This window comes from Sprattus sprattus, assembly GCF_963457725.1.
Source record: "Sprattus sprattus genome assembly, chromosome: 18".
NCBI lineage: Eukaryota > Metazoa > Chordata > Actinopteri > Clupeiformes > Clupeidae > Sprattus > Sprattus sprattus.
Genome location: NC_137916.1, coordinates 12,007,858 through 12,073,908, shown reverse-complemented (window position 1 = coordinate 12,073,908; position 66,051 = coordinate 12,007,858). Strand labels below are relative to the sequence as shown.

The window sequence follows — 66,051 nt, the reverse complement described above, 5'->3', positions numbered from 1 at the left end:
TGCTTCCATCTGTGGATTTCATTTTCAGATGTGTTCAGATTTATGATACTGCACATTTAAAGGTAGCAAGTCTTTACACGTTAAGGGGAATATACCGATATTATGTCACTGTTTGAATTCTACCATCCATTAATCTGCCCCCACTTCCCCACCCCTGGTAACTGCATAACTAACACTATTCATAACCGTACACGTACAGTGATTTAACTATACTGTTTGTCATATCTGGCCAAGAGCTGTCTGGGCCTAACTTATGGGGGGGAAAATACACCCATCAAGGTAAGAGTGCAAGGATTTCATTGTGAAATTCCATTGTGGTCCATTTGGTCCCCAACCAGCTTCTTTGAATAGACTAGAATGGTGTTCTAGAACATTTGCAGTGGCTGATGGTGAGTGGGCCAGCAAGTAATTCAGGGTTTCTGTTTGTGTGTTGGAACTGGACCTCCAACCATGCCTGTCCAAGGCATCCAGGGTGCCTGCATTCTGTCAGTGATATGGACTTGGCCTGTTTGGCTTTGGATAAACAGATTTGGATGAAGAGATTTATAGCCTGAAAAAAGAGTCAAGTTCACAGCCTTATTTGTTCTCACTTGTGTGCTAGATGGGAGGCCCTGGGGGACTGGGGAGTGGTTGTTTATTACAGTGCATGAAATGCCCTGTATTGTTATTCCTAGGCTTCTTCTTCTTCTTCTTATTCTTGTTACCTTTTTCTGTGATTAATTCAGCCCGAACCGCTTAACGTAGAAACTTCATTCAAACTTTGTCGCGTAGGTCTTGTAAAGGACACTTATGCTATGTATTTTTCACTTTTCTAAACTTTATACTTTTTAAGATATTAAATAAAAACGAATCTAAATGTTCCCATTGACTTACATTGGGCCATTATGACATCATAATAGGGTCTTTAAACTGGCTTGCACCTGTGCTTCACTGACAGCTGCACCAAATCAAAGGAACCTCTTCTCTGTCCCTCTCAATTTAACTGTAACTAGGAACATTAAGACACCTTCCATTCTCTACTTTTTTTTCTCTCCATCTCTCCATCTTTCTCTCTATCCCTCTCAGTCTACTTTCTCTCACACTCAATCTCTCTTCTTCACTCCATTTTTATCTCCTTTTTTCAATATTTTCACTCTCTTTTTCTCTTCCACTCTTCTTTCCTTCTTCCGCTCTTCTTTCCTTTCTTCTTTCCTTCTTCCACTCTTCTTTCCTTCTTTCACTTTTCTTTCCTTTCTTCACTCTCCTTTCTTCTTTCCTTCTTTCACTCTTCTTTCCTTTCTTCTTTCCTTCTTCAACTATTATTTCCTTCTTTCACTCTTCTTTCCTTTCTTCACTCTTGTTTCTTTTCTTCTTCCACTCTTCTTTCCTTTCTTCACTCTTCTTTCTTTTCTTCTTTCCTTCTTTCACTCTTCTTTCCTTCATCCTCTCTTCTCTCCTTTCTTCACTCTTCTTTCCTTTCTTCTTTCCTTCTCCCACTCTTCTTTCCTTTCTTATTTCCTTCTTTCACTCTTCTTTCTTTTCTTCTTCCTTTCCTAACTTTTGCATTTCATGCACTGGTATTTCCTTCAGGAAATGCATTTTCTAGTTTGTGTTGTTGGTTCCAGAAGTGTTTGTTGACTCCAACATTAACTCTGCCCATTTGCCGGCATACAGGAAACCCTTGCAGCTTGATATTTGGTTATACTAATCTATTTGACGCCTCACCAATATAAACAGATTGATATGACCTGATTTTATTTACCAGGTATTCAAGTTTAGTTTTTTTTGGCACATTGCTTTAGAAAGTGGAACAATCCCAAACACAGACATTAAGAGGATTTTTTTATCATACATTATCCTAATTCTTATTCTTATCTTATCTTCTTAAAAGCATGTAGAACACCAGCAATTTGAATGATCACCCGTGCCAGGGACAAAACTGATCTTATTGTTTGTTAATAATGTCAAAGAAGGTTAGCATTTTAATAAGGGTCCAGGCAGGTTAGACAAAAGTATTTAAGTGGCCTCAAAGTCATTGATTTAAAAAGGACTATTTCTCTAGCATTTTTATACTCTGAAAACCCTTGTTGTCCTGCCCTAGGGGGTTGCAGTTTCTTGCAGGGATATTGTTAGGTGAAAATTCACTCTCACTCGCATATACACTACCGTTCAAAAGTTTGGGGTCACCCAGACAATTTAATGTTTTCCATGAAAACTCACACTTGTATTTATCAAATGAGTTGCAAAATGAACAGAAGATATAGTCAAGACATTGACAAGGTTGGAAATAATTTTTATTTGAAATATGAATTGGGTTCTTCAAACTTTGCTTTTGTCAAAAAAGAGTCCATTTGCAGCAATTACAACATTGGAGACCGTTGGCATTCTAGCTGTTAATTTGTTGAGGTAATCTGTAGAAATGTCACCCCACGCTTCCTGAAGCACCTCCCACAAATTGGATTGGCTTGATGGGCACTTCTTGCATACCATATGGCCAAGCTGCTCCCACAACAGCTCAATGGGGTTGAGATCTGGTGACTGTCTGCGCTGGCCACTCCATTACAGACAGCATACGAGCTGCCTGCTTCTTCCCTATAGTTCTTGCATTATTTGGAGGTGCGCTTTGGGTCATTGTCCTGTTGTAGGAGGAAATTGGCTCCAATCAAGCGCTGTCCACAGGGTATGGCATGGTGTTGCAAAATGGAGTGATAGCCTTCCCTATTTAAAATCCTTTTTACCTTGTACAAATCTCCCACTTTACCAACACCAAAGCAGCCCCAGACCATCACATTACCTCCACCATGCTTGACAGATGGCGTCAGGCACTCTTCCAGCATCCTTTCACCTGTTCTGCGTCTCACAATTGTTCTTCTGTATGATCCAAACACCTCAAACTTTAAATTCGTCCAGAACACTTTTTTCCAATCTTCATCTGTCCAATGTCTGTGTTCTTTTGCCCATATCAATCTTTTCTTTTTATTGGCCAGTCTCAGATATAGCTTTTTCTTTGCAACACTGGCGTTTTGCGGGTACCATTTATAAAGCTGCCAGTTGAGGACCTGTGAGGCGTCTATTTCCTAAACTAGACACTCTAATACAGGGGTCTTCAACAGGGGGTTCATATTGTAGCGAACGTATAAATTGATCGAGAAGACGTTATCTTTCAGTCCAATCGACACATTCAGCAACCCACAGGAGCTCTCTCAAGCTGGGCACCGGTTCACTCACAGCACCTTTCATGCACAGGCACTAGCCAATCAGATCGTGTTTCTGCTCAAGTCTAAAGAGCGCGAAGATCAAAAATAAAAGATGGCGGACCAAACTCCATAGCTGGTCTTGTTTGTACCTATAAATTGTTAGTTTGACATTTTTTTGCCTAGAATTAAAAAAAAAAAAAAAAAAAGGAGAAATATAGCTGCAAGCAGCGATGGCGGTTTCCTCCTCCAGACATTGCGAACCAGGGGAAAATGTGTTTTTGTGACAATTTGTCACTGTATAGAAAGATCCATGCTGCAGACTTGCCAATGGGATATTACATTTCAAATGCATTACTTTGAAGATCCTCAAGGGCCATGGCTTCAAGCTAAGAGTGAGAAGGGGTGTGGTCATCCCTACATTTCCTTAAATGTTGTGTGTGTGTGCTTGCGCGTGTCAAAGGAGCCTGTCCCTGTGTGTGTGTGTGTGTGTGTGTGTGTGTGTGTGTGTGTGTGTGTGTGTGTGTGTGTGTGTTGTGATGGCCCAGCCGGTGAGCAGTGCCCCACATGGCTGAGTACAGCCAAACGAAGGCAATTAAGAGGCATGGTGTTGGATGGGCGGTACTACTCCAGAGGATTCTCGTAAGGAACTCCTCCCCCCCCAGGTGTCTCTGGTTGTCCCTCACAGGTGCACTGAATCAATTAGGCAATCAGGAGCCTTTTTAACCTCAAGCAGAGGAGCTGGACGGGAGACTGTCTTGAGCTACTGAGGAGTGAGAACCAGACGCCTTCCAAGACAGTCTCAGGGTAAGAGGCCTGTGGCCTGCCTTTCAGTTGAATCAAGAGGACTAATCGTGTCTATTTCTCCCTTGCCTCAGGAAGAGCCCGACGGAGCCCCTGACGCCAACGGCCAGCCCGGTGGAGATCTTTGAGTTACCTTTTTGCGCCCCCTCCCTTTCCCCTCTTCAGTTTGTAAAATAAACTCCTTAGTTCTGTTCACCGCAACACCTGTGTCTGACTGCTCTTTTCCAGTTTTGTATACCCACTGTTTGCCCTTGCAAGGCCAGGCTCCCACATATGGTGGAGAATGCGGGCACTCTGAGTCTTCGCTATCAGTGGGTATACCGAGTTGGAAAAGAGCACGCCGTATCGGAGGAGAAGGACGATCATGGAAGAGATCTTGAAAGCCATTCTGACCTCACAGGCCCATCTGCAGACGGCTGTAGGAGAGCTGTGCAGAGTAACAGGAAGACCACAAGAGAGAAAGCCAAAAGAGGTGCTGACTAAGCTGACGCCCGACGATGACGTTGAGACCTATATTACGCTGTTTGAAAGGGCGGCAACAAGAGAGAGATGGCCAAGAGCAGAATGGGCGAACATCCTCATGCCTTTCTTGACAGGCGAAGCTCAGAAAGCCTGTCGAGATCTTTCAGCTGCAGATGCCGTAAGTTACGATAAGGTAAAGACTGCCATCCTAGCTCAATATGGACTTAGCCTCCCTGCCAAGGCACAGCGAGTGCATGACTGGAGCTACGACCCCGCCCTCCCCGTCCGGGCACAGGTGATGGGACTAGTCCGTCACACCAGGAGCTGGCTGGAAGAAGCAGAAGGGCCGCCCATAGTTGACAGAGTGGTGATTGACCGGTGCATACGGGGTTTGCCAAACGACGCCAAGAGGTATGTCGCCCAGCAGGGGCCTCCTGATGTTGACCAATTAGTAGCCTTATTAGAAAATCACCGGGTGATGGCTAGTCTGATGCGGTCAGAAAATAACAGGCCAAACACTTCTAAAGCCAAGGCAGAGAGAGAGATGGTAGGCCAAGTTGTCAGTTCCCCACCAGCCCGAACGCCCTCCAGCTGGACCAGACCGGCTGTAAGACGAACCCAGTGGCCTCCTCCAATCCCACGATGTTTTTCTTGTGGCAGAGAGGGACACCTAGCCAGAGAGTGTCCAGATCGGGATGAGCCGATGCCGACAGCCGGGTCTACAGATAACAAGGGCCTCTACTGCCACCACCTCACTACCTGTTGGGCCCATGAGGGAGCGCCAGCCCCAAAGTTTCCGGTGAAGATTGCTGGGAGAGACACAGAGGCACTCTTAGACTCCGGAAGTATGGTCTCTCTCGTTCGACCGCAATTCGCCAGTGCACCCTGGGGTGAAGAAATGTCTGTGTCCTGCATCCATGGGGATTCCCGGAAGTACCCAACCTCCAAAATCCAAGTGATCACTCCTCGAGGACGATTCACTCTGCAGGTTGGGGTTGTCGAACAACTGCCGGTTCCTGTGCTTTTCGGCCGGGACAGCCCCCTGTTCTCCCGCTACTGGCCAACGGAGGCAAGGGACTCAAAACGGCGAACCAGAAAACGACCTGTTAAGAGGGAAAAGTCTTCCGCAACTCGGCCCGCTCTGGCTGCAGTATCCACTGAAGGCAGCCCTGCAGAAACCAGTGATGACAACGTGGGCGAGGCTGCCCACACCCAGACCACAGCAACAGCCTCTGAACAGGCAGCTGAGGTGGAGCCCCTGGAAGACATACACTCAGACGAGGTGTTTTCTCAATTTCCGGAATTTGAAATGGAGGAAGGTTTCAGGCCAGGACAATTCGGCTCGGCCCAGCTGCGGGATCCCAACCTGACCCAAGCCTGGAGAGATGTCCAAGTGATGGAGGGTCAAAAACAGGATGGGGTGAGTCAAGTGTCTTTCCCACATTTTATGATCAAGGATAAGCTGTTGTATCGGGTAACTAAAAAGAACTCTGAGATCCTTGAACAGTTGCTTGTCCCCAAAGAGTATGCCTCAAAAGTGTTGTACCTAGCCCACTCCCACTTATTAGGGGCACATTTAGGAAGGGAGAAGACGTATGAACGTGTTCTCAGCCGTTTCTACTGGCCGGGAGTCAAGAGGGCCGTGGAGGAGTACTGCCGACATTGTGCCGAGTGTCAAATCAACTCCCCAAAGGTAGTTTACCGAAATCCTCTGATACCCCTTCCCATTATTGAAACGCCCTTTAGCAGGATCGGCATGGACATAGTTGGACCCTTACCAAAGTCTAGCCGTGGCCACCGCTATATTCTGGTTATACTTGATTATGCAACCCGGTACCCAGAGGCAATTCCTTTACGATCTGCTACTGGGAAGGCGGTCGCCAGGGAGATGTTTCTGCTTTTCAGTAGAGTGGGCCTGCCAGATGGAATCCTGACTGACCAAGGGTCCTGCTTTATGTCCAAAGTGATGAAATGTCTGTGCCAGAGTCTAAAGGTGAGACAAATCAGAACCTCTGTCTATCACCCTCAGACAGATGGACTTGTAGAGAGGTTCAACAAAACCTTAAAACACATGCTGCGCAAGGTAATCGATGTTGATGGTAAGAATTGGGACCAACTGCTGCCTTATGTGCTGTTTTCTATTCGTGAAGTTCCCCAGGGTTCCACTGGATTTTCTCCCTTCGAGCTTCTGTACGGTCGGAGACCCCGGGGCTTGCTGGATGTGGCCAAGGAAGCCTGGGAGAAGCAGCCGTCCACCCAGCGCACCATCGTGGAGCATGTGGAACAAATGCACCACCGAATGACCCAAGTCTGGCCCCTAGTTCGGGAGCACATGCAGCAGGCCCAAGCGCAACAGGCACAGGTATACAACCGGGGAGCCCAGGTGAGAGAGTTCAAACCGGGAGACAAGGTGATGGTTTTAATTCCAACGAACGATTGCAAGTTTTTAGCCAAGTGGCAAGGGCCTTATGAAATACTTGAAAGGGTGGGGCCCGTGAATTACCGTGTACGGCAGACAGGCCGTAGGAAAGCCCAACAACTTTACCATGTGAATTTGCTGAAGCCATGGCATGAGCCTCTCCCTGTCCCCTCTGATGTCCTGGTAGCTAACCTGCCTCCCCAGGTCCTTCCGCCCGTGAAAATGGGTGACCAGCTGTCATCCAGGCAAGGCCAAGATCTCCGAGAACTTCTCGATAGAAACAGATGTCTTCTCTGAGGTCCCAGGACGAACAACAGCCATCGCCCATGACATCAGAACCGAGCCGGGAAAGACCGTAAGACTACGACCATACCGAATCCCAGAGGCCAGACGTGAGGCCATCAGAAACGAGGTGAGGAAAATGCTTGATGAGGAGTCACACAGTGCCTGGTCCAGTCCTATAGTCCTTGTTGGGAAGCCGGATGGCAGCATCAGGTTCTGCAATGACTATAGAAAGTTAAATGAGATTTCTCTGTTTGACACCTACCCTATGCCCCGGGTAGATGAGCTTGTCGAGAGGTTAGGACCTGCCCGGTTCATCTCCACGCTTGATTTAACCAAAGGATATTGGCAAGTGCCACTCACCCCACAGGCAAGGGAGAAGACGGCCTTCTCAACGCCAGATGGCGCCTTCCACTATCGAGTGCTCCCATTTGGTCTGCATGGAGCCCCAGCAACGTTCCAGAGGCTTATGGATAAGGTGCTCCGTCCACACCAGGACTATGCTGCAGCCTACCTGGACGACATCGTTATCCATAGCACGTCATGGGAGAACCATCTGCAGCACCTAGAAGCTGTTCTCCAGGCATTATGAGAGGCGGGACTGACAGCCAATCCTGCAAAGTGCTCCCTCGCCTTGGAGGAGGCAAATTACCTTGGGTACACTGTCGGACGAGGAAACGTGAAACCCCAAGTAAAGAAGGTGGATGCCATTACAACCTGGCCCCAACCCCAGACCAAACGGCAGGTGAGAACCTTTCTAGGGTTAGTGGGGTATTATAGGCAATTCATTCCTAACTTTGCCTCTTTAGCAGCCCCCTTACATGAGCTGACAGGCAGAAGTGCGTCCAACCGGGTGAAGTGGACGGAACAGACACAGCGCGCCTTCAACACCTTGAAGAAAGCCCTCTGCAGCGAAACCGTGCTACACACCCCCGACTTTGGCAAGAGGTTTGTACTTCAGACGGACGCATCAGAGGTAGGCCTTGGGGCAGTCCTGTCCCAAGTACATGATGGAAGTGAATACCCCATAACCTTTGTTAGCCGCAAACTACTTCCCCATGAGAGAAATTACGCAACCATAGAAAAGGAGTGCCTAGCAGTTAAATGGGCAATAGGAAAACTACGATATCATTTACTGGGTCGAGAGTTTACATTGGTCACTGACCACGCCCCATTGAAGTGGATGGCCTTCAACAAAGATAGGAATGCCAGAATAACCCGTTGGTTTCTTCACCTGCAGGACTTTAAGTTTACAGTGGAGCACAGAGCCGGAAGGCTGCATGGGAACGCTGATGCCATGTCGAGAAGGGACGACTGCCTGTGGTCTGCCGCTCCCCAATGTGGTTCGGAGCTGAGGGGGGGGGTATGTGATGGCCCAGCCGGTGAGCAGTGCCCCACATGGCTGAGTACAGCCAAACGAAGGCAATTAAGAGGCATGGTGTTGGATGGGCGGTACTACTCCAGAGGATTCTCGTAAGGAACTCCTCCCCCCCCAGGTGTCTCTGGTTGTCCCTCACAGGTGCACTGAATCAATTAGGCAATCAGGAGCCTTTTTAACCTCAAGCAGAGGAGCTGGACGGGAGACTGTCTTGAGCTACTGAGGAGTGAGAACCAGACGCCTTCCAAGACAGTCTCAGGGTAAGAGGCCTGTGGCCTGCCTTTCAGTTGAATCAAGAGGACTAATCGTGTCTATTTCTCCCTTGCCTCAGGAAGAGCCCGACGGAGCCCCTGACGCCAACGGCCAGCCCGGTGGAGATCTTTGAGTTACCTTTTTGCGCCCCCTCCCTTTCCCCTCTTCAGTTTGTAAAATAAACTCCTTAGTTCTGTTCACCGCAACACCTGTGTCTGACTGCTCTTTTCCAGTTTTGTATACCCACTGTTTGCCCTTGCAAGGCCAGGCTCCCACAGTGTGTGTGAGAGAGAATCTGGAGCGCACAGGCGCGGAGGAGCAAAGGAGCAGAGAGAGAGACCTTCTACTGAAAATCACCCTAGAAATTAGCCAAGCATGCATGTTTCAAATATTCACCAAAAATCCACTTTTCATCTTACAGTCAACTTTTTTTCAGATTTGTGTACTAAACATTCTCAAGTGTCTTCACATGAACTTGTGATTGAATCAGAGTATCACTTTTTGACCTGTTGATGTGTAAAGCATTATTTTAGCGTTAACAATGTACCCAATTTGCTTTATATCAATCATTTTTTAAGATATGAAGTTGCCTTTGCACATGGGAACATGTTGTAGTGTCTTCCATTTTTCCCTGGTTCGCAATGTTTGGAGGAGGAAACCGCCATCGCTGCTTGCAGCTATATTTAGGTTTCCTCCGGTAGGAGGTAACCTATTGTTTCTGTTAGTATTATTATTATGTTGCTGCAAATGGGAGTCAATGGCAGCCCATAGAACCATTTGGTAACTTTTTGTGAAATTTGGCACACTCATTAAGGACAGTCCCTTCTTCATTCAGCCACTCAAATTCAGCAGAAATGAGTGTGCCAAATTTCACAAAAAGTTACCATATGGTTCTAGGGGCTGCCATTGACTCCCATGGAACAAGAATAATACTAACAGAGGAAACTTAATAATACTAACAGAAAACAATAGGTTACCTCCTACCGGAGGAAACCTAAATAGACACTGTACAAGGTCAAAAAACGTTAATTGTAACTGAAAAATAAGTCTGAGAGGATTTGCGAGGCCCCCTAACTAATGTTAGCATGCTACTACCCACAATCTTAAAGGCACAATATGCAACAATTATGCTTAAGGATTAGGGTTAGGATAAGCAGTTTAACCTTAAAATAACAGCTTAAAAAAAATTCGGGCGCTACAATGACTTTTAATATGGAGAATTGCATCCGTGCCAATGGCATAGCAGGGTCAATAGGCATATAACTGCGTTCTGTAGTTTTGCCTGCCGATGCCCGCCGACCTGACTTTGATTACCTTCTGCCGATCTAGTAAGTAGCTTATTTGCCGTCTTGCTTAGTCTTGTGTTGCACATGATTGATGTTTGACTGTGTAAGGACAGTCGTTGAGTAATTAGTTAGTCATAATGTCAAAGTCAGCACATTTCAAGAGATTTCGTTAGTTTTAGCTGCTAGCATACCTTTAGCGAATAGCTATTAATCCTTAATGCACCTTTAACAACTTGCTAGCGGTTAGTTGACCTGTCAATCTCACTATAACATCTATGTTGTCAACACAACATGCGCCAGACTCCTCCTCCGTCATCCGTTGGAGTTATTGAAAAGAAGATACATCTCACTAATGTTGGAGGATGTGTGCCATCGACAGATGCTTGAGGATTCACTGTCCCTTTTTTATGTATGATGAAATAAAAACATATCTGTGAATTATTTTAATAAGTTGTTATTTATTGTTAGCTCAGAGTTGTTCGCAAGATGTATGTTTATAAATGGCAGTGGCACGGCCACCCTGTACCTTTTATGTTGTTAAATGTTAAAATTAAATTCAATGTTAAAAAATCAAAATGTTAATGATTATATTTACCTTTGTATTATTTGAATAGCTTAGTATATTGAATACACAATAACAGGGTAGCTATGTTTATTTGGCATTAGGCCCAGTATATTATTTAAAAAAAAATTATGCAATTTATATAGTAGGGGGTCCCTGCTCATCTCGCCATCAGTTTGGGGGTCCCTGGCCTGAAAGAAGACCCCTGCTCTAATATATTTTTCTTCTTGCTGAGTTGTGCACCGGGGCCTCCCACTTCTCTTTCTACTCCGGTTAGAGCCTGTTTCTGCTGTTCTCTAAAGGGAGAAGTACACACCGTTGTAGGAAAAGTTCAGTTTATTTCGCAATTTCTCACATGGAATAGCCTTCATCCCAAGAACAAGAATAGACTGGCGAGTTTCACATGAAAGTTATCTTTTTCGATCCATTTTGAGAGTATAACTGAACCCACAAATGTGATGCTCCAGATACTGAACTAGCTCAAATGAAGGCCAGTTTTATAGCTTCTCTCACCCGCAAAACAGTTTTCAGCTGTGCTAACATAATTGCACAAGAGTTTTCAAGGGTTTTCTAGTCATCCATGAGTCTTCTAAGGCGATTAGCAAACACAATGTACCATTGGAACACCGGAGTGATAGTTGCTGGAAATGGGCCTCTATACACCTATGTAGATATTTAATTAAAAACCAGATATTTCCACCTAGAATAGTCATTTACCACATTAACAATGTACAGTAGAGTGTATTTCTGATTATTTTAATGTCATCTTCTTTGAAAAAAACAGTGCTTTTCTTTGAAAAATAAGGACATTTCTAAGTGACCCCAAACTTTTGAACGGTAGTGTAAGTGTTTTTATTAAACAGCAAGCTTGTTGGGCTCACCCACGTCCCAGCAGGTCGGAGATAAGCACAGGACCGCTCTCAGGGAGAGAGGGAGCCCGGGCTTACTCCCAGACTGCAGCAGACAAGAGAGAGGCAATATTAAACACATTGCACAATGTTTTTATAGATAGAAGTTTAGCATTCTCTGGCGCCAAACCTTTTTGTCATTAGATCTACCTCCTGTGCCACCGCTGCACTTTTATATGAACAAGAATTTCCCCAAGCATTCTTACACACATACTCACTCACAATCTTTGGCTACATGTTAAAACAGCTTCAGAACATGTTGTGTACGCACCCATGCCCCGAAAGTGATATGATTTGACAGCACCATAACGTCTTCTTTTGTTCAATGTTTCTGCATATACTGCAAAAGCTTTAATAATAGCAGTTGTACTCAAGTTACCTCAGGACTCCAGAGTTGCATATAAATATATTTATTCAACAACAACAACAAGCTTGTCAGGCTCAACCACATCCTGGCAGGCCAGAGAGAGGCACTGGCCCACTCTCAGAGAAAGAGAGCAGGCTCACTCTCAGACAGCAGCAAACGAGAGACAAGCAAAATAAAACAAGGCTCGAATTGACTGAATCAATCATGCCCTCCACACATTGCAGGTTTCCAGTGCCAGAGGCAGCAAAGCAGCATCAGAGCATCACTGAGCCACCGTCATGCTTCACTGTAGGCAGGGTGTTCTTTTCAGCATATGCCTCATTGTTCTTCCTCCAGACATGCCGCTGATCCAAAGGCCCAAAAAGTTCCAGCATATTGGGGCGGACTTTTCTTGTGCTTTTGCGTCAGTAGTGGTGTGCGTCTTGGAGTCCGGGCATGGAACCCTTCAGTGTTTAGTATGCGCCCTACTGTGTAAACTGAAACCTCAGTGCCTGCTGCCAACAAGTCTTGCTGCAGGTGTTTTGCAGGCACTCTAGAGTTTTTGACCACTTGCCTCCTCAGGAATATGGTGGCAGCCGCTGATAGCTTCCTCTTTCTGCCACGTCCAGGTAGTGTAGCCACTGTTCAACCTTGAACTTGGCGAACTATGCTTCCAACCGTAACTTTAGGGACATTCAGTGCTTTTGCTATCTTTTTGTATCTTTTCCTTGTTTGTGCAAGGCAATGATCTCTTCTCTGAACTTTTTGGACAGTTATTTTGACTTAGCCATATTTCTAACATGTAATCAAATGTCACTCTCAACAAACCCCTAGCCAGTCCAGCGCTATGTTCCATTTTCCCTACCTACCGTACCTACCGTACCTATACTTATACGCAGTACGCAGTACACACTCACTAGGTACGCAGATTCTCAGCAGGTGAGTGCTGTTCCAAATCTAATACTCCGTGGTGCACTTACCGGAAATTACGATCGCGACAAGCCCCGCGTTCGTCTTTTTCGAGCTGAGCGGCTCTGCCTGGGTCCGCCTCTTCCGCTACGTTGACAAGATGGCGGCCGTTGAGTGTGGAAAGTGTACCCTGGTTCCACACTCAGCGTTTTGACCGTTATGAGTACAGATACGGGTCCTTTGGGTATACTTCTTTTCGACGCGGAAATGGGAAATCGGAAAACGGAACACCCTACATACTCAAACTAAGGATGGTAGGTACGGAGGGTATGGACAACGGAACAGAGCACAGGTATTTATGTGTTCTATCTCAAGCACACCTGAACTAATGAAGCCCTTGATTAGTTGCACCAGGTGTGCTTGAGACAGGGGGTTGAATAATTTCAAAGGGTGCTCTACTAACTACTGAAGAGGCTTGTCATGAAGGGGTTCAATAATTTTGAGACTGCAGTAGTGATTAAAAGTAGCATTTCGTGTTGAATTTCGATGAAAACCATGGCAATATAAGTTTTATTGAACTATTTCAACTGTTCTTGTCTTGTCCCTATCAGACTGCAAACATTATTAATGTATTGGGGCAATCAGGTGTTTTTCATATACACTAGTAAGGGCCAGATCAGGCGATTAGTGTAATTATTGCATAGACCTCAAACATGTATTATTGTTGCCTAATCTCCAGCTAATCGCATAAAGCACTGCCCAGTTCTCCAGAGCCATCTCTTCATGGCCTAACCATTCCAAAATACAATCAGTCAGTCAGACAGTCAATCATATGTTAATAATATGTTATCTTTGTTGAAGCACAGGCCAGAGATAGGGACTTGCACTCTTGTTCCTTATTTCTGACATCTCTTTCAAATAAGTCAGCAGCCTTCGGCAGGCATTTCACTGGTTTAGACTTTTCAAATACACTAAATCAACTTAAATTACCAACTAGGTTTAGACCACAGGATTAAGGTTGTATCCAGAAGTATACAGCTGGCTCCTTTGGGCCATCAGTGACTTGAAAAGCATCAACTCTGTACTGCTCTGTTCTGCTGGATGCCTGTGCCAGCCATGATAATAAAAGGGTGTGGCATAAACAGCTTAACTTGATTACAGACCAAAGATGCATGGTTATTTTGGTGGCGGGCTGTGAGTTATGCTGACTGCAGGGGAGAGACAGGGCAGACTGGTACGGGGAACAGGGCTAGGGTGGATTAACTAGCACAGCTGTTGTGAGTTGGCTTAAGAACCTCTACCTTTCGTATGCAGTAATGTGCTGGAACTGAGGAAAGCTGTCACACGCACACACAGGGAGGCCACATCAGAGAAAGAGACGGGCACGCCAGCTCATGGCATCTACTGTAGTTAAAGAGAGGCTTTTTGTTTAGAGACCTAACAGGTGCGGTCTGGACTGCCGGGCTAACCTGTTGTAGGAACGCACTGTATTTATTTGTGCTTCATGTGTGTGCAGCTGACAAAATAAAACTATTATCTTGCGAATCTGTGCTGAAATGAACACACAATAAACAATTGCTTTTGCTACAGTGCTATACACAGGCAGGCTGGTAATGAGGGCATTCCAGCACAAAGCACGTAGACATGGATCACCTGTGGATCTATGGCTTTGTGCCATTGCATTGCAACACTGTAGCCAACCTGGAGTGCGTTAGTTGTCAGTAAAAGAATCTTAAAGCAAATAGGGGATGAAATGACCTGATGGTGGTCAAAATGGATAGGGTATGGAAAATACGTCCCCCAAACTTGGCAAGAGTCCCGATATCCAGAAATGCTTGAAACACATACCATTGTGATAATTTCTGTTTAAAGTGGCTGCTCAACCTTCTGTAAAATGAGGAAATGTCTGTTTATAGGCTGGGAAATAAAGAATAGCACTGAATTCACACAGAAGATTATTCAGTTTGATGAAATTCAGTGACGACACAACACAACCTGAGAAATTGAGGAGGACAACTTAATTTATCACAATGGGTTTGGTGAGACTGTAAGAATCAGAGTATGTGGCAAAACTTAAGCCCATGGTTTCCTCTCAGTCAAAGGGGTTAACTGAAATTGCATTTGTAGAGAAACAGTTTAACTGTTTTCGACATTTGTCATAAAAGGGGATGTGGGTTGGCAATTGCAGGCAGAAATTACAGACAGAGCTGTAGACAGTGGCAAAATAGGTTAAGAGATCTCAGATTCTTCTCATATTGCGCACTGGTATTGTCTGATGTGCCTTTCTGTACATTACGTTTTTAAATAAATAATTTATCATGGTGTCTTTTGATTCCAGTGACTGTTGAATAGCACAACAAAACCAGGAATCGCCCTAAAAGAGCTTTTAAAAATAATCTCACAACAATCAGCAAAGGCAGCGGGACATTTCCAGCTGGGCAAAAAAAAAAACATGCAACCAGCAAGCCAGTGTTGCATTGAGGGATGTTGTTGTGTATTCAGGTGAAAAGGCCATTGAAGCAGAAGATCACTTTCAAGATGTTTGGGGTAACATGAGAGTTACAATGGGGCATTTCATAATTCCTTTCACAGTTAAAGGAATCAGCTTTTTCATGGACCAAATCCAAACTCTACATGACAGCATGGCCAGTTTAATGAATAATTTAGATTAGGTATGGTTTACAAAGGCTCATGGGGAGAATTGGAATAATCTGGCCCACGTCCAGTAAAGCAGCGTGTGTCCTGTCAGGTCACATTTGTATTCTCAAACTTGAAATAGGAGACTGCATGGAGAACATGTGGGTAAACACTGACATCTTTGCAGAATCGATAAAATCCAAATATGGCACAAATGCCAATGGGATCAGACCAGGCAGACACTGACAAGCACAAACGTTCACACTTTGCCTAAGAACAGCCCTGTAGGCTTGTTTTGAATCAAAGCAAAATTGCAACATGACAGGAAAGCTACTATGATTAGTTTAGAAAGATGAAATAAGTTTCTCCCTCTGTGGCCTTACCCTTCTCCTATCTAACACCACCCGCCCCTTGCTTATCTCTAACACTATGGCCTTGAATGTGGTGCCAAGTACAAAGCCTTCAGCTGATGAAACTGGAACAAGAACTTTAACCCAGGGATAAAAAAAAAAACTCAGTGTGCTGTCCTTTTTAAAGTGAAGTGTACTACAATTACTATAACTGCATATTTTTTTTGCACTAATAATTCAAATCCTCTTTTTCAAGTCTATTTTAAATAGTATATTGTATATATATATATATATATATATGAGGAGGCCATACAGGGAAAACAAACAGGATTTAAACACAAACCTTTACAAGATGCTGTCAGCTGAAAAAGATGGCTTTGTCTGGACTCTCTAAGATCACAGAGTTTAGGGGGAGTTTGGATGAGCTGTACACATAACCCGACACTGAAATCTGACTGTCTTCTATGTGTGAGCACGTCTTAGACCAGGATCAATTGATTTTTAATACTAATCACCAAATATCAACACAAATATGTTCTCAGAGGGTGTTGAATCTTAGTAGTAGCTTGTAAGTGGTATTTGAATGGTTCAATGGTTGGCATCAGCCACTGACAAGTTTTCTCAATATGTGGTAATTGAACCATTAGGTAGTTTAAGTAGCCTAATATGGAATACTTCTATGTTCTGGTAGTTACACAAATGCTATGCTCACAAATGCTATGTTGTTACACAAACCCGCTCATTCAGCATCCGGCCGAGAGGAATCCTTTGTTGTGCAAGTTGACGTGCAAATTGACATTTGGGAACAAAGGTAGCTTAGGCAACTATTTGCGTCAGACGGAAAGACCTGTGTGCACAAGAGGATAGGAGCCGTGCGTAGGGGTTCAATGACCAGGAGGCCTACTAGACCTCTAAGAGTAGCTAAATAAATGTAATTAAAATAATAATAATACAAATGCATTATAAATTAAATAAATATATACAACAAACTGTTGATCGTTTCAGATGAGGTTTTAAATGCTAAACTCCCATTAGGAAAGGCTTTTGGACTGAAGAGTGTATGAAGTTATTTCCAGTAGGCGCAGTTATGTTGACGTTAGGCTGTTCTATTTCGGACACTATGACGTGTAAGTGGCCGTTGAATAATGGTTTCTCAGAAGCGAAAATGCAGAGGTGGTCACTAAAAGTAGCAAATAGGCTTTACGATTTTTTTTATTTCATTCATCTAGCCAGTTCAAATGCAATGGTAAAACTCGACGTTTTGCTTGACAAATTCATGTCCCTCCCCGATTTTTGCTCCTCCCCTAGATACATTTGCACCGCATCCTACTAGAGTGGTTCATTTTTGCAACCGACAGTCTTTCTACCTACAGGTAGACTGAAAAAGACATACACAGACTGCTAGTGCTAAACGACGTTGACTCGAAAGTACCGAGGTCGAAACAGCAATCCTTTCAGTCAGGGCAACTCCAACAGACAATATGTCTAGCGAAAACACGGGTCTCGTCTATTTGATCACCGGAGGATGTGGTTTCCTTGGACAGCACCTGTTACAAGTTCTTCTTGAGAAGGAAGACAAAGTCTCAGAGATTCGCCTGTTTGACAAACACATTGACGCTAGTCTGCAGGATCGAAGCACAGGTGAGCCATTATCTAGCCTAATGTCTTAAGTTAATGGTGAGAGCTATGCAATAGCCTATGGGTTGTGGTCCAACGAGTGTAGCTGCATTCTTTTATGTAAATGTATATTTATATTTTATATGGTTTAAGGATGTCATAAAATGAAATGTTCTCATCCCACGTTTCGCTAGACTGAAGAAAGAATAGGCATGTTTTGTGCTGTAGCCTAATATAGGCTGTTCATATCGAAGTTCCTTAACATAACTCAGCTTGTGTGATAATGTAAATTAAGTAGAGAGAGGGAGAGAACTCGATAGTCTTTGAAAAGGAAAGACACTAGACAGGGCAGGATGGGAGCACGTCATTTGACATTTTAGAGGAAAGACCTTAGGAAAACGAGGTGACGAGCGTAATGGGTGTATGGTCAGTGCCAAAGGCGTGCGTCACTGGTGCCTCTGTCAGCTACATTGCCAATTTGTTATTGTCTTATTGCCAGCCTGTTCACAATAGTCTCATATTGAGAGTAATTAAGAGAGCATTTCATCTGACCAAAGCGGTCAGCATTTTTCTACCATGGATAGAAAAGAGCGTCCCTTGTATAGGTCACAACGGCTTATGCCCTCAGATACAGGCTTTACTGGAAATCCGAGTCTAATTGATTTTAATAAAACTGACTCACTCCAGGCTGGTTTGCTCATTTAAACAGTGATATCTGCAGCATCTATGCCGGCACTACTATGGCACAACAGTTTTTACCCCATCAAATGAACGCTCCAGATGGCACGCTTGCACTGGGGGCCTAATTTGGATTGCTGATATTCATGTCTCAGGTGAGATAGGAAAACATTGTTGCTCCTTAGAGGGAGGTAAAGAGACTACAGAAGATTTTAACCTAATGTATTCAGAGTAACACTGGACAAAAATTAAAGCCGAAGGGGGACATCTGGGGAATGTCCCCCTAATGTGGGGTTCGCTTTGAACTGTGTAGGAGATGACCCTGGTACAACTTTGGTACATCTGATTACACTGCCTTTTAAGGTACAGTTCATTGAACTTTATAACAGGCGGTGGGCTTGTACTCTTTCTAGGAGTAATGATAGGTAGCGGATCTTAGGCAGCAGCTTCTGAGTGATAAGGAATTGTTACACTGTTACATTGTTGAACACTCTGCTCCTCAACATCAGCAGACTCTGTGCCCAATGGTGGGAATGTGAGTGAGTAAGTAGTTGTTTAGAGTTGTGTTTGTATTTTTGGAGCGTTCTAGGGCGTCCACAGCCACAACTGCCTGGAAGTCTGTGCTTTAGGTTGTTTATGAGGTGGGGGCGGTACAGAAGTGACAGAAACCATTTGTCACCTTCGAACACAAATGGGGTAGAGGAAATAAACGTTTTCAGGAGAAGGCGGAATTGTCGGCACACTATTTCAGTCTGAGGCACTGCACGTATGAGTTTAGGTCAAGAGGAAGTTTGTGGGTGGATTACGGCACACTATATCTGTTCCTTTGCAAAGAAAACAGCAAACTATATAGTTTGCATGAGGCAAACAAGGACATCAGGGTTTGGAAGAACTCCACAATCCTCAGTAAATGTCAGTCCAGCTACAATTATGGGAGGGAAAAGTAAGATTATTTGTAGTTATTAATGTATGTAGCCCCATTCAAACACCTTGAACTCATTTGGTATGACTGTCTCGGATTTATTTAGTTGTTGTTGGCTTCTCTACAATCAGTCATGCTCATATGTTGCTGACCCCGTGTCTCCCCCTCTCTCTCGTGCTCACAGATCGGGTGAAAGTGGCTGTGATCCAGGGCGATATCACAGATTACCCCAGTGTGGTGGAGGTCTCCAGGGGAGCCCACCTGGTCATTCACACAGCCAGTCTGGTTGATGTCTGGAACAGAGTCCCTGAGAAACTCATACACACTGTCAATGTGCAAGGTGAGTAGCCCATGGGCAATAGAGTGGGCAAAGAAATGGGGGGGACAACAATGGAGAGGGGCGTAGTGTACTGGTAGGATAGTGTGGAGAGGGGAGTATGTAGTATACTGGCAGGATAGTGTGGAGAGGGGCGTAGTATACTGGCAGGATAGTGTGGAGAGGGGAGTAGTTTACTGGTAGGATAGTGTGGAGAGGGGTGTAGTCTACTGGCAGGATAGTGTGGAGAGGGGTGTATGTAGTATACTGGCAGGATAGTGTGGAGAGGGGTGTAGTGTACTGGCAGGATAGTGTGGAGAGGGGTGTATGTAGTATACTGGCAGGATAGTGTGGAGAGGGGTGTAGTCTACTGGCAGGATAGTGTGGAGAGGGGTGTAGTCTACTGGCAGGATAGTGTGGAGAGGTATGTAGTGTACTGGCAGGATAGTGTGGAGAGGGGTGTAGTCTACTGGCTGGATAGTGTGGAGAGGGGAGGTCTTGGTGGGGGGGGGGGGGGGGGGGGGGGGCAGGGGGGATTAGTACGGGGAATTCAATAATTAGAGGGGAGGGGGGAAGAAAGCCAAGTTAATAATGTGTTAGGAAAGATGAAAAGAGCAGGCTGGGGCAAGTATGGGAGGAAGGAAGAGAGGAAGCGAGAAACAGACAGGGATTTTTCTGGGGGGAAAAACTTTTTTTTTTACCACAAGCCACTTTTCTGCATTAATTGTCAGTTCCCAAAAGTCATGTCCTACTTTCCTTTAACGGGAAATTGATGCCAAGCAAAAGACTCAACATCAGAGTCCCCCATACCTCCACACCCCCACACTCAGGTGTGTGCACGGGTGGAGCAGGATTGTCTGGTTGGTTTTTGTGAAGCAATATTTGCTTCAAAATAGAATATCTGTGACTGTTTGCTTGTCTGGTTGTTCACAATTTACTTATTCAATGGATGACATTTTCTGGTTCCTACCATACTATATCTTATTTTAGACTTTTTGTGCTTGAGCCCAGTGTTTTAGGAAACATCGCTAAGAAAATGTACTAGCATGCTCGGGCAAGATCCCACTATTACCAATGCTTTGCTATCTTGGATACTCTAATACATTACATAGTACACTGATCTTGGCATGGTTCTTTTTTTGGGGTGGGGGGGTGGGGGGCAGTTATTCCCAAAACTGTCAACATGACGACAAGAAGTGTTATTATGCAGTAACAGTCCTTCCCTGTGTCGTCCCCTGACAGTTTTGCATCTGATGACTTAGTTAGTATCTGCATGTAAACACACAAATGTTGTATATTTAAAAGCATATATTAACGGAACCGAACTAAAAGAGGGCCAAACAAAACGATGTTTCCACCTATTGCACATTTTCCCTAGCCTGAGTCTGTCCGCCTATTGATACCGGCTCAGTGTTTTCTCTGGGATTATTGTCCGGAAACTAGATGAATTGCTGGGCCATTCTGAGGGGCCTCAACAGTCAACAACTAGTAGGAATGTCTAAGTGAGATGGTGTTGAAATTAAGTGTTTGTTTGAAATGTAGTTACAAAAATGCCGGCAGTGCTAGAGCTAGATACAAACAGTAGAAGCAACGTCAGCAAACCAAAGAATTGAAGCAGGAGCAAGAAGAATTTGCCAAAAGCCTTTCATTTGGGAAAAGCCTCTAATATCGGCCTGCACCATTGGTGGGAAAGTAAAACGTATAGCAATCCCAGAGTGGTTGATGGCGATTGATTAAAGGTTGGTCCAGTGGTTTTCCTATGTTTTTTCCAGCTCTAGTCTCATAGAATTCCATCTGGAGCTCAAAGTGTTCCAACTTCTGTGTCAGTCTTTCGTATGTCTTTCCACCTTAGTTCCTACTTCTTAGTTACACAGGAAAAGATCTACAGTCCTTGTGCAATTTCTAATTCCTTTTCCTTGTACTAATTTGTAATAACTTTGATTAGGAACATTGGAGCTTCCCATTTACAACAAAAATGTGGGATATGCTCAGTTTGTATCTCTAAGATAATTCTTAATGGAAGGATGAAGGTATATGTCTTGTAATAGAAGAGCAAATGACATATGGTCATCTTCTGTTGGTTGTGCCTGTTGTGTAGCCTTTTCATCTTTCATCTCCTCTCCTCTTCTCCACAAAAATGTCCATTCTGCTTTTGATTAACTCTGCATATAGCATCTGAACTTAATTCAACTCAAAGCACAGTTTTCAAATAGGTGGATTCTTGTCACTAAAGCATTCTTTTGGAGCTTGTGGTAAACAAAAACAATCATCCACACTTCCATATCCTCAAGGCATTTTGGTCCTCATTCAAATGAAAGATTGATCCTGAACACATGGTATTTGACCTGTTGCACTCTGTTGTGTCTGTTCATGTCTTTTCTCAATCTCTTCCTCTTCCTTTTCTCTCTTCATTCTTGTCTGAAAATGAGAAGAGTAAATATTTGAATTTGAATTCCACCATTAGTTCCATAACATGTTAATATCTGTGAACTTAGTCCTGTACTTTATTATGTGTCAGAAATATTATTTACCACCTTTGCATTATCTCTCTCTCTCTCTCTCTCTCTCTCTCTCTCTCTCTCTTTCTCCCTCTCTCTCATGTTCTCTGTACAGGGACAGAGAACATGATCAATGCCTGTGTGGAAAACGGGATCCAGTATTTAGTCTACACCAGCAGTATGGAGGTGGTGGGGCCCAACGTGAAAGGAGATCCCTTCATTAGGTGACGTTTCTGTAGGAGAACTCTGTGTGAACTCTCGCTTTCCCTCTGCACTTCTTTTATCTTTCAAACAAATTTCCCTGTAAGCTGTATCCGTCTCCAATTTCCTTTTTAGTTTTGCATGTGGTTGGTGTTGTGTGTTTACACATTCTTCTATAGCTGTGTGTGCAGATGGGTCTATTCCCCCAAGCCGTATGATTGCATAAGCCTCCTCCCCCCTACCTCATTGTCCCCACGGATGTACTTGCTCTTGCACCCCCAAGTGCTTTCCAATGTACTCCACTCCCTCCACCCCCCCCCCGGCTAGAAAGTGTACGGGGGGTATTGGATTGTAGGTCGTCTTCCAGGGGGTCTTGGAGTGAGGAAGGAAGATCTGTAAATATTTCACTGTGTTTTCAGTTTTGAAACAAGTCCACCTTGTTGTTGCTCCATATTGAGGATCCCTGTGGGGAGGGAGGGGGGCCGCATTTTCCTCATAGTTGATGTGCTATTACCACATTTACTTAGAAAGCCTCCGAACATTCCAGGCATATCCTATGCAACAAATGATAAATGGTAAATGGACCGCACATCGGGAGCAGTTTGGCGTTCAGTGTCTTGTACTTCGACACTTGGTGTGGAGGAGTAGGAATTGAACTAGCATCCTTCCAATTGCTAAACGACTCCTGAACCACTATCGCCTAAGGAGCTGAGATAGTGCTAACACGCAAGAGTAGATACAGAGACAAGCAACATTATCTAGAAGTGTCAGACCTGCTGCCATTGAATATTATATCTGCCTCTATATCAGTCTTGTAATTTCAAATATGTTCCGTAAGAAGCCGGGTCAATAACAGGTGGTTTATAAGATACAAGGGTACTGTTTCAAGAGGACAAGGTCTCTGTATTTTTTTTTTTAAAGCAAGTCAGACGAGCTTAAGTGTTGACATAAGAGTTGTGTAATGGAGATGTCTTAGCCTGCGTGTAATAAGGGTTGTCAGGGAGATGTCTATGTCTGTGTGTAATTAGGGTTGTCAGGGTGTCGCTGCACAATCTCATATTTATAACAAGTAACATTAGTTACATTTGATCCCACAAGTCTACGTGAGTTTAATGGAAATCTGAGAGATTTAGAGACAGTTGTTCCTGTCTTACCACAGATCTTTCAGACTGTTCTTCTGAATGCCTTAATTAATCTGTTTTGTGGGACCTGCCCTGAATCAGTCGTTTGATGTGTGCACATGCAGGCCTGTAGAACCAACCTTCCAGCTGCGAACAGCTGTTTTTGGATTTGTTTTTCTGGAGATTAGCATCAGACATCAAAGTCTTTGAATCAAGTGTTTTTTTCTTGCAGAACACGTGCATGATTCTAAGCAGAAACCCTTCTCTCTACCCAGAGCACTGTCCAGCGAGTCTCTTTCATTTCCAACATCTGCACATTGACTATTAATTCCACACATTCTTCATTTGCATCTGGTTTCCACTGCAAGATTGGGCTCCCAGATGTCTGTGTTTTGATGCTTCCTCCTTATCGGTCTTCTTTTCCCACTCTGTTTCCTTAATGCTTTCACAGTCCCGCATGAATCATCTTCTTTTCATCACTCTAGTTTATCACGGCAGTATACTTCCTATCTGCATACTTTGTAACTGTATTCCTTTGTCTCGTTTTCTTTCCATGTTTAATGTTATCTTCCATCTGTTCTTTCTACAGGGGCGATGAAGACACAAAGTATAATATTTACCACGACATGCCTTATCCCAGGAGCAAGGCGGCAGCAGAGAAACTGGTGATTGAAGCCAATGGCACAAAGGTACCGATCCATGCAAGAACCTCAGGCCTCACTCTGTTTGTTGTAAAGGGAATGGCACTGAGCACTTCCACAGGCATTTGGGGGACACCTGGCAATGTACGTAGAGTGACAGTTTGACCTCTTGATGAAAAGAAAAGAAGGAACTGTGTTACTGCCAATAAAATACAGCTACAGTCACATCAGAGAGGTTTATCACAGAGTTCCAGCTTAGCAGAATATCTTATACTACATCTTCATGGAGAAAGCAAAGGAAAGCAGCTGGGGCATGGGAAGGAGATTCTAGACTAGTTATGTAACCACATACAAAATCATGTCATTCCATAGCATGATCCTTGTTGATCCCACTCCACCCTGGGGTTGGTCTTTAAACCCAGCCAGGAAACCACACCCTTTAAACTTCCCATTAAAACGAATGAAAAGTGACGCTGTGATTTCCTCCACAATTTCTTAAACCTTTGTTTTTTCTCTGTCTCTGTCTTTCTCTCTCCCCCCCCCCCCCCCCCCCTCCCCCCCTCTGCTGCAGGTAAAAGGAGATGCCCTTCTGTATACGTGTTCCCTGAGGCCTACCGGCATCTATGGTGAACAGCACCAGCTGATGAAGGAGTTTTACCAGAATGGGGTGCGGACCGGAGGCTGGATGATTATGGGCATCCCTCCGGAAACAGAACATGGGCGGGTATATGCCGGTGAGTCATCGTTGTGGAAATGACTCCCAGTCACAGTCAAGGTCGAAATTTGTCCTGTGTCCCAGTCACAGTCAAGGTCGGATGTGTCCCGTGTCCGCTGACAGATGTACTGTAGCTGTGAAGGCGGATCCTTTCCTGTCCTGTTTAGAGATGCCACTTCAGATTCATTTACTGGAAATGTTGTTTTCCATTTTTGTGTGGTGGCAGTGCAATGATGACTTTTGCCCATCTTTATACTGTGAAGGCCAAGTCCATCCTGCAAGCAGAAATGTCTTGCCAGGGCTGGAATGTAAGGAATTCCCCAGCATAACTAGCTAAACACACCCAGCATAGCTGTGGCTTTCAGAGTTGTTGTTGTTTTTTCAGAAAAAACTTTGTCTCTTAGTTTCAGTGACCTAAACTGCACTATTAAAGCAAAAGAAAAACTAAACTAGAATGGCAAGAACATACATTTTTGAAAACATTTCCAAATATCCCTAAATATGGAAACTCAAGTGTGTAACCCTACTGTATATCAAAATGTATGGGCTAACAAAAAAGAAATACGAGTGAGGTATTTTGGGCCAAATCAGTGGCCAAGTCATCTAGCCTAAAAAAAAAATCGTATTTTTGTTTTATTTTCAAATCTGTTTCCCAGGGAATGTGGCTTGGATGCACTTGCTGGCGGCCCGCTCACTGCGTGAGCACCCTGAGAGGTTGGGAGGGGAAGTGTACTTCTGCTACGATGACTCACCCTACAAGAGCTATGAAGAATTCAACATGCAGTTCCTGTCAGCCTTCAACTTCCGGCAAGTTCGCGTGCCGGTGTGTCTGCTGTGGTTCATTGCCTGCCTCAACGATCTGCTGCACTGGCTGCTCAAACCATTGTGCTGCTATGCCCCGCTGCTCAACCGCTACACACTCGCGGTGGCCTGCACCTCCTTCACCGTGCTCTCCGACAAGGCCCAGCGCCACTTTCAGTACCGCCCGCTCTACAACTGGGAGCAGTGCCGAGCCCAGACCCAGAGCTGGGTTGACACTTTTCCCCTTATCACTGCCCGTGCCAAGAATGCCTGATACACGGGGTCACTCTTGTGTACGCCTTCTGAGTACTTACTATTTATTTTCTTACACTCATTTTCTCTTGCAATACTGTTTATGACGACATGCATTTGGCATTATTTCCATCAACTGATGAATTACTGGAATGAGTGTAAAGACAACTAATGCACATTGTTAGAGCCTATGTGATGGCATAATTATATTTTTATAGAAGTTTTCTTCACGTTAAGACTTGGCAGCATCTGCCAGATGAAGTTAAATAAAATCAGCTTCCAATTGTTTTATAATTGAAATAAACAAAAAAGCTGAAAAGAGTTGAGTCATCAGATTGGAGATAAAATCTTCCACATTGAATGTCCTTTCATTTTCTGTCAAAAATGTGCAACAGAATAAACAGCACAATAGATCAGAAAGTCTGAATCAGACAGACTGAGTCTGAAAAGCACTTTTTCATTTTGTGTACTTTTCTAGTCTCAAGTCGGTATGTATGAAGTGAACTGTATGTAGCATTAAGGTCTTCAGTTGTTAGTGTTATAAATGGCCAAGAAAGTTTGACAGATATTTGTAGTGCATCTTCTCCAGATGTTTTGACTGAGGTGATGCCTAGAGTAACAGCAAGAACAGAACTGGAACCCTAAACAACCAACATACTAGTTTATGACCTAATCTGTACTTTAATAATATGTTCAGGCTGTTTAATACCTAGCTTAATTATTAATACAATGGACATACACCTAACATGAACCAATCCAAACAATGGAATGATACGTAGCCGATTATAAAACCGTATTTGATCCGTCCAGATTTGATCTGTTTAAAACAAGCACTCTGATCAAATTATATTTAAGTAGTTTAACTGCTTAACTTCATTTAAAAGCTTAACATTTGAGTTAAACTGATTGTTTCTACATTTCATGTATGTTAAAGCTATGAAACAGCTGATGGACATCTCTTTTTTCATTTAACATAACTGATTGATGAAAGTAAATGTTAGCTGTTCAAATATAGATATTAGGTTGAGGAAAAGCTATGCAACAACTGATGGGGAAAGAAAAATGGTAATAAGCTACACAAGCCTCTCAATCTTTGAATCGTTGTGTTGGGAGCAACTTTTTTTTCAATGACAAAGCCATGAAAAAGTGGGAATCACTGTATAAGGGTGAATGTTTTCTGCACATAAATTTCCCTTTTCTCCCGGTTTGCCTCTGTTATGACAACTATGAAAGTTGTTGATATTTAAATAAATAGATATAATCTATATAAAGATATTCTCAGTCTGATATAATTTAGTTTACATTGTAGTGAGTTATGAGATATTGAGATATACATGTAAGTGTCCTTCACAGAATATGTGAAAAGGTAGATCTGTATGTGACTGGAGAAAGATTAAGTTGGAAAAGAGGCTTCCATTTTATATTCATCAGTTACCTCAGTCATTGTATTCATCTGTAGCATTAACAGTTAATATATCATCATAAACAAACATGTAGAGGGAATAGTTTAAAATTGTGTGTGTGTTTATATCTGCCTTACTACAGTATTACTCCTACTGCCCTACTTCTTGAATAGGGAAAAGATCTGTCTTCCAAATATGCAAGGCTGTTTTCTTATTATAATTATAATTGGCATTTCTGTGCAGGTAATTGTGTAGCTTATGATATGTCAGATAAAGGATTGCATCTGTCATCTGTCATGACTATCAGAGGCATATACATTCATACCTGTTATTAGTTTAATATATATTTAATAAATTGACAATTATTTCAGTTATTGACACATTTTCCTCATTCATTATTTTATTTAGTCAAAGTTTTTATTTATTGTATTGTTTAGGTTACAAATGTAAGCCATCAAATGTATGTATTTGTTTCATTTCAAGAGCAATAAATGATTGTCTTTTGAAATGTGTTCTCCTGCTTTGTTACTTTTGTGGTACACTCTCACACGACAGTATCAACCAATCCATACCATAATAAGTAGGAAAGAATTATTTAAGATACATTCTGGATATAAGATAAATACCGCGCAGCTCAAGTACCACTTCCCCTCGTACTGTTTGCGATGTCATGCGCCTTGGTCTGAGTTAAGTGCTGTGACGTGATAAAGATCTGAGGTCATTCTTTCCACTCTATTGCTGCAGTGTAAGAACCACAACCAGTAGAGACCTTCACAACAAATACAACACATCGGTTAGGATTTGGCAAGTCAATTATATTGTTCCATTTCTTTTCAACTTTAAGCATTAATTCATTAATTAAGTTGACAAATTGTTATGTAATATATTATTATATTATATGTATTTATTTGATCTAAACTGCTGTGTTATACTGCATATTTTCAGTTTAAGTACATTGAGAGCAAGTAAACCCAGAACAAATTCCTTGTATGTAAAAATGTACATGGCCAATAAACATGATTCTGATTCTGATTCTGATTAATAACAACGTCGTCATATTATGGCTTTTTCAGTATAGCTCGAGAGTAAACACCACACTTAAGTAGTTTCACGGCCAATGGTTATCCGAGAACAATGTGGACTTTGAGAACTCTTGTGAAAGGTTTATGTACAGCAACAGTAATAATTATGTTGCTAAGGTTATTATTTCTGTATGTGTTTCTTCCTTCAACTTCATAGATTAGCTTTCAAATTTCCAAAACACAGGTTGTTTAAGTTGCATAACTTGGTAGTTATAGCAACTCATAAGAACAAAACAAAGGAAGGATTCCCTCCCATGCACTTACGGGTCAGCTTAAACGGGGTGTTCCCCATGCCAAAACGTCAGAGGGAAACCCTCTCCTAGCTCAGCCCTAGTATGATTTCCTCTTTCCGTAGTAATGGTCATAATATTTACCCAGGATACTGGCAAAGGAGTAGAAATAAAAAGAAAAGAAAACCCTAAGGAGTTACTGAGTCATACATGGAGTAGCTCAGGGTTGTGGTTCAGGGAAAGTAAACATAAAATACGGCCTTTGTGTCTGACTGAATCTTTGAGGGATGTAGGAAACTATGGATACAGAATAATTCATTCTGCTGTCAAAAACATTTGCAACAACACTGAAAGCAAACAGAAGAAAGGCTTATTTCACATTTGAAAACAAATCCTGCTGAAACTATATTTGTGTGGATTTATGAAGAAAGACTAGTCATTTGGAAGCCTTTCCCAGGTTTTAAAGTTGGTCAGGGTTTGAGAAGCGTCTGTGTTGTGGTTAAAATTTCCAATGAATCTTCTTGAGGCCATGAATTATTTGTTTTGTTATTTCACCATTTTGTTAAATGACTTCCCCATGTCACTTTTAATCTGTATAAAGGCGCCTTTGTTTCCTGACATTCATTTACATTTGTATTGGACTGACTGCCTGTGTCACCCATGTGAACTCTCTCACTGTGCACATTTGTATACAATATCCCGTGAAGGCAACAATGGCCAGGCCTGCCAGCACCGACGTGTTATATTTAAAGATACAGTCCTTGTTTATAATCCATTACACTTGCGGCCAGCAAAATTCTTCTCACTTTGCTCTTGCTGTCTGTCCAGTATGTGTGCTCCTAAAACGTTAGGAAGCATCTAAAGCAAGCTGTCCACTATTCCAGCCAGTCAATAACCATTGCAACAACCTTTTACAATGATTGAGGATCCTACCGTTAATGTATGATTTAATGCAAAATTATTAAGTCTATTTGTGAGCACAGACGTGTTCCTTCTTCTTATAGTTTATTTTATTTGAAGAAACCTTTGCTTTCCTGACATTTCATGGCATTTATATTTGACTGACTGCATGTGCCACCAATGTCAACCCTACTCCTACAATAGCAACAACATTGTTATTGTTGTGTTATATTCATCACCTTTACCTCCAGCAAGTCCATTCTTGTATCCTTCAAACTGTCAGATTTGATCAAAGTGGGACATCTACGGGTGAAACAGTGAACTTTACAAAAACTAATCCACCTAGTGTTTTGTCACTAGAGGGCAGTAGATTATCGCGTTTTTGGTTTGTTCGTGAAATCTGCTGATAACAGGGTACAGTTGTGGTATTCTGTGAAAGGTCAATGTGGAACACCACAGGGTCTTCCTTTCATGCATCCACCATCCCGCCCTTTCTCCACTATACTAAATGGGGAAAAGTGCGCAAACTCATATTTGATAGCAGTTATAAATTGGGCTCTTGGTTTTGGTGCTCAGATGCTGCACACCTCAAAAATGCTGCATGGGGTTCAGATGAGATTGTACTTCCCCTTTTGTAGCAATGATGTTCATGAATTCAAACAGCAATTGCAGCATAAGCATATTGTCAGCCCACTGTAACCTTCATACATTGCTGAGTCTTCTTCCGTGCCAATATCTACAAACCATTTCTCACACAAAGCCTCCTTTAGGTACATCGATTTTGTTACACATAAACAGTCAAATACTTTCCATTAACACTTTGCTTAACAACTGAAGTTCAGAGCTATCTAGAATAAAACTGGTTATGGGAGTTTTAAAATTAACCCCAAAATAGACTACATGCTAAACCATGAAAAAATGCTACAGGATACTTCAGGATAAAACTTCACATTCAGACAGCATCCTTTTCTGTTAAACACAGACTACAAATTGTATTGTTTGTAATTTTAGCAGTTTCTTTTAATATTGGGTGTAGGAACAGTTCTTCCTAGGCTTCCTTTTAACTTCTCTGCTAAAACCCAGTTTTCTGTACTCCAAAGTCTGGCAGGAGCCAAACAACAGTGCATCAGCCAATTTAGCCATCAGACAATTTAACTAACTGCTCAACCTAGGCCACAACTGTTACAATTCCATATTAATTGAATATTCTTCGTTAGGAATTATGGGACAGGACCCTAGTTTTTGAACATTGACATAATGTATAAAATGTATCTCAGAAAATTCAAAACTATAGATGGTGGATATAATCCAGGTTTGAAGGTTTTAGTTTGGTAATAATTTTGAATAAAACTTCAACTGCGCATCTAAATATAAAAGCAACACAAATCATGAAGTTTTTCCCCCAGATAAACGTTAGTCTGATTTTAATCCAGGAGTAAGTAGGCCTACTGGTCTACTATGGCTATCCTAAAACATAAAAGGGAATCGTTTTTCTCATCTGGCTCCAGTCTCTCAATGTGTTCATCATCGACAGATCAAATTATTTAAAACAGCTGAAAACCGGCACTATTTAGAGGAACACAACATGTAAATGTCACAAGTCAGCTCGGCAATAGATAGTAGCCCATAACTTCAATATAGACACTACACACAGGGATAGATTACCGAACGGGCCTATCAGGCCCCTAAGCCTCAGCCTCTGCATGAAGTTGCTGTTATGTATCTCTTATATGTGGTTGTGTGCACACAATGTTTGCGGCCGCGCGCAAAGGAGAGGGGGGCCTTTTACATGTCAAGGGCCAGGGGCCCATGGTTTTGTAATCCGTCCATGACTACACAATGAACTATAGACCACATAGACACTTCACACTAACCTTCTAACCACACTAACACTTCTATACAAATACCAAAGCTTGACCACGGCCTATTTTCCTTACTTAATTTTTCGTCTAGATGTAACAAGTGAATTATGCGCGGGCCCGAGTGTGTCTGATGACATACTGTAATGAAAGGACCCGGCTGCACGTGCGGGGGCGCGCACGTCGCTGTCAGAGTTGGTTCCAGCAGGAAATACAGATTGCCAGTGGATGTGTCAAATCCTTATGTCTATGGTCAAACAGCCTCACCATACCTATGAACCGAACAGCCTGATTTGAGAGAGGATTTTGTCCAGGAACATGCCGGTTGCAAGATCCAAAAATGAACATGGAGTTAAGAATAAGCCAGCGTTGCTTTGTTATTGACCTGCAACGATGCGGAACCCACGAGCCAGCTTGTTAGCTAAAGTAGCAAACCACCCTGCTTGTTAGCTAATGCTGCTAGATAGAAAGCTAGCCAGCAAACAAGCTAATCATATTTGTGGTGGATACGTTTGTTTTGTTCAATTCATCTTTTCATCAACGACGAATCCAATAAGTAATTATCATTGGATATCGTTTGCCAATTGTGTTTACCTTGGCTCGTTTCGATTTATTTAACGGAGGAAGCAGTTCGGGAACTGGAGCTGTGGGGGGGCCGCGGACAAGACCCCCCTGGGCGTCCAGGCGGACTCAGCGCGCAGCCACGCGGGACGTGGGTGAGTCTATGGGAAGAGAGAGTCACATCAAGGTCGCTGATTGTTTTCGGGGCCTGTTATCGAGGGAGTGGGCTGACTGAGTCCAGTTCGTTAGCTGACCAGCTAGTTTGAGGGTGATCTCATTTTCTCTGTTTTGAATCGGGAAGTTGTGTGGGTACAAGTTAGGCCGCAATAAAGGATATGAAACCTGCCAGCAAACCTGATTACTAAGAATAACAAATGTTGACGAAACGTTCTGAAAAAAATCCTATCTAGCTAAAAAGGTGCCAGTGCCCATTTTGAGTTTTTTGTGAGTTTTCCCCTGTCCCTGTGTTAGTATACCGCTGTGAAGGTCCCATTTCAATGAGCAAGCTAACCGGCTAGCTACACAGTAGCCTACATAGCTAGCCCACAAGCTAACGCCAACTTGTTAACCATTGGGGAACATCAAATGGACTTTTCTTTAACCAATACAATATTGCTGTATGACAAATAGAGCCAGTTTCTGCACCCATTGCAGCGGAATAGCTTTTCATACATTAGGTTTTGTAGTTGGTTTTGTGGTAATTGAGAGATAGAGATACAGACAGTAAATTATTCTGTTGCGCCTGAACTGTAGCTGTAGTTGATCGTCTGTAGACCGTAAGCTCATATGGCTGGTATGTCAGGTTTTCTGATTAAGGCATAAACTCTTGCTACTTTAAAAATAGCCTGTTTTGCATACATCCGTGCAGTGTTTGGGTGGAGTCTGAATACAATGCCTAAATAAATGCTACAGGAGATCAATTTGTCTGATCAAAAGTTATAATGGCATTGCCACATAGGGCACTTGAGTTATTTCAGGTTAATGTGTGACATTTTTCAAAATACCAGCGTACGGGTGTTGCATGGATGTGGTTCACACCATTTGTCCTGTCAGTCGATATTATGCTGGACACACCCCTGATAGTCACTTGCCTTTCATTTTGAAGCAAACATAACCACTCATTTGGTGTTGGTTTTCCAACTGATGGACTTCATTCGTGTGTTTTCATAAAGCAGTAAGATACACGGACACCTTAAAGCCTGGAAAAGATGGCATGAACAGAGATGCAGATCATTTCATCATTAATTCCGCTTGGTCGCATCCTGGTGATTGTTCGTGTTTGGCCCTGGATGTGGAAATTACTTTCTGTGGTTTTAAGTAAATTCACATTAACTCCTCCTCATTATTGTTATAACTGTTGTAACCCTTGAATTACTTGTTGGGTCTGCTGGCTCCTCTTTGGGTCTTTCCATGTGAAATCATCAGAGGCCTCTCAACTGACCATCTTGGATTTGCTTCATGCTTTATTTTAATAATGTCATTGTACTCAACAGAGAGTGTGCACATTTTAATAATGTCATTGTACTCAACAGAGAGTGTGCACATTTTTAGACCTGTATCTCATTTAGTATCTGAGATGAGGAGGCTTTAAAAAAAGGCGTGGCTCTGATTTTCCCGTAAAAAAGGAGTATTACAAAATGTCATTACTTTTAAATTATTCATGTTAAATGCTTGGAATTTTCAGGGATTGTTCTACACTATTAGATGTCTTCTAAGTTCTAAAATAGTTGGCCTTCAATGCATATTTGCTAAAAGTTAAGGCAGTTGCATATTTGCTGTAAGTTAAGGCTTCCTGAAATGTTTTATTTAAATATATTTTGTGCTTTGGAGCATTTTCACACTGAATCAGATCTTTGTCATAGTAGTTTCTTGGCAGCTAGGGGCGTGTCTGAAATAAATGTAAAAACACATTTTTCTGAGGCAGTTCAAAGTGCGTATTGCTCATGTATGACAAAGTCTACCGTTAAAACAATGACACCAATGAAAAGAGCCTGTTTTTATGTACAAAATATGAAGTTGGTACCTTGAACCAAGGTATATTTATTAAGGTATCGAACATGCAATGTTTTACTACCCAATACAGGGGCTTACTTCTTATGATATGATCAGAAACCTGTGCAATACTATTCTGAAAAAGTATCAGTTAATTCATATCTGTATTTTATGTCTAAATAGTCAATGTTAAAGATCACGCCGGTATTCTGCAAAACCCAACTAACTAACTGCAATTTCAGCCTTAAAAGCCTTAAAAAAATTGTGTCTACATTAGGAGTTTGAACAATGCACTGATGTCCTTTTCCAAATCCTGTGGAAATGTATACCTACTGCCTGCCAGTTAGTGTAAGTGGGGCATTAATGATCTTCAGTATATGTACAAGAGGGTCCCAACACGATATGCTCTCTTCTGTTAGTCGAAGAGGGATCATGAGGATGCGCAAAAGTCACTTGTACATCTTGTTCCTTCTCCGATAATGCACAGATGTTGCCTTTTGGTCATACACTATAGCATATTTCCCAGGAACTGTACCTGGAGGACAGACTGATTTCTCAGCAGATTGTTCCATCACAACAATTGAGGCATTGAACCATTACAATTGATGTTGATTCACATGATTCATAATACATTCATAACATTAACAAATATGCAACTGTGGGCCAACTATTTAAGAAGTTAAAGACAACGAATAGTGTACAACAATTCCTGAAAATGTCAAGCATATAGCATGAATAGTTGAAAAGCAATGACTTAAGGAACTTTGTCATTATTAACTCAAAGTATAAAGCAAATTCATGATGGTGGGTCAGGAAGAGTGTTGATCTGTTGATTTGACATGCGATGATCCCTTTGTATGTTGAGCATACATTTTAGGTGCTGGTGGATTGTCAATCTTGCCTGGACTCTCCCGCTTGAAAACATTCAGCAGCCGACTAACATGTAGAATTCTTGCTTCCTCACTCAATTCTCATGTCTGCCCACACAAGATTTTATTGGCCCAGTCTACATCATCTAAGTTCAGTTCACTTTTAAGTACAAGTATTTAATAGTAGCTAAGAAGACCTGCTCCCTTGTTTGACTTTATGACTGTGCTGTGACTGTTGTTCTTTTGGATTTGACAGATATGATACCCTGCACATACTACATACACAATGTAAAGATTAGCAGGCTGGTGTTGGGTCACGTGCTCATCTGAAGGAACCGTACTTTTCAAGTAACACAAATAAACATGAGACATACTTTTTCCAGCCCACCATTTTCATCTGTAACTGTACCCACGCAGTGGTTATGATTGCGCTGGTTTGTGACCTCACGGGACCCAGACCTCTGAGAACCTTAGCAAACAGCTCTCACGTGCGCCACTGCAGGCGTCCTCACCGTCTGGTCTCTGCCTCTCGTCTTGTGACTCCACCCAATGAGACGACTGTCAACAGAGAGGTCGCTCCTTGTGATGCCTTCTTAACAAGCAGTCTTGACCGTCTAGGCCTAGGGTTTGTCAACTTGTGATGCCTTCCTAATTAGCAGTCATGCAGGTCTAGGCATAGGGTTTGTTAATGTGCATGTAGTTACATGGACACTCGTGTCTCTAATGTATGCTGCACTCTTAACTCGTGTTCCATTTCACTGTTAGTGGTCTATTCTGATTCCTGATCAAAATGAGCCTTAATGATTGGAAATGTTGCTGTTGTTGTGCAACAACGGTTGGAACATCTGAAGAGATTAACATTTTAATGAAAAGTCAACATGCGCTGAGTTTACGTTTGCTGTGTTCAGCTCTCCTTAATGTGTTTCTGCTGTAGTTTTGTCTTTTGTCAACCCCGTTCCCTGCCTTTCACTGTACAGTTCAGGCTAGGTGAAGGGCAGGAGTGTTTGCACAGACATTTTGAATCCTCTAGCACATGTGTCAAACTCAAGGCCCGGGGGCCTGATCAGGCCCGACAAGCCATTTAATCTGGCCCGCCAGCTCCTCAGAATGTTGCAAAAAGTTCCATTAATTTGAATGAGCAACGGTGACATTTATTTGGTTTGCCTAATTTTCCCTCAGGATTAATAAAGTATCCATCTTTTGATCTATCAGAGCTTGTCTGCTGCAGCTGCTGGTATGTCGAACACACCACAAATGCTGCCAATCCCACAATGCACTTTCCCCACGTTGGTAGCATACCTCAATTTCGGGAGCGCTTGCCCCACTGTCCGGCCCTCGACTTACACCCATTTTTTTTATTTCTGCCCTCTGTGTATGTATTTGAGTTTTACACCACTGCTCTAGTGGCTCATCCCCTCCTCCATCTCTCCCTGTCTCCTGTCCGGTTCCCTGGACAGCACCTCTGTGGTAAAAGAATGCTGTGTCAGACATAAATTAAACTCCAGTGCCTTATCTGGTGATTTTTATTATTAATAATAATAATAATAATAATAATAATAATGGAATTTATTTGTATAGCACACTTTAAAAATACAAAGAAGTCTCAAGGTGCTTAACATGGTATAACCAATCACAACAATAATACAAATTGATAGAAATTCTAAAGAAGTGCAGAAAATAATACATTAATTTAAAATAATTAATTAGATTATAATGACATTGAAGAATATGTATTAAAAACAGAGCTTTCAGGGACAGAACAATTTTAACTACGCAATCTAAAAACACCACAGTTGTTCAAGATGGCCCTGAAATATACCCACCCACCCTACATCTCAGCCAGATGTCTGAAAGGGTGGGAGGGGGTGCCCTGAAGCATGTTCCCACATCATTTTTTCCACAACATATAAATAACAAGTCACTTCTTTATTTTTCAGCCCACTACACAAAAAAAAGGAAGTGGCTGTGGTCACAGTTGTAAATCAGACACCTGTAAAGAGTGTGTGTCAGCGTGAGCGTGGGAGAGAGATGGGGCAAGGTACTCGTTTGTCCATCTGCGTGTGGTTCAGCACTGGGTCGGATCTGAATTGTTGTGTACTTTTGTGCCATCATGTGATGAGTCTCGGCATCTGATTTGGGTATAGATGCCAGGTTTATATGTGGCCACTGGAGAGGGAGAGAGTGTAGTAGTCTCATAGAAATAGTCATCGTTGTACGATATCTGTGATATATCCCCAAGTTTTTTTCTAAAGAAAACACTAATAAAATGGAAAATGCCCAAGCTTTATTCAGTTATGTGTGTAGGCCACAGTCCTAGCATTTATGAAGTTCAAGCACATCGAGTTAAATGGTTCTGTTATGTTCTAACATGTTCAAAGCACAATCATTGAGTTAAATGGTTCTGTTATGTAAGAGGTGGTGGTATTTGTGGTATGCATTGGCAGGTTCTGTCTCTCACCTGCTTCTTCCTCTTCCTCTCTTTTGGCCCAGACAGTGCCAGCAGTGAGGAGCAGCCATGGCTGAAATCTCCGCCCTCACCCCTTCTCCCCCGGGTATGGGCGACCACTCCCTCCCTCTTAAGCCCTCCTCTCCCCACGCTCTGCCCAGCATACCCCCCTCGGAGTCCCCGAAACAGGCCCTCCTTCCAAAGTCCACCTTGTACGGCGACCGCTCCACCATGGGTACCCCCTCTTCCCCTACAGCGAGCATAGTGCCCCTCACACCCCCCACACCCCCACCACGAGCACCAATGTCAGCAGCCACGGCGCCCCTTACACCCCCCACACCCCCACCACGAGCACCAATGTCAGCAGCCACAGTGGCCCTAAACATCCCTGAAGTAGCTCCACCCTCCATCCCCACAGAGATCACTGTCGCCCAGCCTGCAGAAGGTGCCGTGCCCCCCAGTGAAGGTTCATGTGGACTGGAGAGCATGGAGCAAGTGCAGATGGGCTCTGTGGCTGCTTCCTCCGAGGCCCCAGGCGTGGCAGACCCAGGGCAGGAGCCGCAGCAGAAGGAGCCCGCTCACTCCCCCGATCTTAATCCAAGCCCTAATCTCTACCCCAGCGTCCACATCAACCCTATGTGTCCTAATCCTACTCCGGTGGAGGTCCTGCCCCTCTGGAAGCCCCCTGCTCAGACCCCCCCTCAAGCAGCAGACCCCTCCAGCCCCCCTACTGCCCCTGCTCCCCCTGCTCCCTCCGCCTCCTCCTCCTTCTCCAGTCCCCCCGAAGACTCTGACTCCACCCAAACACAGACCACCACCGCCTCCGCACCGCCAGGAGAAACAGAAACAGAAGCAGCACAAGCAGCAACGGCCGCTCTCTCACAAGCACAACCTCCCCAACCACCCCCGCAAGATGCCAAGCCACAGGCCACCACCACCACCTCAAACCCTCACCCTACCCCAGGACCCAAACCGGTCTCTCCCTACACCCCTGGTGCTTCCCAACGGGCACTGGAGCCCCCGGGCACCCCCTCCAGGACGGACCCCCCCATTCTGGTGGTGCAGGAGTCGGGCCCCACGCTGCCCCTGCCCACAGCCCCGTCGCGGCCGGCCCCAGACACGCTGAGCTACCTGGAGTCGGCCAGCATGATGTCAGGCACGCTGGAGTCTCTGTCTGGACTGGGCGAGGACGGCAGCTCGATCGGCTCCGACTCGGAGGTCAACGGGCTGGGCCTGCGCCGCACCGACAAGTACGGCTTCCTGGGCGGCGCACAGTACTTCGAGGGCAGGTAGGTAGAGCGCACACAAGTACACACCAAGCACAGGCTAATATGCATAAACACACCTTCATAAACACTCACATAGAGCCTCACACATACACACTTACCAGAAACTAGTTTATTTCTTGAGTCTGTTAATGTTGCCGTGATGTGTAGTCATGAGGCTTCATTGCAATCACTCAAAAAAGGCCACTTATAGTTACATGTTACATGTCATAATTACGTTTAATATACGTTTATATCATTTTTAGGTTAAGTCATCGATCACGTAAAGCTAGATTTCTGCACTACTACCATCTCAAAGTTGTATAAAGTAGGGATGGGCATTTTAAGCATAAATACTCCAAAAGCATAAATAACATCCCCTCTCCGCATGTATGCAAACACGCACAGACGCACACACACAGACACTCTCACACACACACACACACACTCACACACTCACACTCACAAATATATCTAGCTTTTATTTAGTGTTATGTTGTCATGTATGAAATGGATGCGTTTAAGTGAATCATCCCCTGGCAACCTAGTAAGTTGCCATAAATGATAAGCTTCTGACACGTTTGCAGTGGGAATCGCTACCATTGAATGAACATGTTCTCTCCCTTCATTCACTTACTTAAATTGATATCAGAGTATTGATGTTCCATTACTTGGAGCTATTGCTAGCCAACTGTTAAGATGGTCCTATCCTATTCCCTAGCTAGGATAGGGCATAGTTAACTAATACATAAGGGGATTCAAATGTATAAGAGGGAGAGAGAGAGACCCATTCACGCCTTACCTGGCAGAGTTAGTGTGTGCGATCCTTGGAATACCCCCTTGAAGGTTACAGTGATTGTTGTTGCAACCCTAGTGGCAATGAAACTCCTCAAACACTATGCTATGCAAAGATGGACAGTATTTTTGTGTTTCTTTTGTAATTGCAGTGTTTTTGGTGAACCGACTCTGACTGTGCTGTGTTGGGATAAAACCAGTCAGTGCATTTTCTTGTGTTTTTGATCACGATGTCTGTGTTACACGGCCCACTCATTCTCTCACTCGCCCTTCATGCTCCCTGTCTCTCTGATGTGACGTTTGGTATTAGTGCCATCAGCACTATCTCTGCTGTGCTGATCAACATGTCCTCCATCTAGTCAATAATGCACCACTTTGCAGTGGGCACTACACAGTGACCTCTCTCTCCGTCTCTCTCTCTCTCTCTCTATCTCTCTTTCTCTCCTTCTCCATCTCTCTCTTTCTCTCCTTTATTTGTTGATCTCACACACACACACACACACATAGATACATTTGTATATACCTGTCCATTTCTCCCTCTCTCTCTATTTCTCTCCTTCTCTTTCGCTCTCTTTCTCTCTCTCTCTCTCTCTCTCTCTCTCTCTCTTTCTCTCTTTCTCCTTTATTTGTCGATTGTTGACACTCACACAGACATAGATAAATACATATACAGGCATGGAAATAGTGTCCCTGTCTGTGTCTCCCTTTTTCTCCCCCTGCCTCTGCTGTGTTTGCCTCTGTCTGTCTGTGTCCTTCATGTCTCCTTGTGACTAAGTAACTGCTGAGTGTGCTTCTGACTCGCTATTTGAAGGCTGGCGCCCCCCTCTTCCTTTCTCTCCTTTTCGCTCTCCCCTCTTTCTGTCTCCCCATCTGTTTCTATTTCTTTCATTTCTCTTTGCTTCCCCATATCTCTTGCGATCTTTCCGTCTCCCCCAGTACCCTTATCCTGCTCCACCTTTCTCTGCCTCTCCTCCCTCACTACACTCTTCTATCTGCGATAAGCACTTCTGTTTGTGCAGTCTATTTTTACTTGACTAAGATTAGATGGGCATTACACTGGAATGAGTCATTACGCTGATCCCATCAAGAATTTTGTATTTCAGCTTCCCTTTTTTGTGTGTGTGTGTGAAAACATATCTGCTTCTATACGTTTATTTGATATTCACACGACATTCTCATGGTATTGTCCTTTTAGGAAGCTCTGTGTTTTGTTTGTGTTACTGTGCACAAGTGTAGTTCCCGTAGAGAGAGAGAGAGAGCAAGCATGTGAGCATTTGTTTATTAGTTTTATAATACCCCTCTGTTTAACTGGATGTGAGACCGGCCATGTGTTTGAGGGGCTTCGCTGGTGTCACTCGGTGAGAGTGAGAGGCTCGGTACTCTGTGAGAGTAACACATGTTTGTGGCTGCTTATTCATCCTTTAACCCCACCACTGGTCAGATGGGTACGTGTGCATAAACGTCTCCCTTTCTCATTCTCTCTTTGTCGTTGGTTCTTTCTCTCTGTGGCAGTGAGAAGGAGCTCAAAGTGGAGGTGGCGCGACAGAGGGAGATGAAGTGGCTGGACATGTTCAACAACTGGGACAAATGGGTCAACAGACGTTTCCAGAAGGTCTGCCACAGTCTGTTACTCTCCTCATGCATGCTGTGATGTGAACTTGCACTAGGCTGCTTTGAACACACATATGTCACATATGTGAAAAGTGACTGAGTGTGAGTTTGTGTGTGTTTGTGTGTGTGTGTGTGTGTGTGTGTGTGTGTGTGTGTGTGTGTGTCTGTGTTTGTGTTTGTGTTTGTGAGTGTACATGTTTCAGTGTGTGTGTGCTCGCATTCATGTATGGAATTTCAATGCTGTGCGTGTGCTGGTCTGAATACATTTGATTGTGTGTGTGTGCGTGCGTGTGCATACATGTTTGTGTATGCATGTGTCAGTGTGCAGTCGTGCTTGTGTGCTTGCATGATTTACAAACCAATGTGTTTATGTGATTTACTACCCAAGCTGTTATTAGTAAAGTCAGTGTGTGTGTGTTATTTGCAGTTTGGTAATTTTACTAATTGTGAAATAAGTGTGTGTTTGTCTTGTGCAAAACAATTGTGTGTAGTTATGTGATTTGCAAACTTGTGTGTGTTGTTGCAGGTGAAGCTGCGCTGCAGGAAAGGGATCCCGTCCTCGCTCAGGGCCAAGGCCTGGCAGCTGCTCTCTGACAGCAAAGAGCTGCTCGACTCAAACCCTGGGAAGTTTGAGGTACAGAAAAGAACACACACACACACGCACATGCAAACACACTCACGTACCCAAACACACTGAAAGCACACATACGTGGGAAGTACACTAAAAACATACCTTCGCTTGCTCACATCCATATGGTCAGACACTGTTACACACTAATTCCAAATGTTCTATGTACCTTATATTTACTAAAACCCTCAAGTGTAAATCTGTTTGGTACTTGCCCGGCACTACTGTTCCACAACAAATCTGGTCTGAAGTAATAAACATTTCCAGGCCCATAATGCACTGCTGCTGTAATCACGTCCTCCACCTTCCCCCAGCTAATTAAATCCTCCTCAGTTATGTGTCCAGCCCTCCCCACTCACACCTTAAATCTTTTTTGTGTCCAGGCTGGTTTATCGTCCCAAATAGCGACGCTACTGTCATCTAGAGCAGTTGGCTGTCTCCCCCCCACTCCCACTAATGATGGGGTCACAACAGAGTCCACCCTGCCCCTCACACCTCCCAGAAAGTGTTTAATTTAAATAATGTATTAGACTGGCTCCTTAACTGGTCCCTGGTGCCCTTCCCCAGCTAGTCAAAGACCTCCCCAGCTCTAATCCTCTTAGCCTGGGCAGCTAATCCAGCCAGTCTAGGCACTCTTCCACTGCCTGACAGGCGCCCTGGCCTGTGTGGGCCTTTTAGTGGAGTAATGAGATCTACTGTGGCCTTCTGGCCCAGTGTCCATACTCCATTTACTATGTTTATAGGCTGGAGGTAGAGCGTGACATACTGGAGCATAGAAGTGACCCACACATTTTCCTTCTTACAGACACACAGTCACACAAAACAGTGTTTCTGTCAGTACAGAAATGATTTTATGTAGAAAACGTATAACATAACACCACAGTTATATACTTTAATGCTTCAAATAACATGTGGGAAAATAAAATGTCAAAATATGGGCGTAATAATGCTCAAAACTGCTCAATTGTCATTCAGTGTAATGGTCCGTCTTTAAATAGACATATAAAAAAACGAATGTTTAAGTATATTTTCGTTTTCTTGGCCTTTTCAAATGAATGTTGGCAGTGTTATATTAAAAGGACAATGTCTTGTTGTTTTCCTGAAAGACTGAAGTAACCAGGGGACTTTTGTCCCAAATCCTCACTTCATTAGAGCTCACTCAGTGTCACAAGGTCAAGGGGACAGTTTGAAATTGTGCCTGACCCCTGACGACCCCTGTGGTGCTGTAGCGAGTCGAGTATCTCTTTAATTTTTGAGTCTAGACCAATTAAGTTTTTGACAATTATTCACAATAGACTACAAGATCATTGTTTGATGTAGGAGGCCAATTGATAGCCTGCAATATATGATCAAACTAAATTGTGTTTTAAATGAATTTAACTTCTTGCTGACAAATGGGTAAAACCTAGTCGTTGGAATGATAAAGATTTAAAATTACAATTCATTAGTATTTGGGGGTTGCATTGTGAACCTTAAATAATCTTTTTAATGTGTAATCTAATTATTCTTCTGTCTTACTGTTCTTAGTATGATTCTTTTCTATATAAATTGATGTTACACTAAATGATATTATAGTGGGTGTACTCTTTAAATAGTGGTGTAAATGTATGATTGCCATTATTCTTTGCTTAGAAAATATGAAAATCACACAGTTTACACTCTAATATACTGAAAAAAGACAACATTCTAAGTTGTATTACACTTAATTCTTTTGATGCTTGAAAAATCCTTTTGGTGTATGACCCACATACACTCTTATGCCTCCCCATATGAGTACATTCAATCAAATGCTTTCTATAAAGCCCCCCATCCCAGAAGCACAGAAACATTACTTTTAGATAATCTATTACTGCTGTTTAATTATTCTTATCTGCTGTGCAGGAGCTGGAGAGAGAGCCGGGAGACCCTAAGTGGCTGGACATCATTGAGAAAGACCTGCACCGCCAGTTCCCTTTCCATGAGATGTTTGCTGCACGCGGTGGACATGGGTAATTATGTCTGAGTCTGACCCAGCTTTTGCCAGCCTGGTCAGCACAGTTTTTCAAGGACTTTTCAATAGGGGTTTCAATATGGTCATTAATAATCTAAAGTGTCTTTCTATAAAATCATCAGTGGAGAGTTTACTAGCAATGAGAGTCCTCAATTTCCTAAACTTTGGACTTTTCTCATCTCAAATTTGTTTTCTACAATAATTTTTACTGGAAAACATATTTGAAGTCCATTTGAAACTAACTCTGAAACTAGAATGATAATGTATCTTGTTGCCCCCTTTATTATAGCCACTTATCTTCCTTTCTCTGCCTCCCCTGCACAGTCAGCAGGACCTGTACCGGATCCTGAAGGCTTACACCGTGTACCGGCCAGAGGAGGGCTACTGCCAGGCCCAGGCTCCCGTGGCAGCCGTGCTGCTCATGCACATGCCTGCTGAGGTGAGGAGGGGGTGGGGGAGAGATGGGGGGGTGTGAGGAGGAGGAGTTGGTGGAGAAATGGAGGTGTGTGGGGAGGAGGTGGGGGAGAGATGGAGGTGTGTGAGGAGAAGGTGTGTGAGGAGGAGGTGGGGGAGAGATGGAGGTGTGTGAGGATGAGGTGGGGGAGAGATGGGGGTGTGTGAGGAGAAGGTGTGTGAGGAGGAGGTGGGGGAGAGATGGAGGTGTGTGAGGAGGAGGTGGGGGAGAGATGGGGGGGTGAGGAAGAGGAGGTGGGGGAGAGATGGGGAGGGGACATGGGGGGGGTGAGGGTTGCAGATGGAACTTTCACAAAAAGAGATCTCAACAATGTTTCAACATTGTTTACAAACTTTATTACTTTTGTTTGACATATGTTAAACGGTCTGAAATTTCCATCAGGGTGAGATTGGAATAATAAGAAACTAGGCCTTGTCTGTGATGTTGTATATAATAAGAAACTAGGCCTTGTCTGTGATGTTATGTAGTGTAAAGTGACCGCCCTACAGTGGAGTGTAGGGATGGGAAGGGAAGGGAGGAGTACAGAAGAGACAAGAGCCAGTCAGTAATGAAGTAAGAGAGAGGAATGACAGAAACATAACCGCTGTATGACTTTGTTTTTTGGCAGCAAGCGTTCTGGTGTCTGGTGCAGATTTGTGAGAAGTTTCTGCCTGGATACTACAGCGCTGGACTGGTGAGTGCTTGAGGACGACTCTTCAACAGTCTCCCTTTCCCCACATCACATGTGCTCCAACTGATCCCTCTCCCTTTCCCCACATCACATGTGCTCCCAATGATCTCTCTCTTGTTCATTTCTCTCTCTCTCTGTCTGTCCCTCTGCATCTCTCCATCAGGAAGCCATCCAGCTGGACGGGGAGATCTTCTTCTCCTTGCTCCGGCGTGTGTGTCCCATGGCGTATCGCCACCTGAAGAAGTTCAAGATCGACCCCATCCTCTACATGACCGAGTGGTTCATGTGCATCTTCTCCCGCACACTGCCCTGGTCCTGTGTGCTGCGCGTCTGGGACATGTTCTTCTGCGAGGGTGAGCAGACACACACACACACACACACACACACACACACACACACACACACACACACACAGAGGCAAAACACAGAGACACACACTGAGACAAAACACAGAGACACACACTGAGACACACACTGAGACACACACTGAGACACACACTGAGACACACACTGAGACACACACTGAGACACACACTGAGACACACACTGAGACACACACTGAGACACACACTGAAGGCCGATATATGCTCTGTTTTAGACGTAACGCGTAAGCACGTAAGATACACAACCCCCCTTTGCGCGGTAAAATACCCCCCCTTACGTGCTTAAGCGCGTCGCCCAAAATTCCTGACTATGCGACTAAAACACTACGGCCCTACGCAGCTCGCAAAGACTGTGATTGGCCGGCTAACCACACCTTTCACAGAGTCTCACGTTTCCGGGTTAATAGCATACTACAGCCTTATTTAGACCCAGGCATTTTTTTAAATCATGAATACCCTGCAGACCGTCTCACAAGCCTTTTCTTATGGATTAGGAACAAACATAACAGAAGAGGTCCGAAGACATGAACTCCTTTACAAATACTCTTTAAACACTTATAAGGACGCTCAAATTACCGCAAATTTATGGAGAGAATATCCCATTCTCACCCGCGATTGTTTGGAGAGAATGTGGTAATTCACGAACAAATAGGTACTTTCATATTCATTTTCCGCCACTTGTGAGTCATGATGATATCTTTCATTGAGTTCATATTGACGTGAATCAATCAATTGCACCCGCGAGTTTGATAGAATGAGCCCGGTCTGCTCATATACAAAAGTTAACATTAACCTGCCGTTACCTTGTGGCCAGTACCATTGTAGTTACAAGCATTGACAACATGATGAGATTCTCTCGCCTTTTACCACCTCATCTTTGAATAATGTAACTCATAAACACACAGTTTTAAAGCCTGTCGCAGTCATTAAAAGATGTGTCAATAAACAAACTTTTGCGTCATGTGATCTGTCTTTTTCGCCACTGGTACTGAATTGCCAACATTTGTATTTTGTGTAACACATGTATTCATAACATCAAGCCTTTCGCCCACTACACTTTCATGCTCCGGTACGTTTTTTTTCCGTTGTCCTGCTGCAATAAATACGCTTACTTAACTCAAAATAAATCTACAGTTCTGGCGTCAATTTGCTTTGCAACACGCAACACGGCTCACAAGCCTTGCAACACGGCTCTGCGTCTAAAATGAACCTTAAATCAAAACTTGTCTAAAAAAAGTTCCTTATGTAAATTACGTGCTTACGGCTCTGCGTCTAAAACGACCCTAAATTGGCCTTGAGACACACACGGAGACACACACGGAGACACACACGGAGACACACACGGAGACACACACAAATGAGCCACACATATCCACACTCATGACTCGTGAGACATTGGAATTATAAGAATGGAATGGGTTTTTGGGGCATATAGACTGTAAGCATCAGGTTGAAGATGACTGGGTGAATACTTAGCTAACTGAAAAGGTAGTAGCTAATGTGTGTGTGTGTGTGTGTGTGCGTGTGCGTGTGCGTGTGCGTGTGCGTGTGTTGCAGGTGTGAAGGTGGTGTTCCGTGTGGGTTTGGTGCTGCTGAAGCAGATGCTTGGCTCAGTGGATAAGCTGCGGGAGCTGCAGGGGATGTACGAGACCATGGAGCGCCTCCGCAACATCCCCCCTGAGGCCATCAGAGAGGAGTGGCTCATACAGGAGGTGGGCCTATACCAGACTACGCATTCTCGCACACGCACACACACACTCACTCACTGAAATATGTACACTCACTCGCACTCGCACTCGCACTCACACACTCACTCACTCACTCACTCACTCACTCTCTCACTCACTCACTCTCTCACTCTCTCACTCTCTCACTCTCTCACTCTCTCACTCTCTCACTCTCTCACTCTCTCACTCTCTCACTCACTCTCTCACTCTCTCACTCTCTCACTCACAAACGCACACACATTCACACTCATCCACTGAAACACACACACACACACACACACCGTCCTGTGAGTTGTCAGCGTTGCTCTGGTAACATTGCACATGTGTTGCTTGAGTACATATTGAGAAATCCCTGCATACTCCCACATCCTCAGTCACTCACGCCTCCATAGACAGTCAAATATGTCTGACGCAGACACACCAGACTCATGATTCATCTTTAGACCAACATACTTTCCACATGTTCTTCCCAGAGAACACTAAGTTCACTTCTACAGTGAAGACCCACTCTGGTCATGGTGTGGATTTCTGTGTGGATTTCCTGTGTGTGTATTGTTAACGGTGTCTTTTGTGTTTGTCCGTGTGTGTGTGTGTGTGTGTGTGTGTGTGTGTGTGTGTGTGTGTGTGTGTGTTGGTCAGGTGATTACCCTGCCGGTGACGGAGGCTCTGATTGAGCGTGAGTGCAAGATCCAGGTGCGGAAGTGGCGTGAGTCCCGTGGCGAGCTCACCCACCAGCCCGGGCGCCGTCTCCATGGCACCCGCGCCATCTTTGACCAGAAGCGCCGCGCCTCTGCCATCAGCTCAGGCGGCAGCCTCTCCTTCCTGGGGGCCTCTGTGCCTCCGCCGGGGCCCCTCAGAGCCTCCTCCAGCCTGCTGTCCCTCCCGGGCTTCCGTAGGTCCAAAGCACCCTTTCACTCCCAGCCCAAGAAGGGCTCGCTGTCCGGGCCCTCAGGCATGGAAGCCACACCCCACCACGAGTTCTCCACAGGAAGCTCCCCCTCCCACTCCGCCGGAGGGCGGGTGCAGGTGTCTCGTGGGCCCAGCCCGCTGGTGGGGGTCTCCCCCCCGGCGCAGTCGCCCCAGGCCTCAGCCTCCTCCGCGATCTCGGACAACCAGAAGCTGGCCACTCGGCCGCCATCCGGTCAGAACCAGCACACACCTTCGCACACGCTCACCCCCTCGCCCAAAGTGGTGGCGGAGCAAGTCACCCCCACCATACCCTCACCCACTGCCAACAATTCCCCTCTGCCTCCCTGTCCTGACCCAGCATCTAAACCAGGAGCAGCAGCAGGAGGAGGACGAGGAGGAGGTGGAGAAGGAGGAGGAGGAGGAGGTGGAGGAGGAGGAGGCGGTGCAGTTGCTGCAGCTTCAGGAGGAGAGGAGGAAGGCAAGAAGAAAAAGAGAAACAAGGAGGAGAAGAAACGAGATAAGGAGGAAGAGAAACAGAAGGCCCGAGAGAAGAAAGAGAAGGATAAGGCCGAGAAGGAGAGGCAGAAGAAGGATAGAGAGAGAGCGGAGAAGGACAGGAAGAAAACTGGCAAAAAGAAGGACAAAGGGGCAGGTGGGGGAGAGGGAGAGGAGAAGAATGGAGATCTGGCCTAGTTCCCCTCAGCCGGCCAAAGGGTTGCAGCCTCGGAGAAGAGGATAGGAAAAAAAGAGGACAAGAGAACAAAAGAACCACAGAAGGGTAAAAGAAAGAATGAAAGGAACCCAGCTTTCCTGTTGTAATGCATTTCATCTCTTCAAAGGCTTTTCCATCATGAACTGGACAACATTTCCCAGGCACCCCTGGCTATGCCCCACATATTCACCACCCCTCCCCCAAACCCTCTCTCTCTCCCCCCCCCCCCCCGGTTTACCCCAGGTCTACCGTGAATCTATTGACCAAGCCCATTTGCAGACATCTTGGAAAGAACAGTGTGTTTGTTGCTCACATGGTCCTTATCCCATTTCATTGGACTGGTTTCATTTCCGTGGACGTGCTTTAAAGATCAGGTGCCATGTGGTGGTGTTAATGATGGACTTTGTGCAAAGGATCAAATTGGACTTTAAAGTGATAAAAGACATGCGCTGAAGCTGAGGAGGTTTACAGTGACGTGTGCCATAGGCATATAAATAGGTTGAACTCTACATGGTTGAAGGACCCCATTGGCAGCTCAATGGGTAGTGTCTAGCCAAAATGCCTGATTGAAAAGAGAACATAAAACAAAACAAACACCTGGTGATGAACCTGCAGTTTAAGCAGTAAGCCCTCAAGTGTGATTCTGGGTGGTCTGTTGGATTGTGGGATGTATTTATTGTAGAACTGTAGCTTGTATGTATGTGCGTGTGTGTGCCTTTGTAGATTAGTGTAGTGTAGTCAAGTCTTGTCTTACTAGTCATACTGCTCCCGTGCGTCTTTGTCTGTCCCCCAACTCTCCTCATTGCTCCCCTTATTGGTGTGGCCTCATTCACTCCAGTTTGTTCTTTACCCCCCCCCCCCCCCCCCCCCCCCCTTAGTGGTGGTATAACAATCCCCCCCCCCCCCCCCCATATCTCTCTTAGTGGAGGTATTAATGGGGTTGATAGGGAGAGCAGGGGAGGTTAAAAAAAACTTTAGGAAGGGACATTTTGGAGTTGGCCTGGTGCATGGTGTTGTCCTGGACCTATGAAGTAATAGATGTTTTCAGTGTTTTCTCAACAAAAAAAAACACTTAGGGAAATAGTCTTTAACATTGTTTTGTTTTTCAAAGCATTTTAGTTTAGTAACTTTGTTTTCTTTTTTGAAGTCCGTTCTGACTGGACCCCTACTGAGCTTGTTCCTGTGTGTTTACAGATCGATCATTAACTGTGTGCTCGCTGAGGGAAGGAAAGAGACGCCTCTCTTCACCACCTCAGGCTACAGAAGAGAGCTTCTCTTTTTCCAGTCCCTCTTGTAACCAGTCTTACTCACTTTCTTTTGGACTAGTGAGGGAGTACCACTGATGGGCACGGTTTCTCATAGGTCATCATCGCACATGCAGTCACTTAGCAACACACCCCTATCCCATATTCTAACGCCATCATGGTCATAGTCATCTTCATCTTTATCCTCATGCTTTTGGTTTTGAACTGGAAATTGTGGTCAGGTCTCATGAGAGCACATCTGCCTGTCATTGTTTTCGAGGAATGTATGTTGAAACAGTGTCCCCGTTAGGAGTTGAACTCATACTGGACCCTGGCTTATCAGGTGATAGAGGTTGATAAAGGTTGATATTATTTTTTTTGTGACTGAAGAGAAGCAGGAGAGAAAGCATTGAGCAATATTTCATGCTTGTTTTCCTGGCGAGGTGTGTCCGAGAAAAGATTCAACAATGTATTTACAGTTTTTATTTTGTAAAAACATCATGCTATTTATATGAAGGTTCATAGTACTCTGCAAGACTCCAGAGGCTTGTCAGAATTGCTTGTTAGTGTTCCAGATAATGAAGGATTAGTTTTGATTTTTGCACTGAATCCTTGATCAATATTGTTGTTATTATAATTATGACATTATTAATCAGCTGAAAGCCCCCTCACTAATTAACCACTTCTGTATTTAATGTACAGTAGATCTATTCAGCTGAATCGTTTGAGTACTTAACCCAGCGTGCGTTAGGACCCTTCGGTGGTCAGGGTTGGTGCAGAACTTGTAGCATTAACTGCCTTCTAACCTTATGGGTTTGTAATGTATCAGTGTATAAATTGTGTTAATTTAATCAGATCTGCTATGTATTGTATACTATTCCTACCTTGCAGCTTATTTAGTTTTTTTTTTTATTATTATTATTGTTTTTTTTAGTGCCAGCAAAATGGAGGCCTGCTTGACTGGAATAAGAGTTACGGTTTTTATGCTTTTTGTTTTGTTGTTTTTTTTTTATTTAAGTTTTGTTTGCACATTCATATTCCCATAATCTGGAAGAACAAATCCCCTTTTGGAGATTATGATGGTGTCCATGAATCAGCAGTTTGACGCATGACAGTATTACGGAACTAATGCTTTGATTTGGGGTGATCAGGAGAGACCGTCATATTTCTTTAGCTTTAACGGTGGCGTACACCCGTTTCATGTGTATCCCAACTTGGTATGTTGAGACTGCCTGATCAGCAGGCGAAACCTATAGGAAATAGTCCTCCATTACTTTACATTGATGCTCAAAACAGCATCTCCGTGTTTGAAATGGAAAAATCATCTTGTCAGAGATGAACCTCAAACTGAAGGGTCCTGTATCGGAGGTGCAAGGGCACCCTGACGTTGCTGGCATTGTGGTGAAGAAATCACTGTATTAAATTCACTCTGCCCCGTAAACTCAGTGTTATTAGTGTCACACACACACACACACACACACACACACACACTTGCGTGCGATACCCTTGGTAGATTTGGGTCAGGGGGAGGCGCTAGTGGGATACTGTAACTAACGTAGATTACTGACACTCCTTACGTTGATTGGACATGATGACCTCTGTTCGTGTCGTGCCAGTGCAATGGAAACGTAGACAAAGTGTACTGTTCTCTTCTCTTTTCTGTCCGTCTCTGCGTTTGTCTTAACTAGCATTTGGGGACTGGCGTAGGGGTGCCATTCCCTTTTTGTCCTGGTACAATTTTTCATTTTGGTTTTTTTTTTTTTTTCTAATTGTCATGCCTGCTTTTAGTGGGGTTTTAACAGTGCTGAAGTTTTAGATAATGTGGATGATGCCTGAACAGCCACTACTGTGCGCTAATCAAACTAAGTTTGTCTATGCAATGCTTACCGCCCTCCTTATGATAAGCAGCTCAGCACTCAGTGCCCCAGAGGGATGTCACCTGTCATACCTGTGCTGATGTTGTGGCTTTAGCAGAGAGCGTTGATGGTTTCAGTTATCATGACAACGACAACAACTGAACATTCAGCGTAGTACCCTCTCAGTCCCAGGGGGCCGTGCGTCATGAAGAACAGGGTTACTCTGTGCAGAGGGTCAAAATGGCCAGAGGAAACGGTCCAACACAAGAAGGAAAGACTGAAGTGCTCCTTTCACTTGTTGAAGTTGGAATCCAAATGAAATGTCACGGACACAAAAGCGCAAACATGCACACACAAAAGCACTGTCACGTACAAGGCAGGAAACGCATCATTTCTTATTTACACCTGGCACTAGAGGAGTGGAGCACTTTTTACATTAGGGCCATTTCTTTTCTTTGAATTTGCCTTTTAAACTTTTTGTAACTTTTTTTTTCTTTCTTTTTTTTGTCTTTTTTTTTTTTATCACATGGCACGTCTTCCACTCCAGTCTCCCATGTTTTTGTTTCTGTGCCGTCTGTCAGTTTGTTTTTGAGTTTACATCCAATGCATCAGTGTCAGAAAATAACATGGTAGATTAAGAATCATTCCTTAACAGCAGAAGAGAATCTACACATGACGTATTTAATGAATAATTATGATGATGAAGAACAGTTGTGATGAAATAATAATAATAATAAACCATAATTATATTAAACTGTGTAAGTGTTTTTTCAGTTAATTTGGATGTATTTCTTTGCAGGGTTCCATAATTAGAATCAGTGTGTCTAGAATCAGGTACTGCAGTCTTAACATGTGAAGGAATATAAATCAGTAAGCCACTTAATATTTGCAGGTTTAGACACAAAGGCCTCATATATGCCTTGAAATAGCCCTGGATTCATAAATACTCATTTGTCTCTGAAACCTTGAAATGGAAGCGGTAGAGATTGTGGTGTAGTTTGTTTTGTTCTATGGTAATGCGGAGCACCTGGCACGGACATGAAACTTCCTCATTTCATGTTCCACTTTGGTGTTTGTTGTGGGGAACATGTTTTCTGTTTCTGCTTGGTGGGTAAGAGAAATTTCACAGATGAAATGGATGGGCAGGTCCTTGTACAATCAACTTCAGTATGAGCAATGCTTTACAGTTAGTCATACACTGAGCTGTGAAACCTATATCTATTCACCACTAGCGTAATTGTGTGAGTTTTAGTCCTGGCTTGTTGATGGATAAGATAGTAACCCTGCAAGGTATTTCCAGACCATATTTCTAATCCAAACCTTGTATCATCTCCATCAGGGCATGTGTCTTTGAGCCACTGGAGTGTCGTGCACACCATAGTGTATGCCCACAGGAGGGTGCTGTCTCCCCCCTTCTAACACTACCTTGTGCGAGGAAGCTTCAGAGAGCATGTACAAAACACAGACGCTGGACACAGTTTGACTGGTTTTATTACTTACAGAGGTATTTGTCTGACATAGGCAGGGAAACCTAGATGTATAAAGCAAAGGAGAGGGAGGTGGTGTTCAAAAAAGACACAGGAGGAAAGGGGGAAGGGCGAGGAGAAGTAGAGCGAAGATGGTATGATTCTTTTGCTCCTTCTTTTCCTCCCTTTGGGGCAGTCTATATCTTTCACCCTCTCAATAAACAGCTGCAATCACTTACAGGGAACTGTTTTAGCTCCTCTTTTCTCCATAACGGACTGCCCAGACCTAAAAAGTTTCAACTGAAGAAGGGTTTTTGATTGTGTGTACACCACAAAACAGCTGTTTGGCTGCTGTCTTCCCAGCAGCTGTGGAGTTCCACCAATTTATGGATCAGCTATAGATGTAGCCAAAGCAGAGGCGCACACACACTCACAATCAGACACATTCTGGTTCTGGTAACCGGGGGAATGGGTGCATGTAAGGACGTGTGAGCAAAGAGGAGTGAGAAAGAGAAAGGGAGTGGTATTAGATCATTTTATTGAAAATAATCCCATTGCCCCCACTTACATACATGACAGACCCCCTTATGGGCCCCCTCTGCTCTCTCAGTTTAGAGTCTTTAGATCCTTTGGGTGAGCGAGAGTTCCCACAGGTGAGCAAGACAAGAATTATAAAGGGAAGAGAGTGGAGGGGAAGGAACGCGGCGTTGGAAAAAAAAAGAGGAAGACAAAGAAAGGATCGGGAAGGTAGAGCAATGAGGGATGTGTATTTTTTCTCTTCATTTTCTGTTCTTCAATCCGTTTCTTACGCCCCCTCCTCCTTCTCCTCTCCGTGTGTGATGACGTAGCAGACGTTCTTGTAGTCAACATTGCCAGCCACATCTGGGGGGAAGGCGGCCCACAGGTTTTTCATCTAAAAGGGGGAGCAAGAGAAAATAGGATAAAGAGGTAGATAGGGGGATGAAGGTGGGAAAGGGACACAAGAAGAGAGAGTAAGAGAAGAAGACAAGAGACTATTCATGATAATTGGTCCTTGAAAAGCAAGATTGGATCGACTTGAGGTAGAATGTTAACCCACCTCCTCAGCGGTGAACCTGTCGCACTGGGTAGTCAGAAGCTCCTCAAGGCTGGGGAAAGAAAAGATAAAGACTTGTTTTAGCTTAGATAAGAGTTCCTGTTCAGAATAATACAATTAAAATGACCTTTATTATTTTGTCCTATCGAACTAGCTAACAGCCTTATTAGCTTACTAGCTAGGTAGTTATTGTAGCTACAGTATATGTCTATTCTCAGGAAAGATGACAGTAGAACTCACAATTCCTTCTTGACTGAGCCAGTGGCCTCAGGGTCCAGCACCTTGAAGGCAGACACAATGACGTCCTCAGGGTCAGCACCTGGGGGGGTGGGAGAGAGGGATTTTACCTGACAAGGTTCATTCACTCAAGTGTGTGAGAGACACAGAAATGGGAGACTGTTTGAGAAAGAACGAAAGAAGCGCAAAGTGAAAGAGGACAAATGGGTAAACATACCCTTCAGCTTCTCGCCGAACATGGTCAGGAAGACGGTGAAGTTGATGGGGCCTGGGGCCTCCTTAACCATGGCCTCCAGCTCCTCATTCTTCGTGTTCAGCTGGCCTATTGGAGCAGTCACACAGTAGAGTTAGGATCGTTTGCACACACACACACACACACACACACACACATACACACACACAATCGGCCACACAACCGCTCACATAGCTTGGCAACAAAACATAACAAAACCTCAGAGGTCAAGTTCGCTGTGCCATTCCTGGTAGGCCAACCTTGAAAATATTAGTGAACGGAATTCTAAAGGGTCTCAGTGTGAATGGGAATCCGACTCACCCAGTGAGGCCAGGACGTCCCTAAGGTCATCCTTGCTGATGATACCGTCTCTGTTCTGGTCAATGATTGTGAAGGCCTAACAGAGGGAACAGGAAAGCATAGGGATTTGGTCACAGTGAGATTTTCTATCGTGGTGTCTTGTTCTGAAAATTTGTGTATTTCTCACTGTGACTTGTGCGCACAGCTGTGATGAATACAGGTAATTACATAATAATAATATTGAATAATATTGTGGAATTTGTATATGCCTAGTGAATGGCATATGCAACACTCCGTTGTGCACAGTTGCCTAGTTGTGGAAGGCTTCTACACTGACCTAGATAGAACAAATCAATAAACATTCTGCCATCTTTCATCTGACAAGTGTTCATGTTACCCCTAGCCCCATCTTAAAAAGCTCTCCCAGTTCTGAAACCGAAGATGACCCTATAATCTTGATCTTAATAAAGCAACTGCTCGCCTCTCACTACCATAACCCACACCACACCCTTTCACTGCCCCCAGCAATCCATCGCCCCCAGACAGCCCTCTATTTTCATTTGTTGAGTCAATTCCAACTGTCATGTCAGACATTCCCTGTGTGGTGCTTAAGGAGGCTGGATCCCCTTACCCAAGTGCAACCACTCCGGGAACACACACACAAACACACACATGCACACCCACACACACACTGCCTCCTCTTTTTGACTCATTACCAACTAATCCCCATCCTAAAAATAACTCTATTGCTTCTCGTAGCTTGTCTCTTCACACATGTTTAGACCTTCATCTTGATCTCCTCTGTCTTGCAGCCACCATCTCTGTCACAAACTGTATGTAATCCCATATTTTGCATCTTACAGATGACTCAAACTGTCTCTTTTCACTACCTCTGTAACCTTAAGTCTTGCAATCCAATGTTTCAAGCATTCAACTACACAGCTGCTTTTCACACACACACACACACACACGCAGGTTTTTTTATGTGGAGGAAACTGTTGAAGTACACAGTCTCAAATAGCTCTAATCATCTCAAATTGAGTCTAAGTATGTGTATAAATCAGAACTCTGATTCTAAGTATGTGTATAAATCAGAACTTTGGATGAGCATGATCATGAGCTGTCCGTGATTCAGACCCTCTCCGCTTTCATGGGTGGCCAGTCCCTGCTGACACTGAGTCTTCTGACATAATTTGAATTTAATGTGCTAAACTTTTACATGCACTCGCTCTCACCTCCTCAGTCTCACACCTCTGGATCTTACGCGCTGCTTGTCCCTATCTGCACCATGTCCTCTGTTGTCTCTGCGATCCCATCCCCTTGTCTCAGCTCTGCTTTCTCTGCTCTGCCTTCGTTCTTCTTCCCCAAGTTGCCTCTTTCTCTCACCTCATGTATGTTTCAAATGAACCTGGTCTCCCTTATTCTTTCTCACCTTCCCTTCATTCTTTTTACACTCTAACTACCAGCTCCTATCTATCTTTCTCAGCCTTCCTGTACACATCTTTAATTTTCACCCTCTCTCTCTCTCTCTCCCTCTCTCTCTCTCTCTCTCTGTCTCCCTCTTTCGTGCCATCCCATCCCTCAGCTGCTCCTCTCCCCACTGACTGGGCCATGACGGAGGATTAGTGCTGAGGAGCTGAGAGGAGTGACTGACAGATGGGAGGTCAGGGGTGAAGGAGCCCCTGGGCGCCTCGCAGGGCGACAGAAACCCCATAGCTGCCTACTAACGACATTCTCATGGTTAGTAACCCCTGATGAGTGAGATGGGATAGCATGGTTGCTTAAAACGCATCAATATTTAACAGAGGAAACAATGTGAAGTAGAAAATAGAGTCAGACACAGAGCTCTGCTTTTGGTAATGAGGCTCTCTGGGCCTGGCCTTGAAGAGGACCCTGACCATGACTTTAGAACTGATCCCACACAGACGTAATTAAATCCAAGTGTGATGAATTCCATTTTTCAAATGTAACAGTATAGCCTCGTAGCCTGAAGACATTGTTACTCTGTAACTGTTCATACATGAGTGACGCCTTTATAGATATGACTTCCTGAACAGATTCCTCAGCCCTGACCCACTTCTTATCTTCACGAGGTGTGAAAAAGAGCTGTAAAGAGTGCGAAATAATCACCTCTTTGTACTCCTGAATCTGGCTCTGCTCAAACATGGAGAACACATTGGATGAACCCTCTGAAGATGCTGCTCCCCTCCTCTTGGCTTTCTTGGGTGCCTGAGATGAACCATACAACAAGGGTTAAGGGTACAAACTCACTGTTTTGTTACATGAACACAGTGAAAACAAACACTTCTACATTTATCACTGGATAAGTTTACTTTCGCATGAAGCCTAGTAACCTACATATCACTGGAACAGCCAATGCAAGGATGTGGACCTACATTTTCCAAACATTTTCAAAAAGGGGTGATGTGATGCTGGCTGGAACTGAACTGTTCTTCATATAAATATTGTGTTTCTGTCTGTCTGTCTGTCTGTCTGTCTGTCTGTCTGTCTGTCTGTCTGTCTGTCTGTCTGTCTGTCTGTCTGTCTGTCTGTCTGTCTGTCTGTCTGTCTGTCTGTCTGTCTGTCTGTCTGTCTGTCTGTCTGTCTGTCTGTCTGTCTGTCTGTCTGTCTGTCTGTCTGTCTGTCTGTCTGTCTGTCTCTAAGGAACAATGACAGCAAATTGCCACCATTCCCTCTTTGGATTCACTGGCACCTAAGCGTGCCATATAGAGTGGTAAAGTTTTTCTAGACTACATATGACTTCAGAGTCAAATGTGAATTCCTGCAACCAAATTAAAGATATACTAAATTAAAAGATTCAATTCAAATAAAGATATCCTGTTCGGTAAAGAAATATCCAGGGGTTTGCAACAAAAAAAAAACTCCAACGCTGCAAAAAAAAGATAGGTAGGTAGTTGATCCCAAATTCTTGTTTTGCATTTAGCAGTGTTTCCATAGCAGCGCCACACCACAGTGTAAACAGAAATGCCTGTATTGGTTATTTGTTTTGCATGGGTCTCCTCTGAAATTCCCTGAAATTAACCAATGTAGCAAAGTCATCTCCACAAGGCTGGTCACCCATCCACGGGGACCACAGGATTTGGCAGGAAGTTGATGCCAGACAAAAGGGGCAGACAAAGGTTACTCACCATCTTGAGCTGCTATGTGATAGGACTGTTGGAAGCTCGTGAGGAGAAGACTTGTCTGACGCCGCGTAGAGACCTGGCCCCAAAGGCTTTTATACCTCTGAGCCGCCCAACTAAATATATCCCCAATTTCAAGTTTGGTTGTGCGTATAGTGAGAGAGAGAGGAAGAGAGAGAGAGAGAGAAAGAAAAAGAGACATGGATGAGAGGAACAGATGAGGTAGGGGAAAGTGACGGAGGGGCAGAAGAAGTGTGGCCCTATCGACTTACCACTAATCAGAAATAGACGCTGAAGTCTTGGAATGGAGGGAACCTGATACCCTGGGGATTTGGCGGTAAGGTCCATGTCCCACGTGGACTAATATGGATATGGGGGGGCTGTCATGCTGCTTGTCAGACCCCATGCCCCCTACTCTCCTTTCCACTACCACTGCCACTGCCGACCCAGACTCTGGCCTCCATATCTGCACCCCCTTGCAGACGCACATCAAATATATTTTTGGAGTGCAATGTCCAGTCCACACGTAAAGCACATTTAACATTCCGTATCCTCAGCAGCTGAAGGACTGCATCTTTTTTTTTTTTACCTGCATGTTTATTTTCTTTGAAATCCAGGATGTTTTTTTATGGTGCCATCACATCCTGCTTGCACACTCTTTGTTCTCCATCAAGTTATGATGATAACCCCTCGGAATAAAAGCCCATGGCAACACGTCACGTTCACAACAACACCATACTTTATGGCTTCAGTGCATATCCACCTGATTCAAACTTCTCCTTTCAAAAGTTTTTACATCCTTGTCTTTTTTAGTCTCATCCCATTCAAACCCATCAGCTCTGGTCCTACACTGGACGTGATGTAAGCCACTGAATGGCATGTCCTTGTTTCTCAGTGTTTATCACAGTTGCCCAACAGGTCAATGAGTGGTTCACTTGGAAGGTTGTTAGGGAAGTGCCCTAATGGTAAACTAGGAGTCCCCTAGCCACCCTTTCAAGACAATCTCACGATGCCTTAACCTCTGACTTGGACCATGTAGCAAATCCTTAATCTAAAATAAGAGTAATAGCCTTCCCTGTATTGGGATGTCCTAAAATGCCCACCCTATCCATGTTTGAGTTGTGCACTGCGAGCTCTGTCTCTCTCTCTCTGTCTCTGTTTCTGTCTGTCTGTCTGTTGGCCTGTCTGTCTGCATGTCTATTTTTTTTCTGCATCTCTCCTAAAAGGATTGTGAAAATGGACCTGCCATGACTTAACCATCCAGGCGATCTCTTTCTTGGCCCCTGCCTGAGGGGATTACCACGGACATCTCGGAGGCCTTGGAGGGTGTGAGCATTAACGTTGAGCGTTTGGGAGGGAGGGATGCCTTGGGCAGTTGGACGGTCCTCAGGGGAGGGGAGGGTACCAGCTGAGGAGCACTGAAATAGCAAAACAAACTCGTCTGCTCCTTCTGCACCCGCTATTCTTCTCGGCATGCGCCCTCCTCATCAATCAACTGGTTCTCTGTTTCCAGAGCCCCCGCCTCGTCCTCCTCCCCCTCCACCTCCGTCTCCCTGAATTCTCCTTTCTTCTCTACAACCGTTTCCTGCTCTCTGTCTTGTAAATATGGTACCTCCTTTCATGCTACTCCCCTCGTTTTGCTGGCGGTGCTTTTGTGCCATCGTCTGACTCACACAACACTCTTTGTTCCTCCATTGATCTGTCCCACCTGTCCCTAATACCTCTGCAAACACACATTCCTCTGGGTTATATTAGGCCCCTCTATCGAACAAGAAAGGGCTTTCCAAAGTCACATTGAATCAAAGAGGGCACAAAGTTTTGTACCCACTCACTCTTTGGTGCTTATGTGTGTGTGTGTGTGTGTGTGTGAGTGTAAGAGGAAGAGAGAGAGAGCAACAGAGAGACACCAGGGGTCTGGTTGATGGAAGTTATGATTGAATTAAAAAGGATTTCCAGCCCTGTCCTTGAACACCTGCTGATGATTGCCTTTGTTGTCAGGTCTTCATTACTGAGCTTTGACCTTTAACACCTCCTTGACCCGTACATTGTGGAAATACCTCCTAGGATACCAGATCTAAACCTACAGTGCAACTGCTTTCAGTGGTTCTACATACTGTATTAAACCACTATATTGAATAGATATAAAATTGTTGAAAATAGATTTTCAATTTTTCATTTTGAATTGTAACATTAAGTGTGATACTTTGTAGTTTGCTCTAGTTTTTTGCCATCTGTTAGATCTATTCCTATCCAGATTTTGCCGTCAGCTTTTTTCCCATGGGGGACAAGTTGATACATTTACGTATGTGTTACTGACCACATCAAGTCTCGGACTGAGCTATACATGGCCTAGATAACTGAGATGGACCAAGAGGTGGGGGAGGGGATGAGGGAGAGGGCAGGGGGCTTTGATTCCACCTGGACTCAAATATACTGTAGGTATGAATCTTCTGTAAAAGATCAGTGCCAAAATTGAATAGATGTGTTAAAAATACTTGAACTAACTCTTAAAATGATTGTGTAATGGAATTGTAAAGTGAACTATAGACCTTGTGGACAATAGTTGGTGGGTTTTGGACACAGTGTGCTCTATCTAAAGATTTAATAAGCAGACTAATCAAAGCCTGCGGGTGACAAATGTAAGTGTTCATTTCACAGAGGTACAGCTCTTTTCATTGATTTTCAAAATTGCTTTTGCTTGTTTTTTTTTCTAATCTGTAAAGTAATCATCAATATTTGATTAAGACACTGACATGAAGTTAATGATGCCCAGTGCATAAAGATATAATTTGTATAAACATAGTACATGTACAATGTTTCTTTAAGGACATATTATAGACAAAGATAAAAGGACCCTTTCTAGAACGATGAGACCCCCATCACAAATGGCATATCTTACACAGTGAAACTGAAATACAGACCTTCCTACCTGCTAAAATCACGTAACATGCTAAACACAACATTGCACCACTGGTCAACACAGTACTCTGATCAATGCATAGCATTTTAACCATCTAAACATAACAAACATACACCGACCACCAACAGTGGCCATCCGGTCTATGGTCATTGGTTGAGATCTCTAATGCAGTTTTGGCATAACATCTATCTTCTTTGTTTTTGTTTTCTGCCTGTCAGAGTAAAGAGGTGGTAACACATATGTGAATGCATATACACCATAAGTTATGTGTAATGTGACTCGCAGTGTTATGCTATGCGATACCCATTTATCATGGCAAAAATGATTGGCATGTGGTGGAAGTGAAGATGACTCTCCCCTTCAACTCTGGCAGGTGAAGGGGACAGTTGAAGGGGAGAGCCTTCAACTCTCACTGCCAGCTAAAGGTTAATAATAATAATAATAATAATTCATTTTAAAGCACTTTTCATTCAAAGGAATCTCAGAGTGCCTACATATTAGAAAATAACTATAATAATACAATAAAATTAAAAACAAATTTAAATATTAACATAAGCATAACAGAAAAGATTCAACACAAGGCCAGAAATGCCTTCCTGAATAAAAAAGTCTTAAGTCCAGCTTTAAAGGAATCCAGCGTCTGCGTTGCCCTTAGGTGGTCAGGGAGGCTGTTCCATAAATGTGGCGCTGCCGAGCAAAAGGCCCGGTCGCCCATGGTGCGACGCTTGGTTTTGGGGACGCGGAGGAGCAAGCTGTTTGAAGACCTGAGGGTGCAGGTGGAGGTTTGGGGAGTAATTAATTCTTGCAGGTAGGTGCATGTCCATTTATGCATGTATGGGTGATTATAAGGACTTTGTAGTCTATCCGGAAAGAGACAGGGAGCCAGTGTAGTGAGTGTAATATTGGTGTTATGTGCTCATATTTCCGGACCTTCATCAGAATCCTGGCAGCGCTGTTTTGTATGTATTGCAGCTTCTGGATGTTCTTGCCAGTGATCCCATAGAAGAGTGAATTACAATAGTCCAGTCTTGAAGAGATAAAGGCGTGGACAAGCTTCTCTGCATCTGATAGGGTTAAAGTGGGGCGGAGTTTGGAGATGTTTCTTAGATGATAAAAAGAGGTTTTGCACAGGTGTTTTATATGATCATTAAAGTTCAGGTGAGAGTCAAACCTAACTCCGAGATTAGTGACTGTGGAGGAGAGGGGGATGACCTGGCTGTCGAAGGTGAGATGAGTCAAGGAGGATGACTGAACCTGGTGTGGGGTACCAACAAGAAGGGCTTCAGTTTTGCTACTATTAAGCTGGAGAAAGTTGTTGCTCATCCATGCCTTTATCTCCCCAAGACAACATGCATGTTGTAAAACGGTTACAGTTAAAAATCAATCTGGCTGATTGTCGTTTTTTCAGTACGAAGATAAGTTGCCGTAAGCTCATACATCTCATCTACCAAGATAAGGTACTTCAATGAACTACCAGTGGTGGGTAGAGTACTGAAAATTGGTACTCAAGTAAAAGTACAATTACCTCCTTCAAAATCGACTTGAGTAAAAGTAAATATTCCAATTGGAAAACTTACTCGAGTAAGAGTAAAAAAGTACTCTGTTTAAAAGTTACTCAAATTACAAGTTACTTTTTTGTGTTGGAGTGTTTGGATCAATGAAAAACATAACGTGAGTAAGTCAGAAAGAAATGCACTCTTGACACATTTCTTCACAAGTTGCTTCATTGTATCATGTATGTTTTTTTTTTCATTACACATCTCATAGATCTCATAGAAAATAACAGTAGGTCATTAAAAATATTGACCATGTAGGAGATCTCAATCTTTCTCATGGAGAGAAATGCCCTCTCTCTCTCTCTTTCTGACTGCAAAAGCATTGTTATTTACAAGATCATCCCGGTTAGAGAAAAAAGATGCCATGAATCACCTGCCATTTTACAAATTTTTGACTTGCTAGCAATTCTGACAGTATAACTTAGCTGCCTTTTGCAAGCTAGCCAAGTAAATAAACATGATGCTGACGGTGAGTTGCAAAAAATATTATTACATTGGAGTGGGGGCTGCCCCAGGACTGTCAGGAGGACCAGTAGTAACGCTAGCTTCGTCCATCTTCTCATCCATAGTGGCGGCGATTAAAGTTATCGTAACGGTCGACCTGAAGTTGTCTCCTGCGCGGCTATGAAATGACAACAATGTTGCAACCTGTGGAGGGCGCGTCGATAACGCATAGCTAACTGACCTCTCCGTTTTTACCCTCTGGTTGCCGTGTATGCTTGTATTCCAGTAAACAAAGATATGTGTACTTTTATCACAATACTCATTTTAATGAAAGCACAATGGAAATGTAACTGAGTAAAGAGTAGAATTCTAGTTCAAATATTTACTCGAGTAAGAGTAAAAGTGCAGACTTTATAAAGGAACGCAAAAAGTTCTCGTTACCCGAAAAATGTGTTTACTCATTTGCGTTCCTTGTAACGCGTTACTACCCACCACTGTGAACTACTACATTATGACATAAATCTCACACTATTTGTGTAAACTTTAGTTTCTAATCCTGTGTGGGATGCTGTCATTGGTATTTCAGATGAGGGTTATATCCAAAAGGCCAATGGCCTGTGTGACGTTTCCAAAGAAGCGCTCAGACTCAAGTTGTCAGTCCTTTCCACTACAAACTAACAATTTCCACTATTCTCCACTATGTGATTATAAAAGGTCTGCTAACTAAAATATCACAACGGATGATCAAGATCAAGAAACTGGAAAATCGAAAAGAACTTGGGGGTCCATTGGGGGATGCTCACAGGAGAGTCTGCTAGCTAGACTAGAACTCAGTAAAATTTTACAGTGGCGATGAGATGCACATAAGGCAATCCTGTGATTTTAAGCCTCTGGACCCTAACTATTTGTTGAAACATCACACGGACATCAAACTGTCATTGAACATGAAATATGACAGGAATATGAGGTCTTTGACCTCTTGGTTATGGATATGTTGGGGAAGGAGACATCCGCTCTAGAGTCTTTGGTTAGCCTGTGCTTATTGAAAGGTTTGTACATTCTCTGAGGTAAAATCATTCATTTACATGCCAACAAGCTTGAGAGACTATGCCAGCCTATATACATTGGGTAGAATGGGTGACTGGGTCAAATAGGAATAATCCCAAAATACAGTGGTGTAAAAAAATGGTGTGAATGCTCCAGCATTGATTTAAGAAACACAGGAAAACATAGTGAAACAGAACAGATAATCTTCAGGTACATGAAGGTGGCAGTGACAGGTGTTGGTAACCAAAGCCATGGGCCATCATATTCATAATGTTCACGTTAGTAGGCTACACAACACCCACAATTATTATTCTGTGCTCTCTCTTTCCCATGGGCCATCATGTTCATAATGTTCACAATAGGAGGATACACCACATCCACAATTATTAGTTAGGAGTTTGGTGGTGCCTAGCTTTATTCCAAATGTTTACCCTGCACTGTCCTGAGGTCAGTTTGGTGAAGTATTCCAGGACTGAAATAGCAAAGTGTAACTGATACATCAATCATGTTGTTATACCGGTATGCTGGTATCATCACACAGTGCCTACATTTGATGTGAAGAAATGTGGCACCCCTGAAATTGAAATGCACACCAATTCAATGCTTATCTCTGTAGAGGTTTTTGGTCATTGAAATTAAATAGTTATACATTATACATTTTTATGCTATAGGTTGTGTCTGTGGACATGAGATTCAAAATTGCTACAATATGTTAGGAATCTGCAGTAATTCCAATTCCATTTGGCATCAGTAACATAATTAAATGAAAATAATGCTGTATAAGTTCTGAATTAAATTAACAATAGATGTGAAAAAAACGCATTTAAAATTGACTGACGATAAAACAACAATATGATTTTATTGTCTATAATAACATGATATTTTGATAGTTCAGGATTTGCATAGATCAAAGACATTTTGAAGTCAAACTTACAGGCAGAATGGAGCTGAGATGCTTCTCTGATCTTCCCATGGTGTGCAGCGCCCCCTCTCTTCTCCTGGCCCCACAACCAGCTTCTCATGTTCACAGAAGTCCGTATGTTGAATGAATTATAAGACCCAAGCTGCCAAGCAGTCAATTGACAAAACATGCAAGGTGCACACAAGGGGAAAGCCTTCCTACAAGTTACATAAAATAGCATTTTAACAATCCCACTTGATTTTGTTGTTTTGTGGAATGTCTTCTCAGAACACTAATAAGACAACAAATACATTATTTTGGTTTATATTTTTAATGTGTAAATATTCCACAACCTCAGCATATAAACATACACGTAATTACATTTTCTTTCACCCATTTTGGCAATCCATACAGGTTATGCATCATTAATTTTATAGTTGCCTCTATTAAAAAGTATTCCACTTTTTGTCTTTTTGTCTCATCATCACCAAGACCATCAATGAGAAAATACAAATCCAAAAACTCCCTTAAAAATATTAAATTAAGATTAAATAGTATAATTTTAAATAGTTGTTTTTATGTAACAGAATCCATATTTGCAGTCTGACATAAATGGTTTCAATATGGGTATATCAGTGACTTCAGTTAAGGTATATCCAGGATTTTGCAGCATATTTCTACATATGTGTTACCTTGCACTCTCCAAATACATCTTGTAATACTCAACAATACATACAGAGAGACAATATGTAAGGCTAGAGTACAAATAGTACATGCATCAGAGTAACTTCCTGTAAGAGTGCAGTTAAGCTCCTCTGGGGTTTTGCATGGCTTCTTTGGTTGAGCTCAAGGTATACAGTATGCTTATTTCAAGTGTGCATTTTGTTGCAGGTCATATTAACTAATTAACTAACTAAAAATTAACTAACTAATCCGCAAGCACAAAGATTTTTTTTCCGATTAAGCAGAAAAAAGTAAAATGCCTTACAAGGGAAAGCAAGCCAGAATAGAGAAGGGGAGTCATGTTTGGACAGCAACACGGTGAATAATTGATCCAAAAGGCCCTGAGTCTTATGCCTGAGTGATCTCCTGTCTGTGCCATGAGAACACTCATGCTCTTAATTGAACACACATACATGTCACGTGTTCAGACCACAGACCAACTCACTCCTCTCTAATGGTGTACAAACTGCAGGTTTGGGGCTACAAGCACGTTGAGAATGACACCATCTCTCGTTTTCAAAACATGTGAGATGAGGACATTGAGTGAGGTAAACCTTCCTGAATAGGTTTCGGAGAAACTACTGAGGAAGTGATGAAAAGGGAAGTGACAGTTACTCATTTTACAGTACACAAGTACTGTGCTTTTAACCTCTCTATTTTTGTTTATCCAAGATCAATCAGGTCCTCCTCAATGTGTCCCTCCTCTTCGCGTTTCCTTCTCAGCCAATCATCTCTCAGCTGTCTCACCTCGTTGCCATAGTACTCATGCAGTTTGCTGAAATCCTCTAATGTATCTGAGCCCACCAAAGGCCACTCCCCATATGTTGGGGCAGGACCGTTTAAGGGTGTGACAAGTGCGTTTCTTTTAGG

General features: G+C 43.5%; 4 protein-coding genes across 5 annotated transcripts in view; 2 read left to right on the top strand and 2 right to left on the bottom strand.

Moving 5' to 3' along the window:
• Window positions 1-17,249: 17,249 nt before the first annotated feature.
• Window positions 17,250-25,778, top strand: hsd3b7 (hydroxy-delta-5-steroid dehydrogenase, 3 beta- and steroid delta-isomerase; the record flags this gene model as incomplete). The annotated part of the gene is made up of 6 exons (XM_080857149.1): window positions 17,250-17,409; window positions 19,170-19,325; window positions 21,915-22,023; window positions 23,711-23,810; window positions 24,334-24,496; window positions 25,134-25,778. 6 exons carry the CDS (start codon window positions 17,250-17,252, stop codon window positions 25,550-25,552), a joined length of 1,107 nt encoding a protein of 368 aa, XP_080713275.1. The 3' UTR covers window positions 25,553-25,778.
• Window positions 25,779-31,695: 5,917 nt separating this feature from the next.
• tbc1d10b (TBC1 domain family, member 10b) lies at window positions 31,696-48,213 on the top strand. The gene is made up of 10 exons (XM_080856813.1): window positions 31,696-31,720; window positions 36,917-38,161; window positions 40,445-40,544; window positions 41,070-41,177; window positions 43,053-43,159; window positions 43,486-43,600; window positions 44,244-44,309; window positions 44,470-44,659; window positions 46,247-46,401; window positions 47,056-48,213. The coding sequence occupies exons 2-10, from the start codon at window positions 36,942-36,944 to the stop codon at window positions 48,016-48,018; spliced, it is 3,024 nt and encodes a 1,007-aa protein (XP_080712939.1). The 5' UTR covers window positions 31,696-31,720; window positions 36,917-36,941; the 3' UTR covers window positions 48,019-48,213.
• A 4,911-nt stretch (window positions 48,214-53,124) lies between these two features.
• mylpfa (myosin light chain, phosphorylatable, fast skeletal muscle a) lies at window positions 53,125-57,745 on the bottom strand. The gene is made up of 7 exons (XM_080856811.1): window positions 57,597-57,745; window positions 56,578-56,676; window positions 54,469-54,544; window positions 54,133-54,237; window positions 53,919-53,997; window positions 53,682-53,730; window positions 53,125-53,516 (listed from the first exon to the last, which is right to left on the bottom strand). Exons 1-7 carry the CDS (start codon window positions 57,597-57,599, stop codon window positions 53,409-53,411), a joined length of 519 nt encoding a protein of 172 aa, XP_080712937.1. The 5' UTR covers window positions 57,600-57,745; the 3' UTR covers window positions 53,125-53,408.
• Window positions 57,746-65,844: 8,099 nt separating this feature from the next.
• Window positions 65,845-66,051, bottom strand: part of pheta2 (PH domain containing endocytic trafficking adaptor 2) — a gene marked incomplete at its 3' end in the record, with an annotated part of 3,813 nt that continues 3,606 nt past the window's right edge. For both annotated transcript variants that reach the window (XM_080856809.1, XM_080856810.1), the window contains exon 4: window positions 65,845-66,051. This exon is cut by the window's right edge and continues 215 nt beyond it. In XM_080856809.1, the coding sequence (XP_080712935.1) occupies window positions 65,845-66,051 (207 nt within the window).

Excerpts from the sequence above, each read along its gene's own strand:
- tbc1d10b (XM_080856813.1), top strand. The coding sequence starts at position 36,942 with ATGGCTGAAATCTCCGCCCTCACCCCTTCTCCCCCGGGTATGGGCGAC. Across the intron at positions 43,160-43,485 it reads GCTGCACGCGGTGGACATGG|TCAGCAGGACCTGTACCGGA; the intron begins GTAATTATGTCT and ends TCCCCTGCACAG. Across the intron at positions 44,310-44,469 it reads GATACTACAGCGCTGGACTG|GAAGCCATCCAGCTGGACGG; the intron begins GTGAGTGCTTGA and ends TCTCTCCATCAG.
- mylpfa (XM_080856811.1), bottom strand. Across the intron at positions 54,238-54,468 it reads GGACGTCCTGGCCTCACTGG|GCCAGCTGAACACGAAGAAT; the intron begins GTGAGTCGGATT and ends CTGCTCCAATAG. Across the intron at positions 53,731-53,918 it reads GGCTCAGTCAAGAAGGAATT|CCTTGAGGAGCTTCTGACTA; the intron begins GTGAGTTCTACT and ends TTCTTTCCCCAG.